This window comes from Salvelinus sp. IW2-2015, linkage group LG25 (genome assembly GCF_002910315.2).
Source record: "Salvelinus sp. IW2-2015 linkage group LG25, ASM291031v2, whole genome shotgun sequence".
NCBI lineage: Eukaryota > Metazoa > Chordata > Actinopteri > Salmoniformes > Salmonidae > Salvelinus > Salvelinus sp. IW2-2015.
In genome coordinates this window covers 3,059,941-3,129,060 of record NC_036865.1, presented here as the reverse complement: position 1 = coordinate 3,129,060, position 69,120 = coordinate 3,059,941, and the positions used below count along the sequence as shown (strand labels likewise).

General features: G+C 42.1%; 1 protein-coding gene and 2 pseudogenes across 2 annotated transcripts; 2 read left to right on the top strand and 1 right to left on the bottom strand.

Moving 5' to 3' along the window:
- Window positions 1–12,077: 12,077 nt before the first annotated feature.
- LOC111951673 (histidine protein methyltransferase 1 homolog) lies at window positions 12,078–15,224 on the top strand (annotated as a pseudogene).
- Window positions 15,225–32,500: 17,276 nt separating this feature from the next.
- Window positions 32,501–33,933, bottom strand: LOC139022971 (uncharacterized; annotated as a pseudogene).
- Window positions 33,934–41,668: 7,735 nt separating this feature from the next.
- On the top strand, window positions 41,669–57,860 carry LOC111951847 (suppressor of fused homolog). Of its 2 annotated transcripts, none has more exons than XM_023970099.2 (12): window positions 41,669–42,040; window positions 42,680–42,814; window positions 47,342–47,478; window positions 49,877–50,019; window positions 50,154–50,239; window positions 50,353–50,425; window positions 50,586–50,739; window positions 53,078–53,180; window positions 53,705–53,839; window positions 54,111–54,249; window positions 54,339–54,407; window positions 57,627–57,860. In XM_023970099.2, the coding sequence occupies exons 1-12, from the start codon at window positions 41,889–41,891 to the stop codon at window positions 57,714–57,716; spliced, it is 1,416 nt and encodes a 471-aa protein (XP_023825867.1). In that variant the 5' UTR covers window positions 41,669–41,888; the 3' UTR covers window positions 57,717–57,860. The 2 variants fall into 2 exon arrangements, with proteins under 2 accessions (XP_023825867.1, XP_023825866.1); XM_023970098.2 differs by having other exon boundaries at window positions 50,583–50,739.
- The last annotated feature ends 11,260 nt before the right edge of the window (window positions 57,861–69,120 follow it).

The following is a 69,120-nucleotide window of genomic DNA, read 5'->3' as shown; positions in this document are numbered from 1 at the left end:
ATTAACATGTCCTGGAGCTACACTTTTTTTTCTCTAGCTTTTCAAATAGGCACAATTTTTTAAAAGTAGCTCTCATGCTAGAATAGGTTGGAGACCCTTGGCATAGGCTCTCTTCATTCCATGCGCTCATTTCTTTAGCCGCCAATGGCTAACTGGGAATCAATGTGTACATATATGGCAGAGGCTGGTGCTCTGGCATTAGTGGAATTTTAACTTTTAGATTTTATCATTTTAATTCCGATTAGTATTGTTAACCACGTGACAATGATTTTGAGAAACTAAAATGTTATTCGATTTTGAGAAATTAAAACATTGAAATGAAACTCTTCCATGAAAAATGCACATATGAAAATCATAACTGGCACGCAGATCAGTAGAAATTGAAGGATAATTGTATGCTTCCCCAAACTTGAAACTCATGTTCAGCTTGGAATAGATTATTGTGAACAGCGCACACATTTCTTTATATCATAGGCAAAATTGCCAAAGGGGATGAGTGGGACATGTCCATGTAGAATAGTTTTTTGGTTTTTTTGGTCAGGGGCACCGATAGCATATGAACACATCATAAGCAATGGCAAAATGTGTAGAATTGTAGAATTTGCTTCAACAGTTGACTTTGGGCACATAAAAAGTGTCCAACTCCTCTCTCTTTCTAAATCTCAGGCAGAATGGGCTGTGCATTGGTGGTTTCTTGTTATCATTTGGTCATGTGACTGACTAGCTAGTTTGTTAGCTAAGCTAGCCATGTAGCTAGCCCAGTACTCCTCCAGTATGTTGTGACATATTTTTCAGGATTTTTTTTTGGACGAAAGCTGTAGAGATCGGTAAGAAATAGCAATTCTATAGCATATATCTTCTTTATATATTTATATATTATATATATATATATTAAGTAGTGGGCAAAATATTTAGTCAGCACCAACATTGTGCAAGTTCTCCTTAAAAGATGAGAGGCTTGTAATTTTCATCATAGGTAACTTAAACTATGACAGACAAAATGAGAAAAAATTCCTGAAAATCACATTGTAGGATTTTAATGAAATTTATTTGCAAATTATGGTGGAAAATAAGTATTTGGTCAATAACAAAAGTTTCTCAATACTTTTATATACCCTTTGTTGGCAATGACAGAGGTCAAATGTTTTCTGTAAGTCTTCACAAGGTTTTCACACACTGTTGCTGGTATTTTGGCCCATTCCTCCATGCAGATCTCCTCTAGAGCAGTGATGTTTTGGGGCTGTTGCTGGCAACACGGACTTTCAACTCCTCCAAGCAAAATTTTCTATGGGGTTGAGATTGGAGACTGGCTAGGCCACTCCAGGACCTTGAAATGCTTCTTAAAGCCACTCCTTCGTTGCCGGGCGGTGTGTTTGGGATCATTGTCATGCTGAAAGACCCAGCCACGTTTCATCTTCAATGCCCTTGCTGATGGAAGGAGGTTTTCACTCAAATCTCACGATACATGGCCCCATTCTTTCCTTTACACGGATACGTCGTCCTGGTCCTTTGCAGAAAAACAGCCCAAAGCACCACAGTAGGTATGGTGTTCTTTGGCTGCAACTCAGCATTCTTTGTCCTCCAAACACAACGAGTTGAGTTTTTACCAAAAAAGTTATATTTTGGTTTCTTCTGACCATATGACATCTCCCAATCTTCTTCTGGATCATCCAAATACTCTCTAGCAAACTTCAGACGGGCCTGGACATGTACTGGCTTAAGCAGGGGGACACGTTCTGGCTGCAGGATTTGATCCCTGGTGGCATAGTGTGTTACTTATGGTAGGCTTTGTTACTTTGGTCCCAGCTCTCTGCAGGTCATTCACTAGGTCCCCCCGTGTGGTTCTGGGATTTTTGCTCACCGTTCTTGTGATCATTTTGCACCCACGGGGTGAGATCTTGCGTGGAGCCCCAGATCGAGGGAGATTATCAGTGGTCTTGTATGTCTTCCATTTCCTAATAATTGCTCCCACAGTTGATTTCTTCAAACCAAGCTGCTTACCTATTGCAGATTCAGTCTTCCCAGCCTGGTGCAGGTCTAAATTTTGTTTCTGGTGTCCTTTGACAGCTCTTTGGTCTTGGCCATAGTGGAGTTTGGAGTGTGACTGTTTGAGGTTGTGGACAGGTCTTTTTACTGATAACAAGTTCAAACAGGTGCCATTAATACGGTAACGAGTGGAGGACAGAGGAGCCTCTTAAGAAGAAGTTACAGGTCGGTGAGAGCCAGAATCTTGCTTGTTTGTAGGTGACCAAATACTTATTTTCCACCATAATTTGCAAATAAATTCATAAAAAATCCTACAATGTGATTTTCAGGATTTTTTTTTCTCATTTTGTCTGTCATAGTTGAAGTGTACCTATGATGAAAATTACAGGCCTCATCTTTTTAAGTGGGAGAACTTGCACAATTGGTGGCTGACTAAATACTTTTTGCCCCACTGTGTATATATATATATATATAAAGAAGATATTTGGCTATAGAATTGCCATTTCTTACCGATCTCTACAGTTTCCGTCCAAAACCACAAGTCTGGTTCATGCGAAAAGTGCAAATCAATCCCAGAAAGCAAAGGACCTTGTGAAGATGCTGGAGGAAACGGGTACAAAGTATCTATATCCACAGTAAAACGAGTCCTACATCAACATAACTGAAAGGCCGCTCAGCAAGGAAGAAGCCACTGCTCCAAAACTGCCATAGAAAAGCCGACTACGGTTTGCAACTGCACATGGGGAAAGATTGTTCTTTGGAGAATTGTCCTCTGGTCTGATGAAACAAAAATAGAATGTTTTGCCTTAATGACTATTTTTATTTTTGAAGGAAAAAGGGGGATGCTTGCAAGCCGAAGAAACTCATCCCAACTGTGAAGCATGGGGGTGGCAGCATTATGTTGTGGGGGTGCTTTGCTGCAGGAGGGACTGGTGCACTTCACCAAATAGATGGCGTCATAAGTGAGGAAACGATGTGGATATATTGAAGCAACATCTCAAGACATCAGTCAGGAAGTTAAAGCTTGGTCGCAAATGGGTCTTCCAAATGGACAATGACCCTAAGCATACTTTCAAAGTTGTGGCAAAATGGCTTAAGGACAACAAAGTCGAGGTATTGGAGTGGCCATCACAAAGCCCTGACCTCAATAATATATAACATTTTGTGGGCAGAACTGAAAAAGCGTGTGCGAGCAAGGAGGCCAACAAACCCGACTCAGTTACACCAGCTCTGTCAGGAGGAATTGGCCAAAATTGACCCAATTTATTGTGGAAGGCTACCRGACACGTTTGACCCAAGTTAAGCAATTTAAAGGCAATGCTCCCAAATACTAATTGAGTGTATGTAAACTTCTGACCCACTAGGAATGTGATGAAAGAAATAAAAGCTGAAATAAATCATTCTCTCTACTATTATTCTGACATTTCTTATTCTTAAAATAAAGTGGTGATCCCAACTGACCTAAGACAGGGAATTTTTACTAGGATTAAATGTCAGGAATTGTGAAAATCTGAGTTTAAATGTATTTAGCTAAGGTGTATGTAAACTTCRGACTTCAACTGTACAATTATTGCATAAACTGTAGTCTTTCAAATTTGTGATTGACTTAGTGTTGTTTGTCTATTGCTGTTTTTGTGTAACATACTTTCAGATCACTGAAACCCCACCTGACGTGGTGYAAGTTGTCACCAGATCAGAATGCTTTCGAGGACCACCTTCATGCACGGACTGAGAAGGATGTGGTGATTTTTGAGGATGTAAAAAATAATTGTCAGCAAAAAAAAATTCTGGCCCTCACCAAGAGATATGTAAGAAATGTATTTGTAATATGAGATATAATTGCATTTAGTCCTGTTGTCAATAAATGTGAGACTGAACATCGACAAGGCGCAGGAGAAACAGAAGGAGAGCTACCTGGGGAGAATCAAGAAGGGGACCAAGTACTTCGACATCCGGGCAAATTACTTGGCTTGGAAGAAGGTCGAAAGGAAGGTGAGACTTGGGGAAACCTTGCTGCTTTTTCGCTCCTAGCTGGAGTCGCCATCCGTTAAGGTGAATATAAAACATCTCAGATAATAACTATTTTCGTTTGCACACAAAATAACCTGAAGATAATTTTAGTTTCCCTATCACTGATATTGTTCTCTTTGTCTTCCTAGGGTTACCTCGGTGGAAGCTAACAATCTTCTCCAGTTGGAGCAGTTGGGACGGTCGACCACTGAAAGCCCTGATGCCCTACACTTCAGTGAAGCCCATTAGACAACATATGTTAAGCTTTGGTTGACATTTGAGAAAGCAAGAAATTGTAGTTATGCTGAATGTACCTCTTCAAATGACTTTAGGACCACCGACTGTCCGAGCCCCCCAGGAGGCATCCACCAGAGCCAGTGAGTTCAGATCAYTCTGGTTCTCTGTGCTCTGAGTCGGAAGGGGACCAGCCTGATGTCCTCCATTACCTACCACTCTCCAACTTTCGATTACATCATCTACAGCTACTGTTATTGTCATGTCATTATCTGCTAAGAAAGTTTTATTGTTCTATCATGCTGGGCACATAATATGTGCGATACACAGATGAACTAAAAACACTAGCACTGCAAACACTCAACAAAGAGAGCAGCAGTGTCTGGACTTTGCAGTCTCCCTCTTCAAGTCCCCATTCCGAGACTGGCTGCCTGTGGAGAACAAGTGACAGGCAGAACCTCCCATCCACACAGCACCCACCTTCATATTCCAAACACCAGAATTCTATATTTTAGTTTTTGATTGCCGTGAGTGTACAAAAAATCTGTGAAAATAAATTAGTGACACAACTGTACCAAAAGAATATCAATGTTTTATGTATTCAAATCTTAAATATTGCCAGGTTGGTTTTCACAGCTATTTCACAAGGTGTTAATTGTAAGGTATCCCTTGATGGTATTTATTAGTTCCACATTACTCATTGTTGTATCCTAGGACCAACAATAGATACATATAGTCAACCACAAGGGTGTACTAATGAGCTATGCGAGATAGAAAAACATGTATCATAATAGAGGACTACTGAAATGTATATTATTTCAGTGTAGATGAGGGAAGGGCATGTTAAAATATATACATYACAGCCAGACAAGCCAGTGTATGAATCAAACGGATTTGCAAATGAATGGAGGGGATATTAGCTGATTTTTGTGATCTGTAAGGTAAGTAACATGTAATGTGTCAAGCAGATTAGTTAGAAACTCTGAAGCTCTCAACCTCAACACTAGATGAGAAGAGTTCCTCTGTGAGAAGAGGGAGAGAAGAGTCTGTGTTTTGCCCATTTTAATCTTTTATTTTAATGGCCAGACTGAGATATGGCTTTTTCTTTGCAACTCTGCCTTGAAAGCCAGCATCCCGGAGTCACCTCTTCACTGTTGACGTTGAGACTGGTGTTTGGCGGGTACTATTTAATGAAGCTGTCAGTTGAGGACTTGTGAGGCATCTGTTGATACTGTGAAATMTAAAAACGTATTAAACCATAACTAGAGACTCAACAAATAGGGTTCAACAAAGGGATGCTGTTTTTATGAGTAAGTGCATGGCTATGTTTTTATTCAGCACTGTCAACACTTTGTGCATTTTATGGATTATAAAAGTGTTGAACATTCTCCATACTTTCACTCACGCTACAACCAGCACTGTAGCTGCAATGAATGACTAAAGCAAAGTGTTCCAATAAGCTTGCTTTGTTATTATTAGCAGCTTGTGTCTTTTTTAATATCGAGGACTATTTCACTTTCTCTGGTCATAGGAGTAACAACATGAATTGGTGAATGAGGTAGAAATAATGCAGTCTGCCATCAGCTGGAAGACTGTATCCCCTTTTCTCAGCGGAGGGGCGGTGAGTCGGGTGAGAGGCAGCCTCACCACTGCGCCCTCCCTCCCCTCAGACTGACCATCAGATGCAGGGCATCAGTCCAGTAAAAACAAATATATATATATTATGCTTACTACAAGTTCCCAGACATTTCTGGGGGGAATGGCCCTAGCCCTCACCCTCCGATCCAACATGAGGGAGGAGGATGTCTTCCCTGTAAGCACAGCTTTGGGATTGCCTGCAATGACAACAAGCTCAGTTCGATGATAGGCGATGTTGTTGTCTGTGATGTCTGGTGAGGACCTGCCTTACAACAGGCCTACAAGCCCTCAGTCCAGCCTTTTGCGCACAGTCTGAGCACTGATGGAGGGATTGTGCGTTCCTGGAGTAACTCGGGCAGTTGTTGTTGCCATCCTGTACCTGTCCCACAGGTGTGATGTTCGGATGCACCGATCCTGTGCAGGTGTTGTTACACATGGTCTGCCACTGCGAGGACAATCAGCTGTCCGTCCTGTCTCCCTGTAGTGCTGTTTTATGCGTCTCACATTGCAATTTATTTCCCTGGCCACATCTGCAGTCCTCATGCCTCCTTGCAGCTTGCCTAAGGCACGTTCACGCAGATGAGCAGGGACCCTGTGCATCTTTCTTTTGATGTTTTTCAGAGTCAGTAGAAAGGCCTCTTTAGTGTCCTAAGTTTTCATAACTGTGACCTTAATTGCCTACCGTCTGTAAGCTGTTTGTGTGTTAACAACCGTTCCACAGGTGCATGTTCATTAATTGTTTATGGTTCATTGAACAAGCATGGGTAACAGTGTTTAAACCCTTTACAATGAAGATCTGTGAAGTTATTTGGATTTTTACTAATTATCTTTGTAAGACAGAGTCCTGAAAAAGGGACGTTTCTTTTTTTGCTGAGTTTATATGTTTTCAACATGACAGTTTAAATCTAAGGTAACGCCAAGTAATTTAGTCTCCTCGACTTGTTCAACAGCCACACCATTCATTACCGGATTCAGCTGAGGTCGATAACTTGTATCAAATACAATGCTCTTAGTTTTAGAGATGTTCAGGACCAGTTTATTACTGGCCACCCATTCCAAAACAGACTGCAACTCTTTGTTAAGGGTTTCAGTGACTTCATTGGCTGTGGTTGCTAATGTGGATATGGTTGAATCATCAGCATAAATGGATGGACACACATGCTATGTTTAATGCCAGTGGCAGGTCATTGGTAAAAATAGAAAAGAGTAGTGGGCCTAGAGAGCTGCCCTGCGGTACACCATACTTTACATGTTTGACAGAGAAACTTCCTTTAAAGAAAACCCGTTGAGTTCTATTAGATAGATAGCTCTGAATCCACGATATGGCAGAGGTTGAAAATCCATAACACATACACTCTGTTCAAAAGTTTGGGGTCACATAGAAATGTCCTTGTTTTTGAAAGAAAAGCCATTTTTTTGTCCATTTAAAATAACATAAAATTGATCAGAAATACACTGTAGACATTGTTAATGTTGTAAATTACTATTGTAGCTAGAAATGGCTGATTTGTAATGGAATATCTACATTGGTGTACAGAGGCCCATAATCAGCAACCATCACTCCTGTGTTCCAATGGCACGTTGTGTTAGCTAATCCAAGTTTATCACTTTAAAAGGCTGATTGATCATTAGAAAACCCTTTTGCAATCATGTTAGCACAGCTGAAAACTGTTGTGCTGATTAAACTGGCCTTCTTTAGACTACTTGAGTATCTGGAGCATCAGCATTTGTGGGTTCGATTACAGTCTCAAAATGGCCAGAAACAAAGACCAGAAATTGCCAAGAAACTGCAGATCTCGTACAACACTGTGTACTACTCCCTTCACAGAACAATGTAAATTGGCTCTAACCAGAATAGAAAGAGGAGTGGGAGGCCCCGGTGCACAACTGGAATGGGAAAAAATGGGCTCATTCAAGTTGGATGGGTTCCGCAGGTGTACATCAATCTTTAAATCATACCACAGATTCTCAATTGGATTGAGGTCTGGGCTTTGACTAGGCCATACCAAGACATTTAAATGTTTCCCCTTAAACCACTTGAGTATTGCTTTAGCAGTATGCTTAGGGTCATTGTCCTGCTGGAAGGTGAACCTCCTTCCCAGTCTCAAAACTCTGGAAGATTGAAACAGTTTTCCCTCAATAATTTCCCTGTATTTAGCACCATCCATCATTCGTTCAATTCTGACCAGTTTCCCAGTCCCTGCTGATGAAAAACATCCCCACAGCATGATGCTGCCTCCACCATGCTTCACTTTGGGGATGGTCTTCTCAGGGTGATGAGAGGTGTTCGGTTTGCGCCAGACATAGCGCTTTCCTTGATGGCCAAAAAGCAAAATTGTTGTCTTATCTAGAGTACCTTCTTCCATATGTTTGGGGAGTCTCCCACATGCCTTTTGGCAAACACCAAACGTGTTTGCTTATTTTTTTCTTTAAGCAATTATTTTTTTCTGGKCACTCTTCTGTAAAACCCACCTCTGTGGAGTGTACGGCTTAAAGTGGCCCTATGGACAGATACTCCAATCTCCACTGTGGAGCTTTGCAGCTCCTTCAGGGTTATCTTTGATCTCTTCGTTGCCTCTGATTAATGCCCTCCTTGCCTGGTCTGTGAGTTTTGGTGGGCGGCCCTCTCTTGGCAGGTTTGTTGTGGTGCCATATTCTTTCCATTTTTTAATAATGGATTTAGTGGTGCTCCGTGGTATGTTCAAAGTTTCTGATATTTTTTTATAACCCAAGCCTGATCTGTACTTCTCCACAACTTTGTCCCTGACCAGTTTGGAGAGTTCCTTGGTCTTCATGGTACTGCTTTCTTGGTGGTACCTCTTGCTTAGTGGTGTTGCAGACTCTGGGGCCTTTCAGAACATGTGTATATAAACTGAGATCATGTGACAGAGCATGTGACACTTAGATTGCACACAGGTGGACTTTATTTAACTAATTATGTGACTTCTGAAGGTAATTGGTTGCACCAGATCTTATTTAGGGGCTTCATAGCAAAGGGGTTGAATACATATTCATGCACAACTTAACCGTTTTTTAATCAATTTTTTTAAACAATTTCACTAAACTAAGTTGGACTATTTTGTGTATGTCCATTACATGAAATCCAAATAAAAATATATTTAAATTACAGGTTGTAATGCAACAAAATAGGAAAAACATCAAGTGGGATGAATACTTTTGCAAGGCACTGTATTCTATTTATTGTGGTGTTGAAGTCAGTATGTTTTGTTTATTGGTTGTGTGGTGTAAAAACCTGTTGGTGGAAAATGTTTTTTATTTTTATTATTATTTAAATTTTACACCACACAACCAATAAACAAAACATGACGACTTCAACACATCATATTTACAATGACGGCCTGCCCCGGCCACGCCCAGATGACGCTGGGCCAAATGTGTGCCACCCAATCACGGCCGGATATGATTCAGCTTAGATTCAAACCAAGGACTGTAGGGACACCTCTTGTACTGAAATACAGTGCCTTAGACCGCTGTGCCACTCGGGAGCCCTAAGAGCAGTTCCCTGACAGGGAATCGAACCCGGGCCGCGGCGGTGGGAGCGCCGAATCCTAACCACTAGACTAGTGTTGCATATATTTAATATAATTATAAATATGGCATCAAAATGTTGAAAATATGATTTCCCCTAGCTGATCATTGCCTGCAACAGGCTCTGATCATGAAGTAATGAAACAGGCGGTGAGAGTGAGCTCGTCTGTGGTGGTTGGTGAACCRTCAATATTCTTGCTACAGGCATTGACTGTGCCACAAACGCATGCTGAAGTAGCAAAGTCGWTATCCAATTTTATAAACACAGGGTCGCCAGTAAATTTAGATCTGTCCCTAAGGAAGTTGTTCAAAAACCTCCAAATAACTCTGAATTTCCATTAATAAATCCTTCCAGGAAAACTTTCTGTGAACCGTAGTAAAACGTTCAGAGAACATCCCGACAACCAAAACAGTTACATTCCCAGAACAGGCCAAATTTTCACTTCCCTTCCCAGAATGTTTAAAAAACGTTCCGTTTTACCATTCAGGAAACTTCTGGCTTCGTTCCCAGAACTAATGGGAAACCAAAAAATGCTAACTGGGTTATTACAGTAACCCTATGAGTGGGGACCAACCAGGGTAGATTATGTAGAATAAGAGAAGTCAAGCATGCTGACATATCAGTATAGCTAGAGTGGAATCCCCTTTTTAGCTTCATCACGGAAATACTGTAACAAAGACGTAGAGAAGGGAGGGAAACACAGTAAAACCCGTGGGAGAGAAAGGGGGATTTCCTAGGAAGAATAACAAACAAGGCAGAACCACCCAGCTGCTTACACCTGAGTAGCTGTCAATATAACATGATGAGGAAGAAGGATTCATGTGGGTTTTCCGGTTATCATATGTGTCATGTTTCACTTACCGATAGTTTGTGTACACATTCATCTATATACTGTCTGTCACATTCATCTCTATATGACTGATCTGTTCCACTTGTTGACACTTGTACACACCACCCCTCGAGTGCCCTTTCATCCATGACATCATGGGTTTCGACATGCACATAGTGGAGACAATGRTCTTTTTTAGCCTTCAGGCTTGTCTAGATTGGTCTAGATCACTGGTTCTCAGASCTGGTCCTGGGGACCCAAAGGGGTGCACATTTTTGTTTTTGCCCTAGCACTACACAGCTGATTCAAATGATCAACTCATCATGAGGCTTGAATATATATGCACACACCACTTTTCCATGTTAGTTTTTTTTGAATTTGTGGAAACAAGTAATTTTTTCAATTTCACTTCACTAAGTTGGACTATGTCCATTACATGAAATCCAAATAAAAATCCATTTAAATTACAGGTTGTATTGCAACAAAATAGGAAAAACACAAAGGGGATGAATACTTTTGCAAGGTACTGTACACTATGAAGCATTTCACACATATTATTTAGATACTGACTGTTAGCACTTGGTGTTGCCCATAACAGCACCCCAAAATAAAAGTATTTCGATGTGCCAAATGAACCTGCAACCACAACATTTCAATAACACTTGACATAAGATCTTCTCGAAGCATTACAGGGATATGGCTCTGAATATATACAGCAACACCTTCCCTATAAGCATTTCTGTCTCTTCTATAGATGTTATATCCTTGTATTGCTACTGCTGTATCATCAAATTAATTATCTAAGTGAGTCTCAGAAATGGCTAAGATATGAATGTTATCTGATGTTAGCAAGTTATTGATTTCATGAACCTTATTTCTAAGGCTACATATCCTAATATGGGCTATTTTCAGCCCTTTCCTGGGTAGCTTATCAGGGATAGACATATTACTGAAAAGAGCAAACAAAGCAAGAGAAAAAGAATATATACATTCAGCAGTCCATTAATCTGTGTGTGTGTGTGTGTTGCGGGGTTGAAGCTACAAACCCATAGGCTTGGCTCTCTCAATTGACTTGTTGGAAAAGTGGCATCCTATGAGGGTGCCACGTTGAAAGTCACTGAGCTCTTCAGGATGGCCATTCTACTGCCAATGTTTGTCTATGGAGATTGCATGGCTGTGTGCTAAATTGTATATACCTGTCAGCAATGGGTGTGGCTGAAATGGCCAAATCCACAAAATGAAGGGGTGTCCACATATGTTTGTATATATAGTGTATCTTGACATGCAATATAATTTGACCACCATCAGTGCATGTTACGATAATAATCCATATAAAGTACAGTCCAGGTGGGACTGATTCTGCAGAACGTACAGATTGGCTCATCAGATATCATTTCCCAAAACCAATCTTATTGGATTTTTGGATGAATTTAAGACCTAAATCGTCGCAAAAKACATGCCATTCCGGTGCACAAGTGCTATCCACCCTTGGGTTTTTGGCAACAGGCACTTTTCAGAGGGAGCTTGCCGATCGGCATCTCGCATCCCTCCATGAGCCAATCATTTGGATACAATCATCAGCAAAACGAACTGTAACATACAATTTCCATACACCAGCGCACAACCGGTCAAGAAAGATTTCTTTGCCATCAATGGGTTCCCAAATATGGACAGAGTAATAGATAGCACCCACATTGCCAGAAAAAGCACCATCCAAAACAAGTTAAACTAGAATATGTGAACAGAAAAGTGATAGGTTACATGGTGCGTAAAAAAACTTACTGAATGTGGTGGCAAGGTGGCCAGGTGAACGCACACTGCATTACAGCAATGTGGCTTATACGCCTACAGGAGGGAGCTGGTGAGGATGGGTGGCTTATGGTGAGGATGGATGGCTATTGGTTGAGAGATGGATGGTTATTGGTTGAGGATGGATGGCTTATTGGTGAGGATGGATGGCTTATTGGTGAGGATGGATGGCTTATTGGTGAGGATGGATGGCTTATTGGTGAGTGTTGCCTACTCATTTGAAGTATATTTGCCATTGCTGAAGCACCTTGAATTATCGTAATGGTCCTCTCTTTGTAGCTATGTTTTACTGGTCAAACCACAACCGAGTGAGCAAAATAAAATATTTTGGATGTACTCAATCTCTGACACTAGCATCAGTCTCGAAAAAAGTATTGTATTTCATAGTACTGCTTTGTATATTCCCCACAGCCATTAAAGGGATGATTTTGACCATATATGATTAATTAGGGACATTTTTGTAATGCAAATAGCCATGGTCATGCAAGAGCACTGAGTCTGAGAACGATTTATCAATAGTTATCTCCTCCTGGTGTGTATAAGACGCTCCTAGGATTGTTTGATAAATCACACTTTTTCTATGCATACGAACATTCTAAATTCCGTTCGTAGGTAGTATTTTAGAATAGTTTCTACGGGAATATTGATAAATGAGATACAAAAACTTTTCTGCTGCATTCACATTTATGTCAAGTTTTGTTGATTTCTTGTTAGCTCAGCATCCCTCAACTGATGAACAACACTTTAGCAGGCAGCAGGACATCCATTGCCATTTCTTCCTCATTTGCACTTGCTCCTTCAGCTATTTGCACTGCCTCTGGTGGACGGCCCAGATTCTTGCTACTTCAACCTCCTTCACACTTACAGGGCACTCCTGGAACTCGGGAATTGTGGTTCCCACCACTATTGCCACACCGTGTATCCACCGACTCTTCCACAACATGTTTATTCCGTCTGCACCCACTTGCCACTTGACCAAACTTTTTACATTTAAGCTTTCACCGCATATGTCAGACTTTTCATCAAATAGCAATATCCCCGATAGGCTTTCCTCTTTCCTTCCATGTATCATACGGTTCAATCGACGTGCATCCGCCACTCCTGGTAGGTGGTGCTTTAGATTTTCAGCCTCAATTTTCACAGTGACMGCAGAGATGACACCTTTTACCGGTGCCCTGATTGGAAAAAGCGTTCTACTTCATACTCCTATAACTCCCTGAGACACAATGCACTTTCCTTTTGTTCTGACGACATACAATGATTCAACACCATACCACTCCTGGTAACTTTGATTATTAACTCCACCTTTCCCAGGGCATCCTCCACCATCTCCTTGACCGCAAATAGATCTCCCCAAAAACACATCCATAAAACATACTCTACATCTTTCTTAACAACTTTAGCCCGTTTTGCAAAAAAAAATTGTATGCTATGTTTATTTTTTCTTCTATTTACCAACTGACTCAAACAGTGCTTCCACTGTCTCTCCTTCCTCCGCCTTGGGCCTCCACGAACAAGTTCACTTCCTCCCACACTCTACTCTCAGCTGCGCGACATACGTCATCCATTTGGGCAACAGGCATGTTCATATAACCTTTCCTTCCAGTCTGCGTGACTCTGACGCGTGTAGTTAACGGGCTTGTTCGGCATTGCAGCTGAAAGTGCAGACGACTGACTGATCTAAAAAATCACCTTGCATCATAAATACCTACTCATTATTATTTGCAGATCAGTCAGTCAGTCACCATTTACCCACAATGCATTATGGATTTGATGCGCTCTAATATGTCATTAACAGGTGGCTGCATGGAGGTTGCTAAAATTATGCTGTGTTCATAACCAAGTGGGAAGTGGGAATTTACCACATARAACTGGGAAAAATCCACTTGAACKGCYCTCCAACTGMTAATTARTAGTGGGAAACRCGTCTATCATCCCTGAGCTCCCTGAGTGTACCTATGACCTCCTGGAGCTGCTAGAGAAAGAGTGGGAGACGTTCGGGAGGGAAGAGGGGTCTAGATCTGGGCTATGGTGCTGGACTGCTGGGCCTACTGGCACTAAAGAAAGGCGCAAGTCAGGTCCATTTCCAGGACTATAATAGTACCGTTATAAAACAGCTTGCGCTGTCTAACGCACTGCTAAACTGTCAGGTGGAAGGACAAGACAATTATAGACGAAGAATAGGAGGAGGACAAGAAAGAAAGGAAGGAAGAGAAAGTCAAAAGGAGATGAATAAGAATGAACAGAAAAAAATAMGAGGGAGAGGATGGCAGCATATCGCCCAAGAGGCAAGCCCTGGACCCCTCCTAGCACCTAAAGCTGTCCTGCTGCCATTTCTTCTCAGGCGACTGGACAATGTTCCTAGRGCTGGTCCTCAAGGAAGATCCGTCCCCTAAATATGACGTAATCTGCACCTCGGAGACCATTTATCCAGCAGCATACCACCATGCATACCACTGCTGGCTTGCTTCTGAAGCTAAGCAGGGTTGGTCCTGGTCAGTTCCTGGATGGGAGACCAGATGATGCTGGAAGTGGTGTTGGAGGGCCAGTAGGAGGCACTCTTTCCTCTGGTCTAAAGAAATATCCCAATGCCCCAGGGCAGTGACACTGCCCTGTGTAGGGTGCTGTCTTTTGGATGGGACGTTAAACGGGTGTCCTGACTCTCTGAGGTCATTAAAGATCCCATGGCACTTATCGTAAGAGTAGGGGTGTTAACCCCGGTGTCCTGGCTAAATTCCCAATCTGACCCTCAAACCATCACGGTCACCTAATAAACCCCAGTTTACAATTGGCTCATTCATCCCCCTCCTCTCCCCTGTAACTATTCCCCAGATCATTGCTGCAAATGAGAATGTGTTCTCAGTCAACTTACCTGGTAAAATAAAGGATAAATAAAATTTAAATAAATTTACAACACGGTGTACTACTCAGCTCTTCACAACACCCTCCAGAATGTTGGCCCCGGGGTGAATGGTCTACCTGGCAACTACTTTGGGGTGGGTGCTGCACCTGTTTGAATAGTTTGTGGAGGACAAGGGAGTGTTTGATAAGGAGAAACTGTGGGATGTGGGTCAGGGGCTACAGAGACATGTCGTAGCGATGCGCTTCAAAGCAGAGGATTACAGGTTCGAGCCCAGTATGGGCCAGTCGGGCAGTGGAGGAAGCTAAGCTGTTCGCAGTACACTGATTTAGAGCTAGGAAGATAAACCGAAAGTAATTGACACAGACCATAGTCATGACTTATCGTAGGCATTTTGCTAATATCGTTCATTACCATAAGTAGCCTATACTAGAGAACTGTGTAGTTTAAAATMAAATAAGTTTGTTAATATGGGTGATTGTTAATTGTATGGCTACAACCAGCAAGCTAGTGGTACTGTAGTAGTTTAAAGCTGCAATATGTKACTTTTTGGGCGACCTGACAAAATMCACATAGAAATGTGTTTTATAGATCTGCCATTCTCATTGAAAGCAAGTCTAAGAAGCAGTAGATATGTTCTATGTGTGCTATWTCTATGCTTCCCGTTATTAAATTMAGTGTTTTCGTCTTTTAKTTTTSGTTTTGTACACCAGCTTCAAACAGCTGAAAATACAATATTTTTGGTTATGGAAAATATATTTCACAGCGGTTTAGATAGTACACTGATTCTCTATACTATACTTTCTTGTTTTGTCACATAAACTGAAATTAGGCAAGCTATTAGAATTCTTGGAACTAGGCAATGGTGGATCGATATCTGCATAGTGCATATTTTTAAAGGATAATAAATTAAAGAAATGTGGTCCACATTCATGTTAGAAACACATCCTTATCGCAAGTGGTGTTAAGTGTATGTTTGTGAAACAAAAAAGAAAAGCTGTTTTGTATTCATTTTGGATCATGTGGACATAAAAGTGGTGGTTGAAGTAGGTGCAATATACGACTTAAAATAAGATGCCATGTCATGTCACCTTCTCTTTCACTTCCTATATAGACCATTAGAATAGAACTGGTGCCAGTAACTGAAGTGCAGGAGAAAAGCGGAGAGGAGGTAAAGCAATAAAGGTCTTTACAGGGGGGATTGATGGAGGGGAGGGGTGGAGGAAGGAAGGAAAATGGGCTCAGTGACCTTTGCAGGAGATTTCCCCCAGTGTTCAAACGGCACCATGAAAGCCAGGCTTGTTTCTGAAGTCCGCCGCAAAATGTCAATTGCAACTTATCCCACCTGCCCAAGGACGGGGTCTGAAAGTGGAGTCTGGAGTCACTGTAGTGTAGCCCATCTATTCTACAGTGGGGCTCTATGTGGTCTCTGTGTCTCCTTCTAATGTCTGGGTCCTGCTGAGTAAATTCACCTTTTTAAATTTTAAGGCAGCAAAATGTGAAGGCTGTTCAAAGGGTGTGTAGACTTTCGCTAGGCACTGTATAAGTGTCAGAATTGACACGCTTTACCCTAAAATATGAATTTCACTTCCCATCTAGCACATAATGTTCTGTCCTCTGGTTATTTTTGCATACAACCTTCCCACAACGTTCTGGGAATGGGGCAGGATAGTTTTTTGGCTTTGGAACATTCTCAGTATATTTTTGGTAATGTTCTAAGAACGTTCTCCAACTGGTTTGACATTAGGAAGAGATGTTCTCAGATAGTCCATAGAACGTTAAGAAGCAATGTTCTCCGGAATTTAAATACTGCATAACAGCATAACATTTGCACCAGGTTTACTCATTGTTCTATTTAAAGTAATGTTCTCAAATTGTTCCCGAGAACGTTAAGAAACAACGCTCTTCAGTGTTTGAACGTCAATACTTCAATATAACATTTCCTACAGGTTTCCTCGTGGTTCTTTTTAAAAGTAATGTTCTCAAAACGTTTAGAGAATGTTAAGAAATAACATTCTTCTGTGGGAATTTCAGTGCCTCAGCACTCTGTAGGGTAGCACCATGGTGTAGACGGAGGACAGCTAYCTTCCTTCCTCTTCTGAGAGAAAGGAACGTCAATACAAAACCTAGGAGGTTCATAGTTCTCACCCCCTTGCATAGACTTACACAGTAATTATGACAACTTCCAGAGGATGTCCTCCAACCTATCAGAGCTCTTGTAGCATGAACTGACATGTTGTCCACCCAATCAAAGGATCAGAGAATGTATCTAGAACTCAAAGCATAAGCTGCAGCTAGCTCGCTGGTGAGTAGTTGACTCTAAGAGATAAAAACAATGGTTGAACAAATTAAGAAGCAAGAGAGAAATAGAGAGAGAGATTGTAATTTCTTTTCAGTTTCRACTTACTTTGCTAAAAAAAAATGCAGCTAGCTAGTTTAGCCTACTGAAACACTCTGCTCAAACAGAGGGATGCTATGTTAACTAGCTGGCTATGACTATCCAACACAACACTGGAAATCTTCCAAGTCATAGTATAAGGTTTTGATTTTACTTTTWTTTTGCCACCAGGGCCCGCCGATTTAACTGCTTACTGAATGTATACTGTAATGTCACTGCATGATTGTAGCAGGTTTACTTAAGTGATAATGCCCTAGAAGCCAGTGTTTGTGAGGATATATTGGCACAGGTGTTGTTATGCCCGAGACGAAGTCAAGGCCCGGCAAACTGTATCAATATATCCTCCAAACACCGGCTTTAAGGATATTATTACATTTATACAACGGGTTAACAACATATTCCAATAATGATTGAAATATTTTCATTTAACACATTATTTTTATTAATTTATTCATACRATTTCATCCTTCCACAAGATATAGTCCCGACACAAATCTAGCGTTGCTACCCAAGCGTTCAATCTATCGGTTCGGTTGCTAGAGATGCGACCCAGTCGTTCAGTCTTTTTGTTCTGTATGTATGGACACGACCCAGTCATTTGTTCTAAATGTTCCATTGCCATACTGGCTGGCAACATTCTTATCCCTTGTATGCTAGCTAGCAAATTACGGCTAATGTACAGTCAATTCAAATATTCTGCAGCCAGAATAACAGCAAAGTAGCCGCATTTGCATTTGTTTATGCTGTTTTCTAGTGACATTTGTTTGGATACATCCATAACAATGAGCTAATGAGGCGTGTATATATTTTCGTCTGGCATAGAAAATGTGCTCTCTCGTCAGGACACTGTTGTTCAGAGGAGCTAGCCAACAACACAGCTAACACAATCACTTCAAACTGAAGCTGGAAAGACTGCAAACTAGCTGCACTTCTTTTTGTTTTTACCTTTTTTTCAATTGACATTTCTTTATATCCATAAAAATTATGCCTGCTGATTCATGATTTCGACTGACTGAGAAACGGTAACCCGTTGCCTGCCTGCCTGCCTGTCTGCCTATCTGTCTCGTCCTGACTCCCGACACGTTCATTACTATGGGACAGGTGGAGATCGAATTTCAAAATTGAAACAATATTATTATATTATAAATGTATACAAATCTCCACTGTCGAAAACAAAATCTTAGTCTAAAAGAAATGTGAGATAATGTCTAGATGSTTTTTATAGTCGAGATGAAGTTATAAAATGCTTGGCTGGGCTGATGAGACAGTGGATTGCGAGGGTCAGATGGAACAGAATAAATAGGCATTTTAACGTCATCGATTTAGACAGTGGTAACTTGTGAAATAGACACCGGCTGGAATGTGGTTTTAACCAATCAGCATTCAGGATTAGACCCATTCATTGTATAATTATGTGTTAGTTCTATTAGCCATGCTGACAATGACGTTACCTTAGGGGCGGCAGGTAGCCTAGTGGTTAGAGCACTGGTTAGAGCGTTGTTCCCCGTTAGGCCGTCATTGTAAATAAGAATTTGTTCTTAACTGACTTGCCTAGTTAAATAAAGGTTAAATAAATTAAAAGCTAATATGGTGACAATGATGTAGGCTGTTTGTAGCAGTTTGGCTTGGACAGGTTTTTTCACCTGGTCACATACAGCATTGAAGTCCACAAGCGAAGGTAAGAGTTGAGAGGAGGAGAGCGCATAGATGTGAGAAGGAATACAACATGGCAGCTATGAAAGCAAACTGTGTTTACTCGTGATCAGGTGTATATTCATTCCACTGATTCTGTAAAAAAACAAACCTGAAATTGTTCAATAGTAACTCTCGTTTGCAACTGTTGGATTACACCCTATATCAGCTAGATGCAAGAAAGAGTGTGCAAGGCGGCCATGTTTTTAAAAATGTAATCTTTGTTTAACTAGGCAAATCTGTTAAGAACAAATTGTTATTTGCAATGACAGTCTAGGAACAATGGGTTAACTGCCTTGTTCAGGGGCAGAAAGACAGATTTTTACCTTGTCAGCTTGGGGATTCGATCTAGCAACCTTTCGGTTACTGGCCCAACTCTCTAACCACTAGGCTACCTGCTGCCCTGTGTGTCACTGTCAAATGTGTCTCTCGACCTGTGTGCAACTACATTGTAAACTTTCATTCATAGACGAGCTAGACTAGACAACCTCATGATGGGTACAGGGAAAATTCGAGTATCATGTAGTAGCCTAAGCCTATCGATGTTACATTGAACTGGGTGAATGAAACATGAATGACAGTCATCCAATATGCTGTAATGTTCATGAAAAAAAAAWTTGTCCTCCCTCATCTTAAACGGCACTGCCGTCACTGATGCGCTGTCTGTTGTAGATCATCATTCTCTCAAGTTGTCCTATAATAATGTGGCCGCATATGCTCCAGGCAGGACAAAGTTATTCAGGAAAGCTTAACACTAGCTCCTCCTCCTCTACAATCCAAGTGGCTATTCCTCGTGCACCTAGAACTTAACGCTTCAATATACAGTCGTGGCSAAAAGTTTTGAGAATGACACAAATATTGATTTTCACATAGTCTGCTGCCTCAGTTTGTATGATGGCAATTTGCATATACGCCAGAATGTTATGAAGAGTGATCAGATGATTTGCAATTAATTGCAAAGTCCCTCTTTGCCATGCAAATGAACTGAATCCCCCAAAAACATTTCCACTGCATTTCAGACCTGCCACAAAAGGACCAGCTGACATCATGTCAGTGATTCTCTCGTTAACACAGGTGTCAGTGTTGACGAGGACAAGGATGGAGATCACTCTGTCATGCTGATTGAGTTCGAATAACAGACTGGAGCTTCAATAGGAGGGTGGTGCTTGGAATCATTGTTCTTCCTCTGTCAACCATTGTTACCTGCAAGGAAACACGTGCCGTCATCATTGCTTTGCACAAAAAGGGCTTCACAGGCAAGGATATTGCTGCCAGTAAGATTGCGCCTAAATCAACAATTTATCGGATCACCAAGAACTTCAAGGAGAGCGGTTCAATTGTTGTGAAGAAGGCTTCAGGGTGCCCAAGAAAGTCCAGCAAGTGCCAGGACCGTCTCTTAAAGTTGATTCAGCTGCGGGATCGGGGTACCACCAGTACAGAGCTTGCTCAGGAATGGCAGCAGGCAGGTGTGAGTGCATATGCACACACAGTGAGGTGAAGACTTTTGGAGGATGGCCTGGTGTCAAGAAGGGCAGCAAAGAAGCCACTTCTCTACAGGAAAAACATCAGGGACAGACTGATATTCTGCAAAAGGTACAGGGATTGGACTGCTGAGGACTGGGGTAAAGTCATTTTCTCTGATGAATCCACATTCCGATTGTTTGGGGTATCCGGAAAAAAGCGTGTCCGGAGAAGACAAGGTGAGCGCTACCATCAGTCCTGTGTCATGCCAACAGTAAAGCATCCTGAGACCATTCATGTGTGGGGTTGCTTCTCAGCCAAGGGAGTGGGCTCACTCACAATTTTGCCTAATTGAATAAAGAATGGTACTAACACATCCTCCGAGAGCAACTTCTCCCAACCATCCAGGAACAGTTTGGTGATGAACAATGCCTTTTCCAGCATGATGGAGCACCTTGCCATAAGTCAAAAGTGATAACTAAGTGGCTCGGGGAACAAAACATCGATATTTTGGGTCCATGGCCAGGAWACTCCCCAGACCTTAATCCCATTGAGAATTTGTGGTCAATCCTCAAGAGGCGGGTGGACAAAAAACCCACAAATTCTGACAAACTCCAAGCATTGATTATGCAGGAATGGGCTGCCATCAGTCAGGATGTGGCCCAGAAGTTAATTGACAGCATGCCAGGGCAGATTGCAGAGGTCTTGAAAAGAAGGGTCAACACTGCAAATATTGACTCTTTGCATCAACTTCATGTAATTGTCAATAAAAGCTTTTGACACTTATGAAATGCTAATTATACTTCAGTATTCCATAGTAACATCTGACAAAAATATCTAAAGAAACTGAAGCAGCAAACTTTGTGGAAATTAATATTTGTGTCATTCTCAAAACTTTTGGCCACGACTGTAGACTACATATTTATCATTTAACTTTTAAAATGTATTACCTTTTATATGTGGCAAAAACACATCCAGTCACAATGTTTTAATATGATTAGGCTACTTCAAAAGTCTTCTGTAGGTACGCGTACTTTCATCCGGAATATAATTCCAGCATCCACAAAATGGCATGACTTTAACCAGGATTCCATCCAACTTTTTATGCGAGTAAAGTAGCCTACATGTCAGATAAAAAATGTCACAACATCATTGAAAAGCATGCAGTTTATTAGGCTACAGATGAAATAAGTTATGATGAACTTCACAGGGTGGTGAAAGTACACAGTGATGAAGTTGATGCTCCTTTAAATAAATATCTGTCACGCCCTGACCTTAGATATCCTTTTTATTCTCTATTTTGGTTAGGTCAGGGTGTGACTAGGGTGGGCAATCTATGTGTTCTATTTCTTTGTTGGCCGGGTATGGTTCCCAATCAGAGGCAGCTGTCTATCGTTGTCTCTGATTGGGGATCATACTTAGGCAGCCTGTTTTCCACCTTAGTTTGTGGGATCTTGTTTTTGCAAAGTTGCTGTCTAGCCCTGCAGAATTTTACGTTRGTTTATATATWTWTWTTTTTGTTGATATTCATCAAATTAAAGAAAGATGTACGCTTACCACGCTGCACCTTGGTCTCATTCCAACAACGGACGTAACAATATCAAGAGGTTCTTATTCTGGTGATATGATGGTCAATGCTTGGCTGTCATTTAACAAATAAAAATAATCTTGCACTTTTGTCCATAATAATCTCTTGATTGAGTAGGCTATACCTGCACTGTATCTGCAAGCTGTTGGCTAGAGCCCACGTGCCAATACCATGGACACATTCGCTATACCTAAGCACTATTTTTAGTGACAAAACGATATACTGTAGGCCTAGAGTTGAAAATGCGATGTAAACCCAATTAACTTCAGATCTGCTAGGTCGGATCTGAATGCACATCATGGTTCACCAGCAGCCCTAAACATCCAAAGAATAAACTACAGACTAGGGTTTAATATTTTCCCTATATTTTACAAATGTCCCGTCCCGAGTAACCTGGTATTTCTCGCCCAAACCGGAAGTGTCATTCTGAAGTATATGAAGCATATACATGTGTCTAGATTTAATTAGAGCTTTTATCGGCATGAAAACTAAAGTCTGATGCTACCTGAGCTTGATAAGCCTTACATTAAATACATTTTATGAGCCCTACATTAAATACATTTTATGAGCCCAAGCCCCAAAATGCCCAAATGATTGTGCCATTATCCAATACATAGCCATAGCTACACACAGTAAAAACATATATTATACAGGCACATTACGCATGACAGAAAAACATAAAAGCCCATAGATGTATCTATGCTCTCTTGGGTAAGTAAATGACACAAGCACCAGTAAGCTAATCTTTTTGAGTGTGGACTGTATTATTGTATTATATGGACTAGAATTCCGCACCTCTTTCAAACCACAAACCTGGGAGAGAACATGTGATGCTGGTGCAGGACATGCGGCCTACAAAGTTAACAGCATACAAGAGCTTAGTCTATTAGTACAAGAACTGCCCCCCCCCCCCCAAAAAAAAGAAATCCAGCAACTTATTCTAGTATTCTTATTCTAGTTTTTCCTGGGACTTCAAGAGCTAAGGAGCATTTTTTAAGGTGAGAGGCCAGCAGAGCGCAGGTGCATATTGCGCAAGATATTTTAAGTTAGAAGCTTTTGCATAGCCCATCATCCATTAGATAAAAATTAGGCTAATAACTGCATTGAATCTGAAATTATTACCTGAAAGAGGTAGGCTATACATTTGAAGTCGGAAGTTAACATACACTTAGGTTGGAGTCATTAACTCGTTTTTCAACCACTCCACAAATTTCTTGTGAACAAACTATAGTTTTGGCAAGTCGGTTAGGACATCTACTTTGTGCATGACACAAGTCATTTTTCCAACAATTGTTTACAGGCAGATTATTTCACTTATAACTCAATGTATCACAATTCCAGTGGGTCAGAAGTTTACATACACTAAGTTGACTGTGCCTTTAAACAGCTTGGAAATTTCCAGAAAATTATGTCATGGCTTTAGAAGCATCTGATAGGCTAATTCACAACATTTGAGTCAATTGGAGGTGTACCTGTGGATGTATTTCAAGGCCTACCTTCAAATGCAGTGCCTCTTTGCTTGACATCATGGGAAAATCTAAATAAATCAGCCAAGACCTCAGAAAAATGTAGACCTCCACAAGTCTGGTTCATCCTTGGGAGCAATTTCCAAATGCCTGAAGGTACCACATTCATCTGTACAAACAATAGTATGTAAGCATAAACACCATGGGACCACGCAGCCATCATACCGCTCAGGAAGGAGACACGTTCTGTCTCCTAGAGATGAACGTACTTTGGTGGGAAAAGTGCAAATCAATCCCAGAACAACAGCAAAGGTCACTACTTGATTCCATATGTGTTATTTCATAGTTGTTATGTCTTCACTATTATTCTACAATGTAGAAAATAGTTGAAATAAAGAAAAGCKATTTTTCTACAACTTTAGAAGTATGCTTGGGGTCATTGTGGGACATTTCTCCAAAAAGTACGATCTTTGTCCCCATGTGCAGTTGCAAACCGTAGTCTGGCTTTTTAATTGCGTTTTGGAGCAGTGGCTTCTTCCTTACTGAGCGGCCTTTCAGGTTATGTCAATATAGGACTCGTTTTACTGTGGATATAGATATTTTTGTAACTGTTTTCTCCAGRATCTTCACAAGGTCCTTTGAGGTTGTTCTGGGATTGATTTGCACTTTTCGCACCAAAGTACGTTCATCTCTAGGAGACAGAACGTGTCTCCTTCCTGAGCGGTATTACGGCTGCGTGGTCCGATGGTGTTGATGCTTGCATACCATTGTTTGTACAGATGAACGTGGTACCTTCAAGCATTTGGAAATTGCTCCCAAGGATGAACCAGACTTTTGGAGGTCTACAATTGTTTTTCTGAGGTCTTGGCTGATTTCTTTTGATTTTCCCATGATGTCAAGCAAAGAGGCACTGAGTTTGTAGGTAGGCTTTGAAATACATCCACAGGTACACCTCCAATTGACTCAAATTATGTCACTTGGCCTATCAGAAGCTTCTAAAGCCATGACATCATTTCTGGAAACTTCCAAGCTGTTTAAAGGCACAGTCAACTTAGTGTATGTAAACTTCTGACCCACTGGAATTGTGATACAGTGAATTATATGTGAAATAATCTGTCTGTTAACAATTGTTGGAAAAATTACTTGTGTCATGCACAAAGTAGATGTCCTAACCGACTTTCCAAAACTATAGTTTGTTAACAAGACATTTGTGGAGTGGTTGAAAAACGAGTTTTAATGACTCCAACCTAAGTGTATGTAAACTTCCGCCTTCAACTGTATACTGAGATCATGTGACAGAGCACGTGACACTTAGATTGCCCACAGGTGGACTTTATTTAACTAATTATGTGCCTTCTGAAGGTAATTGGTTGCACCAGATCTTATTTAGGGGCTTCATAGCAAAGGGGGTCAATACATATGCACGCACCACTTTTCAMTTMTTTTTTTTTRCATTTCACTTCACTAAGTTGGACTATTTTGTGTATGTCCATTACATGAAATCCAAATYAAATCTATTTAAATTACAGGTTGTAATGCAACAAAATAGAAAAACCGCCAAGTGGGATGAATACTTTTGCAAGGCACTGTATTCTATTTATTGTGATGTTGAAGTCGGTATGTTTTGTTTATTGGTTGTGTGGTGCAAAAACCTGTTGGTYAAAAAAAWAWATATATATTATTATTTTAATTTTACACCACACAACCAATAAACAAAACATGCCGACTTTAACACCACATCGTATTTACAATGACGGCCTACCCCGGCCAAACCCAGATGACGCTGGGCCAATTGTGCGCCACCCAATCACGGCCGGATGTGATTCAGCTTAGATTCAAACCAAGGACTGTAGGGACACCTCTTGCACCGTTTTACCATTCAGGAACCTTCTGGCTTCGTTCCCAGAACTAATGGGAAACCGAAAATGCACGTTGCCACAACTTCCAAGGAACCAAATGTGCTAACTGGGTTATTACAGTAACCCTATGAGTGGGGACCAACCAGGGTAGATTATGTAGCGTAAGAGAAGTCAAGCATGCTGACATATTGGTATAGCTAGAGTGGAATCCCCTTTTTAGCTTCATCACGGAAATACTGTAACAAAGACCTAGAGAAGGGAGGGAAACACAGTAAAACCTTTGGGAGAGAAAGGGGGATTTCCTAGGAAGAATAACWAACAAGGCAGAACCACCCAGCTGCTTACACCTGCGTAGCTGTCAATATAACATGATGAGGAAGAAGGATTCATGTGGGTTTTCCGGTTATCATATGTGTCATGTTTCACTTACCGATAGTTTGTGTACACATTCATCTATATACTGTCTGTCACATTCATCTCTATATGACTGATCTGTTCCACTCGTTGACACTTGTACACACCACCCCTCGAGTGCCCTGTTTCATCCATGACATCATGGGTTTCGACATGCACATAGTGGAGACAATGCTCTTTTTTAGCCTTCAGGCTTGTCTAGATTGGTCTAGATCACTGGTTCTCAGAGCTGGTCCTGGGGACCCAAAGGGGTGCACATTTTTGTTTTTGCCCTAGCACTACACAGCTGATTCAAATGATCAACTCAGCTTTGATGATTTGAATCAGGTTTGTAATGCTAGAGCAATAATTAAAATGTGCACCCCTGTAGAATACCTTTGCGGTCTAATGGGAACCTTATTGTATGCCACCTACTTTTGAAGTATGACTGTTCTTCATTTAAAAAAGGTTAAAAAAAAAGTGCACTTCAAAAAGTCACCTAATTTTCACTCAAATGCACCCGCACGCAAGCACACACAGATACCAGAGCAAGAAGTGTTTCCCTGTGCCTCATCACCTACTCTCGGCAGCTGTTCTGGGAATGAGGGGGAATTCCTGTTTTCTTGACCATTCCAAGGCTGCACATCAATACTCTAACACTGGTTCRTGCTCTCCTACCCTTGTCTCCCCTCCTTTATTTGACAGAGGAGTTGACTACGCAGTCCCTCATAGGCATGCAACATGCATTTTTTAACCTGGTCCAAGATCAGTACAGGGAAAGAAGTGAGAGATAAAGGTGAGAGAAAAGAAGAGACAAACAGAGGAAGTCACTGTCGACTAGTAAGCCACCCCCTAGCCCCTCCCCAGTCTTTCTGAAGAGAAGTGTGGGGGGGTGGGGCTGGTTTAATGGAGTTCCTCAGAAGCAGCTCTGTTTAATCACTGTGTGTGGGTGAGAGCCTAACTCCCACTATTTCCTCCTTACTGGGAAGTGACTGCCTGGCTTATCATTCAGAGAAAGAGAGAAAAGCAGAAGGAGGGGAGAGAGAGCGGGAGGCTTGTGTGGAGGGGAGTGTATTTAAGCGAGTCTCAACTCTGAATGTCAGGCAGTGAGTGGTGTGACTGGGATAGGGAAGACAGTGAGGACCTGTCTGGACAGTACAGGTAGATGTCGGCGGAGGCTGGTGGAGAGAGAAATGCGGATGATGGGCTCAGCTCCAATAGGATTTCAGACCGAAACAGAATATCCTCAATGGTGTTTTAACTGGACATATCAGATGCCAAAATGGGAGCTATACCACTATTTGTTGGGTGAGGGCCATATCACTATTGTGAGTTTAATTTCAKTATTAGCAAGAACATTGTTTCGAGGATAGCCACAATGCAGAATTTCTGAGATGTACCTAATCAATGGGACAGTGTTATGTCTGATGTAAGTATTTGAGTAACAAACGTCTTCATCTGTGTGAGTATAATTTCTGTATTGGAATAAGAGATCACGTGGCGCTGTTTCAACGCAATATTAGGAAGGTGTCCTTGATGTTTTTGCTGAAGTACTGAAATTTCCACAGAAGAATGTTGTTGGTTGTGAGGTAGCCTAGCAGTTAGAGTGCTGTCACTWAACAAAYGGTTGCTGGTTTTAATCCCCAAGGGGAAAAATCTGTCAATGTGCCCTTGAGCAAGACCCTTAACCCTCATTTGCTCCAGGGGTGCCGTACTACTATGGTTGACCCTGTAAAACTGCKSCTATCCAGTGTATGTGACAATAGAACTTTTGTTTTTTTGTTATCATTCTCTGAACATTCTGAGAACATGAATTTAAATAGAACCATGAAGAAACCTGCAGAAAATGTTATGCTGAAGMACTGACATTCCCACAGAAGAACGTTGTTTCATAACGTTCTTGGAACAATTTGATAACATTACTTTAAATAGAACCATGAGGAAACTGAAATTCCCACCCAAGAAACATATGGTTCTCAGAACGTTATGTGCTAGCTGGGTATCCTGCACCATTCCCAGAAAGTTGTGGGAAGGTTGTACACAAAATTACCCTAGGTCAACCATGCTCTCACCAAGCTTTAACAAACATATGGTTCTCAGAACATTATGTACTAGCTAGTCTGTCTGGGTTACAGATGCTGGAGGTTGATCAGAGATTAGAGACTGTGTTGGACTTTGCCTGGTAGCCAAATCTGTCTCTGCTTTAGTCTACCCCATATGTGTGTGATTCCTATCTTTACATTTACTTTTTTAATAACAAAAGTCCCTAGTAAGTGACCGAATGGGTTTAAATGTGTTAGCCCAATGAGCTAAAGCCTAGGCATTAGCTCTGTGAGCTAACACAAGTCTCAAGGCCTCAGACAAGGTTAATCATAATGTGAGCATGGTTCACCGAACCATCTCCACTACACATCTCCTCCACTCCTTGACTGGCAATGTTTTTCATGTTTACAATCAAATGTTTTGTTATGAACTCTGCACAAAAGTATCAGGTCATGGAACATGCCAGTTCCTCTGTATTTCGACTATTTCTTTATTCCAGTTAAATACCAGGCAGTTCAACCGGTTGTTGCTCAGTTCAGCTGACTGGCAGGAAGACTGGAGTTTCCTGAGCATATATTACCCAGCTAGCACATAACATTCTGAGAACCATATAATTCTTAGAGCTTGATGGTTGTCCTGTGGTTATTTTGTATACAACCTTTTTGGGTAATTAGGATAGTTGCTTGGTTTTGGAACATTCTAAGCACAAAACAAAATTCTAAGCACAGTTTTTTCTTGGTATTTTATTACTTTAACAGAAAGTTTCCTAAAAGTTCAAAGATGGTTACATTCCATTTTAATTTTGGTAATGTTCTAAGAATGTTCTCCCAACTTAGAGAACTTTTWAAAAAGTTTTTCTGTGGGAACTTTAGCGTAATGGTTTTTACAGGTTTTCTCATGGTTCTATTTAAAGTCATGTTCTGAAATTGTTCCAAGAACGTTAAGAAACAACGTTCTTCTGTGTGAATTTGTGTATTTTAGCATAAAAATTCCTACAGGTTTTTTGTAATGGTTCTATTTAACAAATTTTCCCCCACCATAGGACATCCCTAACGTCGGACACTCACTAGCGATTGGAGGATTAAATCACCTCGAGCTCAACATTTAAATGGCCTGGAAAATAACAGTACGTTTTGCGACTAAGGACACCCTTCTAGCTAGCTGACCACCGATTTTCATTGCAGTTTATGTAAGTTAGGTTTTGAGAGTTTTCAAAAAAGTTATACATATACAGATTTTGTGGGACGTGTTGTATACTTAAACATTTGAATGCGCGACAGACCACACACACACATKATTTAATATCCAACTTTTGACCTAAATGATTCATATTAATTTAAAAGTTTGTATTAAACTGTTATCTACTTTCTCAAAACATAAGATTAATCAGTAAAACAAATAATGAAACATTATTTGGTTACAACACTGAATTTTTAAGAGTGTACAGGAGGGCGCACCGAGCTACGCAATGAAAAGTTGACAGGCAAGTTCTTTTTTTTTACCGGAAGGCTAGCCAACTAGTCAACTAGTAAACACTTCGGATACGAGGTTGGTGTCTCTTTTTTTAACAAAATTAAACAGATTTATTTTGTAATTGAACAAAATAGTAAGGTGGTCAACAACTGGGGACCGTATGCCGATAATACAGGATGAATTTATTTTGCTAAACTGCTTATCAAAAAGCTGATAGTAATAGTATTTCCACTGAAATGTCAAACATGCTAATTGCTAACCCATTAGCTAACATTTTTACAACACAAATAATCACAAAACATTGATGGTTTGATCACAAGATAACACTGTTGAAGGTAATATATTTCTTAAACCTTGTTGAATATGCCGATAATACGGGGTGCTACGCGAAAGTAATGTTCTCAAATTGTCCCGAGAAAGTTAAAGAAAACCACTATAAAACTTTAGTAACGTTCAGAGAACATTCTAAGAATGTTATTTAACATTCCGTTCTCAGAGCTTTAAGAAAACTTTCCATCAAAACCACAAGAAAATGTTTGTAACGTTCYGAGAACGTTCTAAGAATGTTATTTAAAAACATATACATTTCGTTCTCAGCGTGAACAAAACTCTCTCTCTCCCTCTATCTTGTTAAGTGTGTTCAGGTGTGGTGGCCACACCTGTTTTTAATGAGTGCTAGCTTCCTCTGAAATGGGGTCTGTTTAAATAGACAAAAATGAACAGCTTTGTATGCGTAAAAAAACATGGTATGTTAGCTCCATCCTGGTGGCGCAGGGGAACTAATTCCATGGATAGAGGACAGATGATCCTAGATTTGAATCTCACTGCTGCCGTGTCATAATGAAAAAATAAATCAATTTGCTTGATTAATGCCTAAGGAAATGAATTTCTATGTGTCCTATCTGTGCTTGGAGATCCAAAACGAGCTAGCAGTGTTATTAAATGTCTAATTGAAACACACACAKGTTTTAAGGAAGTTATTCAAAAACCTCAAAATAACAAACTTTTTTCCCACAGCCAATTGATACCAAAAAAATATGTTCAAACAACTTCCAAGGAACCAAATATGCTAGCTGGTTGAGTTGTGTTCTTCCTCACAATGTTCTCTGTGTGTGTGTGTGTGCGTGCGTGTGCGTGTGCGCCCACTCAGGAATACACTATAAACCACCAGGAGATAACGCTGAAGGTTCCTCAAACCGTACTCACACTGTCAATATTGACTCTAGTTATTTGAATGGATTATATTCCAGCAATTTCAATTGTTCAGATTACAATGAGTGACAAACCATGTATTTCTATTATTGGGCATTTAAAGATATACTAAGCGACTTAGAACAGATATGATTTCCTTTCTTTGTCTGAACGTTTCACCTTCCTGAATACTCCCTGGTTTGTGTGAAACTGTTGTATGTGACGAGTCATCTCTCAGCTTGACCAGTGCCGTGCGTGTGTGTGTGTGTGTGTGTGTGCGCGTGCGTGCGTGCAACTGACCAGTGCTGTACAGTATCTCTCAGTGCGATCTGAATCAGGCCCTGCATCACCCCACCACAAAATATTTCCTTTCCTCCCCGCCAACTGCCATCAGAGAAGTTGTGAAACACTTCCAGGAATCTTGTATGCTGCAGATGGATCCTTTCAACATTCTTTAGCAAGGTTAAGCGTAGGCGTAACCCTTAGGTACAGATCTAGATTCATGAACTTCATACCACCTCTAATAAACAGGCTCATGGTTCAGTCTTAAATGAAGATGGAACATGCTCAACCATATAGCGTTGTACTCTTAGAAGGAAGAGGTGCTGGTATCTACTATCACCATCTTCTCGTCGCCATCTTAGTGACTTTTTCTAGAAATAGGGAAGGTCACCACAGGGCGAAGCTGGGGGGTGATAAGAGGTTGAGCAATGTCTCCACTGGTCTACTGCTCGTCGTTCCCCTGGCTTTTATCAGTCTCGGGTCTCATTCTGAATAGGAGCCTGGGCAGTTCTGTTTACTGAGGTTTTAAAAGACGTGTCAACATGGTAGAGAGGTAGACACAGAAGTGTCTATGCTATTGAGACTAGGAAACTATGGTATTGAAACAATTTTCACTACACTATTGTTTAATACCTGGGTCAAAATAGTTTTTGATAGTATTAGTTGTCTTTAAAATAGTTAAAGTATGCATGATTGAAATTGACTGAACGGACCAATTGAACAAGAGCACCTTATTTCTTTGAAAGAAAACAAATACTATTTTGAGCCAGGTGTTACAGAAGCAATTTGTATGGATTGGAAAGGTGCTAAAGCCTAAATGGAGAGAGAAGACACAGTATGGGAGGAGAGTGAGAGGTGTGTGAGGTGTTGTGCCCTGAGAACTGAATTCCATAGATGGTGGCTACTGGAGATGTCATCTATGGGCTCAGTTCTTCTGGCAAGGCACTGCTTATCGGCATAATAAGACATCGCCTATACTTTTATATGAGGAATATGGGTTATCTGGATTTCTACGGCAAACTTGTGGTTTCAAATAAAATCATTAWTGTGTCCTTCTGTAGATTACATGTATTCAGCGTGTTACAGTTCAGCATTGTGTTGTAATAAACTGTTAAAGTCTGTAATTGGGGTATGTATTTTGTATGTATACATATCATGTAAATGAATAAACTTTTCCTATTCAGAAAATACACTTTATGTCTCATTAATATTTAGGATTATAAATGAAAAGTCAGACATCCATGTTTTGTAAAATCATACGTGACACTTATTTATAGAGAAACAGGATGTGTGCTCAATCACATAGATATTACTGGAAATTGTGCAGTACAAGGAACATTCTAAAGTGAAGTAATAGAATGCAGCATACCCAACCCACACACCCTGGCCACAGCTATGTCTTATCACTCTATACTGCGAGAGGTGACTCAGACCCAAAGCCTGTTCCATAGAACCTGGAGTCATGGAGACGACAGAGAGAAGAGCAGGGTCCATAAACGTCAATGACTGGTAGGACAGACAGAAACAGAATGACTAGTCATACTAGTCAGAGTTACTAGTAAGTCGCTCTGGATAAGAGCGTCTGCTAAATGACTTAAATGTAAATGTAAATGTTATTGACTTGAATGAGAATGTCCATTCTAGTAATTATATTTCTATGCTGATGGACAAATTCTACTGTAACAAGAGTGATGAGATACAAGAGATTGGACCGGGTTTAATACAATATGGACCGGGTTTAATACAACATGACACAGTGTTATAGTGTAAGAGATGAGAAATTACTAATATGATAGACAATGGTTAGAACATCAGCGTGTTATGAGAGAAGTTTTAACTGCATGACATGGGTTRTTCAGTAAGAGATAAGAGGCAAATGACAGGAGTTTATAACAAGAGTGGGAAAGCACTTTCCTTAAGCAAACTTGCTAATGTTAATGCTAATGTTACGGGAACCTTGATACTGGAAATCATAGTAATACACGGTAGCACACCACCTAATGAAAATACTAGACCAGAATGACTCCAGCATTGTAGTTGCCTGAGGTAGCCCCATATAATGAGATGGAGAATATTAACAAATACGTTTAATYCAAAGCAGTCAAATGCTACTTATCTGGAGTTTGCACTTTAATTATTTGTTTCTTATCTCTTACTTTTTGTTGTTGTTGTATTTTCTTAAAACTGCATTGTTGGTTAAGGGCTTGTAAGTAAGCATTTCACTGTAAGGTGAACATTTTATGTAGAATATTTATCAATAGCATTTCTACTATTAACATTACTAATATACAGCGACTACTATATAACAGTTATACTTTTGTTCAATGCTTATGGGAAAAATTATCACATTATGTAAATACATTTTCATATGTCAACAAAGTTGGCATTTATTAGCCATYCCTCCATTACAATCATCTCATCTTTCTCCTCCTCTTCTCTACTACCTCACTCATGCTATCCCCCTCAGGACTCTCCTGCTGCCTCACTATCCTCCTCTCCACTCTGTACTCCTGTTCCCCAACATGGGTSTCCCCTCGCACCACGTACTCCCCTCCCTGGTAGGTGATACTAACATCCGTCCGGGGYTAGGTACCGTACACCCTCCGCAGGTCCTCCCTCACAAACTCAGGCAGCTCCCTGCYGGGGCCATACACCCTCTCCAGCCTGCCCCAGCGAAGCTCTCCTCTCAGGGTGAAGCCCTCGGGCCAGGTCCCTCCTTGGTTCTGGAACCTCTGGGGCCTGGTTGGAGTAGGGGCCACAGGYGCCACTGGAGCAGAAAGATTGGCATACAGGCGCTGATGGTAGTTCCAGTAAGGGTTAGACATACGTCTATAGTTCCACCAGGGCAGGGGAGAAGGTTGATGATAGTGGTGGAACGCGCTGGGATCAGATCCCTGGAATCCCCTAGTGCTCCTGGAGACCAAGTTTAAGGGGAATTGATACTGGGTGGGGATAAATGGAGGGTAGAGACTGTAGTTGTTGGGCCACTGCATCGGTGGGGTGATGACGGTGGGATACATAGATCTGTAAAAGTGGTGTGCAGGTCGAGGTGATGTGTAAAAGTAGTGAGAGTTCATGTTCTAAGAGACAGGTGGTGTGGAGAGAATGGTAGATGGTCCCTTGGCCTCAGAGGCAGGTTGGGGTTGTCTTCGTCCATACAGGGATCTCACTCTGCTGAAYTTAACAGCAAATACAAAACAAAGAGGTGAAAAGTACTCACATTAAAGGTATATGAAAAGCACTTTCACAATTCAACAATGTAGCTGGCTCCCATTTCCAGTAAAACTCAACTCTGAAAAAAGAAACACAGAAATGCTGACTTTGTCAGGAAATCAAAAAAGTTGTGAAAAGACTGTGGACAACTTGCACAAGAAGATTAAAATAAATCAACAATATGTTGCTCTCACCTGAAGGAATATGAAGTGATAAACTCGCAAAGCCATTGTTGTTTGGTGTTCTTTTGTCAGAAAATGAAATGCACTTCAATTAAGTATAGAAAGTGTCTGCCATACCTTCCCTACATTCAGACATAACTTGTGGCACAGAAGCCTGTCACCTGACTCTTTGTTACAGTATCTAGGCTGCAGGTAACAACAGTTATGTACATAGATCCTGATAAGATGGTGACTATATATTATCTCAATGAACTACGTTATGCTCAATGGGTAAATAATAAGTCAGTGTCGTTGTCAGGTAATAAAATCTAAACACCAAATTGCATTTTAGGACAGCCTACCTGTGGCACCTTTGAGTTCCCTTGCTGTTCCTCCTATACTACTTGGAGCTCAAACAGAGGCCTAGTAAAATGTGTGTTTGCATAGAGCCCCACAGTGGATGTGTCATAATACCCATAAAATCTAGCGGTCAAACTCAGAAATTGTTCCAATCGTCTTTCCATCATTCTTTTTTCACATAGTAAATTTTACAAACACTTCAAATTAAGTATATGTTTGGTATAGGCTTACCTTGGCGGGATGTTTTGTTAACCGTGTAATTATCTCTCGGACAAGGTGAGTTTTATAAGGGCACAAGGCAAGACCCAAATGCGGACACAGGAGGCAGATGGTTGAGCACCGATATTTATTGTACCAAAAGGGGTAGGCAAAAGCTAGGTCGGGGACAGGTGAGTTCATAAACCAGGTCAGAGTCCAAACAGTACCAGGGGATAGTCAGGCTCGAGGTCAGGACAGGCAGAGTGGTCAGGCAGGCGGATTCGGCGTCAGGACAGGCAAAGATCAAAACCAGTAGGGCTAGGAAAAAACAGAGACCTGGAGGTGGGTGGAGACAATCACAAAGACATGTCAAACAGAACAGGGCGTGACAAGTTTAATCAATCTATTCACCTCAATTTACTCTTGTTGTGGAAATTCTTACACAGGGACACTCCAAGTCAATCTTAAAGGAATCATTGTTTATTGTCAGCGCGCTGGAGAGATTTCGACAAACTTGATGCACCATAGTGAACGTCTGTCAGGAGCGCTAACCGGGAAGTCCCATTTAGTTCCCTTATATACTGGTTACAGACACATTACATAGGCATTGTTCATAGCGTTGTTTCCGGCATATGTCTGGCACCGTCTCCTATCTTAATTTAAAGAACATATTCTGGGCATTCTGCCAAATAGTCTAAAGGAGGAGGTCATGACGCCCCCCCCCCCCCCCATCTTTACCAGGCACAGGCAGGAACCAAGGATTGTTTATGAAACAAAAAACGAGATGCACTAAGTAAAATGTCCTTTACATTCCATCCTTTTATCACTTGAGTGATAATAATGAGGAAATTGTAAGGCAAGCATTGTTTAACTCCTCAAATGTCTATTGAAGTAAGGGAAATCAACACATAAAACCAGACACTTCATCATTTCAAACTCATTCTGGGTTGTACAATCCAATTAGTATGGTAATACTATCATCATATGTTATACTTCTATTAATGGGGGTGAATTTATCAAAGACTGGAGACATGTTATCCTCTACCTGTAGATCCGTCGGCGGTGTTGGACAGAACCCTAGACAACGTTACAGACAAAAAAACTCAGCTCACAGAACTGGTGGGGGCATTCATTCACCTCTTTCACACGTGAGCTAGTCCCCTGACAGCTCTCATTCACTCAATACTTTATTGCTCAATTTCAATCCTCTTTTTATCCACATTTGAATCAGCTTATTATCCATATTTCAATCTTATTTTCCAAATTTCAATCTTGTTTTCCAAATTTCAATCAGCTTAATATCCACATTTCATCTTATTATCCAATCAGCCTACTATTCTAATTTTGATCTTATTTTCCAAATTCCAATCTCAATAGTAATAATTTCAATCCATTRATTATCCAAATTTCAATCAGCTTAATATGTCATATCTCACAATCACACAGCTTTCACAACCACATGCACTTAGTACTATTCCCAAACACACTCAGTAATCTCCCTCATTACCCCAGGTGCATCTTCAAAGATTCTTGTCATTGTTTGATATGTATCTTGCTATAAATATAAATAACACACCGTATTCAAAAACACACTGTATTCTCTCTATAAGACTATGAGTACCTTTGTATACGTTACTCACCTTGATTTTTGTTTTTATCTTATTTTACATTTTTTATACAGATTAATTTAAATTGACTTACTGAAATCAGTTGCCATCCCTCAATTGTTTGCGGATGATGTGTCTCTGTCACACCCTGACCTTCGTTCCTTTTTTATGTCTCTATTTTGGTTTGGTCAGGGCYTGAGTTGGGGTGGGGATTCTATGTGTTTTTCTATGTTTTCTATTTCTATGTGTTTGGCCTGGTGTCTGGCCTGCTGTCTATCGTTGTCTCTGATTGAGAACCATACTTAGGTAGCCTTTTCCCACCTGGTGTTTGTGGGTAGTTTTTGGGGTGGCACACGGGAAGATTGGCGGAGTCATGTAGGAGACCTGAGCCAACTCCCCGTGCTTACCGTGGCGAGCGTCGTACTGGTCAGGCACCGTGTTATGCGGTGGAGCGCACGGTGTCTCCAGTACGTGTTCTTAGCCCGGTGCGCTATATCCCAGCMCCTCGCATCGGCCGGGCTAGAGTGGGCATCGAGCCAGGACGGAGTGTGCCAGCCTTGCTCTCCAGACCTCCAGTACATCTCTACGGCCCAGGATATCCTGCACCGGCTCTGCGCACTGTCTCCAGTGCGTCTGCACAGCCCAGTGCTTCGTGTCCCTGCGCCCCGCACGTGCAGGGCCAAAGTCACCATCCAGCCAGGACGGGTGGTGCAGMCMCTTTGCTCGAGACCTCCAGTGCGCCTCCACGGCCCAGTGTATCCGGTGCCTCGGCCAAGGACAAGGCCTCCTGCATGTCTCCCCAGCCTGGTAAGTCCTGTGCCTTCTCCCAGAACCAGGCCTCCTGTGTGTCTCTCCACTCCAGTGGTGATCCATGGCACGAAGCCTCCAGTGGTGATCCATGGCACGAAGCCTCCAGTGGTGATCCATGGCACGAAGCCTCCAGTGATGTTCCATGGCACGAAGCCTCCAGTGAGGATCCATGGTAAGAAGCCTCCTGTGATGATCCGTGGCACGAAGCCTCCAGTGATGATCCGTGGCACAAAGCCTCCAGTGAGGAGGTATGGCACGAGGCCTCCAGCGACGACCTCTAGTCCGGAGCAGCCAGAGTCTCCCTCCTGTCTGGAGCAGCCAGTCTCCCTCCTGTCCGGAGCAGCCAGAGTCTCCCTCCTGTCTGGAGCAGCCAGAGTCTCCCTCCTGTCTGGAGCAGCCAGAGTCTCCCTCCTGTCCTTAGCAGCCAGAGTCTCCCTCCTGTCCGGAGCAGCCAGAGTCTCCCTCCTGTCCGGAGCAGCCAGAGTCTCCCTCCTGTCCGGAGCAACCAGAGTCTCCCTCCTGTCCGGAGCTGCCAGAGTCGACCTCCTGTCCGGGGCCCGCTGCGAGGGTCCCCAGTCCGGGGTCGGTGGCGAGGGTCCTCGCTCTAGAGGCGCCACCTAAGTGGGCCAAGCCGTGAAATTCCCACCCAGACCCTCCAGGGGCGCAACTTTGGTTGTAATTWTTATTWTWTTTTTTWATCCAGTCGGATAAACATTCCAAACAGCCTAGCCGTCCACTCTGAGGCGGCCGCTCTGAGGCATCCGCATGGTCCTAAAGCACACCGTTGCCTCGTTTTGTATCACATCCCAATGCTAAAACTGGAGGGGGACAAAAATGTAATTTCAGAATGTGGGGTGGGGGGGACATGTCACCCCTGTCCCCAGTGAAAGTTGCGCCCCTGTCTATTTCAAACATGGCATTTTTCAAGGATGAGCATYAGAGCATTAAAATGGGAGYAGACCTCTACAGGCCTTGTGGAGAAGTGCAGCTATAGTGAGGGGCGACTTACTGGTTTGGCCAGGGCCAGCATGAGGGATAAAGTTTATCCTGTGTCAGTAAGTGTCGCTGTTAAGTTCATTTGAGCATCTTCGCAATACAATGTGTTCTATACAGCTTCTAATAGGAAAGAGCCACTTAATCAATTATATACTCATTAATCAGAATACTCCGGGTACCAGACTTAAATGAGTGATAACTCAGTTCTATAACGTTGTTATTGATGAGAATAAATCTAAAAATCTATTGACATTCAGAATTGACTTTATTAAGCTGATTGTTTTGACATCCAGCCTGTATTGTAGTTTCATGACCAGAGACACATCTTCAAAGGCACAGATCTAATGTCTTCAGAGTGGTACATGCATTCACACAGTCTTGATTTGTAGGATCCTTCCCGCCACAGTATATGATTGATATGTCAAGTGATACAATCCCAAGTAATCAATTAGAAGTTTATGGAAAAACTGCACTCATCCTCATGTGAAAATTACAGTTTATTAAATATTCTACAACATGTAATGTCATCGATCGAATCAAACCTTATTTATATAGCACATTTCTTACAACAAATGCATTTCAAGGTGTTTAAAGTCATGCATTGAAGGCATGTGGTACTTAACATCCTTCCACTTGGCAGGTCTCTATAGGTGACCAGTGGATTCTCTCTACCACTTGCAAATGCATCTGTGGAGCTCATAAGTGTGGCCATGCAYCCTATTTTGGCAGCRCACAATATCGGCCATACCAATGTGMAATGCGAATGGAGGAAGCCAGCCGTGGCCAACCAGGTGCAMTCTGTGGAGGACCTGTACCCGGGAGAAGACTACAACCCTCTGTCCCAAGAGCCCACAGAGGAGCATCTTCAGTGGCTAAGGAACCYTCTCCAGGGCAGGTTCAGTGGAATGGCATGTKTCTTTGAACTTGAGCCAGAACAATCGCTATCCTCCCTGTCATCCCTGTCTGTACTGGACATTATTTTAAAAACAAGGGCACCTGGGGCTTGCAGGGATCCTGGCTGGCATGGAGCTGTCGGTGGAGCAGCAGGAAGCGATATGGCAGGCAACAGTTGGACAGTGCGCCAACCCCAACTAGCACACCATGAGGAGAGGGAGGTTGACGGGCAGCAATTATGGAGCAGTGGTTAGGGCCAAGTGCGTTACTCTGTCGCTGCTAAAAGAGAGTCCTCAGATCACAGTCGTTAGATGGGGTGTTGTCTGTAAAGTGGGGCACATATAACAAAGAGGATGGCATGAAGGTATCCTGCGCCTTGAGCGATGACGTCAAAGCTTGCGACAGGATGTGTAGTTCTGTATGATAGCCACATTGTGACTAATTAGCATTTCATTTTGGGTGGGTAATTACAGGTGAATATATTGTTAAAAGTTACCTTGTCCGAGAGAGATTTACGCGGTTATCGAAATGTCATACCAGGGTAAGCCTACACGAAACAATGACCTTACATGTTTCGTGTTCTAAAATCCCCTGTGGAAAAAGAATTATGCTGGAAAAACTATTGGAAACATTTCCGGGTTTTACCACTAGATTTGATGAGTATTATGACTCATACTGTGGTACTCAATTGCACACTAGGCAGACTTTTGCAACCCTGCCCAAACATACGACTGTGACAAATTTGATATTTAATTTTGCTTGTGACAAGCATTGATTGCAGTGAGAGGTCAGATGGGTTGCTTGCAAGTTGCCAGCATCATACCACACTGCATCCCACTGCTGACATGCCTGTGAAGCTGCAGGGTCAGTCCAGGTCAGTCCTTGGCTGGGAGACCAAATGCTGTTGGAAGTGGTGTTGGAGAGCAAGTACGGGCCACGCTTCCCTCTGGTCTAAGGAAATCATAATGCCACAGGGCAGTGAAGGGCATATTGGCCTGCGTAGGGRGCTGTCTTTTAGATGGGACGTTAAAACGGGGGTCCTGACTCTCTGTAGTCCCAAAAGGAAATCCCAGACGGCATCCCTAGCCGCGTCCTCAGAGCATGCGCAGACAAGCTAGCTGTGTTTACAGACATATTCAATCTCTCCCTATCCCAGTCTGCTGTCCCCATATACTTCCAGATGGCCACCATTGTTCCTGTACCCAAGAAAGCAAAGGAAACTGAACGAAATGACTATCGCCCCGTAGCACTCACTTCTATCACCTCTACCCTAGACCCACTTAAATTTGCCTACCACCCCAATAGATCCATAGACGATGCAATCACCATCACACTGCACACTGCCCTATCCCATCTGGACAAGAATACCTATGTAAGAATGCTGAACCCCTCCCTGTGCAACTGGAGGGGTTCAGGAGGCTGAAGAAATTTGGCTTGGCACCTAAAACACTCACAAACTTTTACAGGTGCACAATTGAGAGCATCCTATCAGGCTGTATCACCACTTGGTACGGCAACTGCATCACCCGCAACCGCAGGGCTCTCCAGAGGGTGGTGCGGTCTGCCCAACGCATCAACTGGGGCAAACTACCTGCCCTCCAGGACACCTACAGCACTTGATGTCACAGGAAGGCCAAAAAGATCATCAAAGACAACAACCACCCGAGCCACTGCTTGTTCACCCCGCTATTATCCAGAAGGCGAGGTCAGTACAGGTGCCACAAAGCTGGGACCGAGAGACTGAAAAACAGCTTCTATCTCAAGGCCATCAGACTGTTAAATAGCCATCACTAGCACATATAAGCTGCTGCCTATATACATAGACTTGAAATCACTGGCCACTTTAATAAATGCAACACTAGTCACTTTAATATTTTTTACATATCTTGCATTACTCATCTCATATGTATACACTGTATTCTATACTATTCTACTGRATCTTAGTCTATGCCCCTCTGACATTGCTCGTCCATATATAGTTATATATTCTTAATTACATTCCTTTACTTAGATTTGTGTGTATTGGGGATATGTTGTGAAATTGTTAGACATTACTTGTTAGATATWACTGTACTGTCGGAGCTAGAAACACAAGCATTTTGCTACACCCGCAATAAGACCTGCTAAACAGGTGTATGTGACCAATAACATTTGATTTGATTTGAAGATCCCATGGCACTTATCCTAAAAAGAGTAGTGTTAACCCTGGGGTCCTGGCTAAATTACCAATCTGGCCCTCATGCCACCATGGCCACCTATTCAACTCCAGCTTCCAATTGGCTCATTCATCACTTCTCCTCCCACCTGTAACTCTTTCCCAGGTCTTTGCTTTAAAAGATAATACTTATTTTCACAGTCAATTTACATTGGAAATAACTCTGTATTGGAAACAAATATCATATGTGGCATAGGTGAGAAAATAACTGCAACTTAATACACACACACACAATATGATACATTTCAATACGATCAAAAACTGGGGATAGTTTTTAAATCCTTCAATCTTGCTCTTAAACAGGTTCTAACATATTGATTGACAATTATTTAGCCAAACACAACTCTGTATTTGGATCMGCCTACCAAAAACTGGCACTTTGATTGGATTAAGCAAATGTCACTCAAGGCGTTCCTCCCTTACATTCAACAGCTCCAACCAATGAGGGAAAGTTTTCATAGGTGGAGCGAGCAAAAAGTCACGCAGTTGAGTAGGGCAAGGAACAGGGGGCCGATAGTAAAAAAAAAATATTGGAAGCAATATCAACAAAAACAAAAAATACAGGGACTGTTTCATCAACCAACAGTAAACCAAGGGACCCTTTCTTATCTTCGCGAAGAAAGTAATTTCTGTCGCCCTTTCAGGTATTACCACATAAAAAAAAAAGCTGGGATGGACGAGGTGCGGCCTATCAACGGACCAGCAGCAGCCCCTGGGCTGGCGTCAATCTTCCCCCCGGGTCTGCAGGCAATCTACGGGGAATGCAGGCGCCTCTACCCCGACCAGGCCAACCCCTTACAAGTTACAGCCATTGTCAAATACTGGTGAGGAGATGGCTKACGACGTCTTATTATGGATACATTTCTTTGCAACAACGTCGGATTCCTCGAAAGCTAGCTAGGCTAACTTSGATTGCAATGTTGTTAGTTACGTTAGCTAACATAATATTTTTTATTTTACCTTTATTTAACTAGGCAAGTCAGTTAAGAACAAATTCTTATTTTCAATGACGGCCTAGGAACAGTGGGTTAACTGCCTGTTCAGGGGCAGAACGACAGATTTGTACCTTGTCAGCTCGGGGATTTGAACTTGCAACCTTTCGGTTACTAGTCCAACGCTCTAACCACTAGGCTACCCTGCCGCTAACATAATATATGTTGAAAACGCTACGGTTAGTTACCTAACTTGCTAGCCAGAGAAAACATTTTGATGTGATTGCTCTTTATGGTTGACCAAATTACCAGTGAGGAATGGGGCTGGAGAAATGTAACATTAAACACTAAACGCCTACAGAGGTTGTATACAAACAATGGTGTGTAAATCGCCTCATATTTTGGATTGTGAGTGAAACTATTAGATAGTTGTCCTAAGCTTATTAGACATTAAATAATCAATGGTTATATAATTATTTAAAATGGGAGTAAATATTGCAGATCGCACTTATCAGTGGTGTGTCTCTACAGGTTAGGGGGTCCTGATCCATTGGACTACATCAGTATGTACCGTAACGTGGGCTGTGCAGCGCAGGATGTACAGGAGCACTGGCACTACATCAGCTTCGGACTCAGTGACCTGTATGGAGACAACCGAGTACATGAGTAAGTATAGTACGTCAGGTTAAAGCTCCATCAGACCAGGTTACTAAGAACACACACACATGATTTGTGCAGCTGTTGTTAACTTATTTTCACTCCTTTGTATCATCCTGCAGAATCAACATTGAGACACTGACACCTCCACTTGTATTTTTCTTGTTCCTCTAAAGCAGTTATGTCAAGCCAACCGCTTTCACCCCCATTTGTAGTGTTCTTGATTAGACTTGCCAGCGCTGAACATATTATTTTCTGTTATATAAATTACACAACTTTCCCCAGGTCTAGAAAGACCTCAGGAAAGTGGTGTAATTTAAATAAAACCAGAGAGGAAGAGGTGAACTTTAGGCTGCTTTGGTGAATTTGCGAGGCATACAAGACGAGATACAGATTACCAAGACATAGGCGTATCACGGTTCTTTCTGCCTGCCCCCTCTTTCTCCCTTGTGCTGGCAGCATCACATTAGTGGAAACCAAGACCYTTCTCTGGSKAGGCCTGATTGTCGGGGACAATTTTAGCTGACCTGAACCTATTTCTCCTACCCTGCTGCGTAAGTTCTCCTAACCTGCTACAAAAAGGCAATTATGCTACTCAAAACTGGGAGACCCGTCCTCAGAATAGTCTTGGTTTCCAGTAATGCAATACAGCCTCACGCTGGCCCACCTGTTCTTTCTCTTCGCTAATGATGCCGAGTGTGTGTGTTCAGTTTTCGGTCTGTTGCGTTTTAGAATTTCCGAGCCTATTCATTGATGATAGGCCCTGCTTTACTGAAGTTGCAAGACATTAAAAGCCAAGAAATTCGGATCAAATCTAATTTGCATAATACATAATGTAAAAATCTGACTAAAACAATCTCCCCCTCCGGGCTTAGACTCTTAAGTATTGATTGCTAGGCATACAAATAAGATTATTTCTTAATACGTTTGAAACAAGGTCTAGTTGTGGCTGCAACCGGACTAGATCGTGAATGACTCTTGGCAGAATGCTTTGCTTGACTGCCGTGAGGGTGAAAAGTAGCCTGACGACTCGTACCGTCGTTCGCTACATACTGCTGCAGAGAAGAAAGTAACGTCTGTGGCATAGCGTTTGGCCGGAGCCTGGGTAACCAGGCAAGGTGACCATCAGTTGTTCGCGAACTGCAGCCCCCCAAACGATGAGTTTGAGTTTGTTAAGCAGAGGCTGTGTACAATGCCTTCGGAAAGTATTCAGACCCCTTGACTTTTCCCAAATTTTGTTACTTATTCTAGCCTTATTCTAAAATGTGCCTTAAACAAGTTTGTTACGAAAGTTCACATGTTCTAGAAGGCATTTCTGCCAAAAAACGCATTTTGCTAAAAAAAGTTTACCTTCAAATGGTACTCCTGTGAAGTAGTGACGCGCGACATACACCTAGTTTCCTGAAACAAGTCAAATTTTGTTATGGTACAGCCTTATTCAAAAATGTATTTTCCTCAGCAATCTACACAGAATACCCCATAATGACAAAGTGAAAAAGGGTTTTAGAAGTGTTTGCAAATGTATTAAAAATAAAAAAACATGACAGCCCGCTTGGAGTTTGCCAAAAGGCACCCAAAGACTCTCAGACCATGAGAAACAAGATTCTCTGGTCTGATCAAACCAAGATTGAACCCTTTGGCCTAAATGCCAAGGGTCACGTCTGGATGAAACCTGGCACCATCCCTACGGTGAAGCATTGTGGTGGCAGCATCATGCTGTGGGGATGTTTTTCAGGGACTGGGAGACCGGCAAAGATGAATGGAGCAAAGTACAGAGAGATCCTTGATGAAAATCTGCTCCAGAGTGCTCAGGATCCCAGACTGGGGCGAAGGTTTACCTTCCAACAGGATAACGACCCTAAGCACACAGTCAAGACAACGCAGGACTGGCTTCGGAACAAGTCTCTGAATATCCTTGAGTGAACCAGCCAGTGCCCAGACTTAGATCTAACATCTCTGGAGAGACCTGAAAATTGCTCTGCAGCAAAACTCCCCATCCAACCTGACAGTGCTTTGAGGATCTGCAGAGAAGAATGGGAGAAACTCCCCAAATACAGGTGTAACAAGCTTGTAGGTCATATCCAAGAAGACTTGATGCTGTAATCACTGCCGAAGGTGCTTCAACAAAGTACTGAGCAAAGGGTCTGAATTTTATTTTTGATACATTTGCAAACATTTCTAAAAACTRGTTTTTMGTTTGTCATTGTTAGGTATTGTGTGTAGATTGATGAGGGGGGGAAAACAATTTAATTACATTTAGAATAAGGCTGTAACGTAAAAAAATMTGGGGAATGTATAGGGATCTGAATACTTTCCGAAGGCACTCCCATGCTTGTTCAATGAACCATAAAAAATTAATGAACATGCACCTGTGGAACGGTTGTTAAGACACTAACAGCTTACAGACGGTAGGCAATTAAGGTCACAGTTATGAAAACTTAGGACACTAGAGAGGCCTTTTTACTGACTCTGAAAAACACCAAAAGAAAGATGCCCAGGGTCCCTGCACATCTGCGTGAATGTGCCTTAGGCAAGCTGCAAGGAGGCATGATGACAGCAGATGTGGCCAGGGCAATAAATTGCAATGTCCGTACTGTGAGACGCCTAAGACAGCGCTATAGGGAGACAGGACGGACAGCTGATTGTCCTCGCAGTGGCAGACCACGTGTAACAACACCTGCACAGGATCGGTATATCTGAATATCACACCTGCGGGACAGGTACAGGATGGAAACAACAACTGCCTGAGTTACACCAGGAACACACAATCCCTCCATCAGTGCTCAGACTGTCCGCGATAGSCTGAGAGAGGCTGGACTGAGGGCTTGTAGGCCTGTAATTGTAAGGCAGGCCCTCACCAGACATCACAGGCAACAACGTCGCCTATGGGCACAAACCCACCGTCGCTGGACCAGACATGACTGGCAAAAAGTGCTCTTCACTGACGAGTCGCGGTTTTGTCTCAACAGGGGTGATGGTCGGATTCGCGTTTATCGTCGAAGGAATGAGCGTTACACCGAGGCCTTACTCAAGATGGAGGGTTCGTCATAGTCTGGGGCGGTGTGTCACAGCATCATCGGACTGAGCTTGTTGTTATTGCGGGCAATCTCAACGCTGTGCGTTACAGGGAAGACCTCCTCCCTCATGTGGTACCCTTCCTGCAGGCTCATCCTACATGACCCTCCAGCATGACAATGCCACCAGCCATACTGCTCGTTTTGTGCGCSATTTCCTGCAAGACAGGAATGTCAGTGTTCTGCCATGGCCAGCAAAGAGCCCAGATCTCAATCCCATTGCGCACATCTGGGACCTGTTGGATCGGAGGGTGAGGGCTAGGGCCATTCCTCCCAGAAATCTCTGGAAACTTGCAGGTGCTTTGGTGGAAGAGTTGGGTAACATCTCACAGCAAGAACTGGTAAATCTGGTGCAGTCCATGAGGAGGAGATGCACTGCAGTACTTAATGCAGCTGGTGGCCACCACAGAGAGACTAGGTTAGTAGTACAGTGGTACCCAAACATGAGGCCCCGGAGAGAATCTTTCGTCTTTCATCTTTTCAAACACATTAGTAACTTGTTTCTCTTCAAATGGGTATAGAATACAATATTTTAAAGTCAACTAAGGGCCTGTTACACTGTCAGAATTCACTACCATGTCATTGTGTTGGGACAGCCTGTGGGACCTAACATTTTGTGAAATATAAAGACAATGTATATATAAAGACAATTTAATATTATTATCATGTACACTGAACAAAAATATAAACGCAACATGCAACAATTTCAAAGATTTTACTGAGTTACAGTTCATATAAGGAAATCAGTCAACTTCATCATTACTGACTTATCACTCATGTATGTAGTGAAACATGTATTATTGAGTAGATGAATAGTGTTTCTTTTTATTAGGTTGTGGTGATATACTGCCTTCTGGTGGCGACTAGAAACAATTGCATAATAGGAACTATTACATATTGATGGTCCTTGTAAATAAATATTAGTGCTTTGAAAAAGCGAACCCTGTAAAATGCACATGACTGGAGTTGATGCGCAAGGAATCAATTATTTTGGAGTAGACTCTTCACCACTACGTTACCATCGTTAACAGTTGGAAAAATGACAGAGGAAGGCGAATACTTTGAGAAGTTAAATGACAATGAAATTTAAACTTTGCGCGGTGGAATTGATGTACAGTAATGGTAGTACAGGTGCAATGTTTAACTATTTGGAAGAGACCCAAACCGTTGCTGGCAACAGCGCCGCTGCATTATGAATTCATGTGTAATTTTACGAATGTTCTTATAGTTTAAACGTTAAGAACCTTTTTCATTTGTCACATCCCTAGTCGAGTAATGGAATTAAGCTAAAGGGAAGGCTAATCTGTATTGGGTTTGTGTTGTTGTGTTGACTCATGGTCAAATAAGGACGGCCCGGGGTTTGTTTGTTTTTTGAGCGGAAGACACACACATGCACACCAGAAGAGAGAGGTGGGTTAGACAGCTTGAATTAAGTGTGTGTATTCCATATGTGTATTGTCAGGTTTACAGGTCAGGAAGGCCCCAGTGGCTTTGGCTTTGAGCTGACGTTCAGGCTGAAGAGAGAGGTGGGAGAGACCGCACCCCCTACCTGGCCGGCTGAACTCATGCAGGGCCTGGCCCGCTACGTCTTCCAATCAGGTAAGAACGCAGGCTCTGTATGTGTGTCTAGTGTGGAAGGGATTTAGTCATTAGAGGAAGGTTAGGAGACGGTAGTTATCTACCAATTATAATCCAGGCGCTCGGACCTTTTTGTTACTCTCCACCACACACAGCACAGAGGGCTCTGCTACCCCCATATTGAGATTTTGGCGCATGTCAATATTTGTAACCTTATGTCACTCTACGTCAGTGACGTTTCGCTTATGGAGAGCACTCCAGCTTCCAATTGGCTCTTTCAACCACTTGCTTCTCCACCGCAACTTCCTCATGTAGCCTGTAAAAGAGAATGTGTTCTCAGTCAGCTTACCTGGTAGAATAACGGCCAAATAGAAGTAAATGCCGGGGACAAGTGGCCGGGTGACCTTTAATGCTGGCAAACTTAAATCCGTTTTACCTCATTTCTATCAGCATGTCACGTGCAACCAGAGGGGGGAAAAAACTCTAGACCACCTTTACTCCACACACATAGATTTTTATTTTATTTTTGTTTTACCRTTATTTAACTAGGCAAGTCAGTTAAGAACAAATTCTTATTTTCAATGACGGCCTAGGAACAGTGGGTTAACTGCCTTGTTCAGGGGCAGAGCGACAGATTTGTACCATGTCAGCTCGGGGATTRGATCTTGCAACCTTTCGGTTACTAGTCCAACGCTCTAACCACTAGGCTACGCTGCCGACCATAGATGCATACAAAGCTCTCCATTTGGCAAATCTGCCCATGATTCTATCCTCCTTAAGCAGGAAGTACCAGTGACTRGCTCAATACGGAAGTGGTCAGATGACGTGGATGCTACACTACAGGACTGTTTTGCTAGCACAGACTGGAATATGTTCCGTTATTCATCCAATGGCATTGAGGAGTATACCACCTCACCCATGATTGGCTGAGATGAGTGYGCTGGACATGCCGAGAGATGAGTTCGGATTGGTCTGCCATGTWGCACGCTTCTGTCGATAACATGAGCTAGTCGGTARYTGTAGGTAATCCTTTTTAACGCAGCTTTTTTTGAAAGTTATCACATAGTACAACTGCATAAGGGTTGCTCTCCACTTTCAGGAGGACCGAGTTTTGAAATCAGTGGAATTAGGGTATGATAGCTAATTCTGGCGTTTGATTGTCGAAAAGACACCATAGAAGGCTGTTGTATGAAACACTTTTCGCTCTAAGGTCAACCATGGCATCCGTGATAGAGAGGGAGAAGCGTCCTTCCATGTTTACGGGTAAGATAGTCTAGCTAGCTACATTTTCATATATTACACATTTCAAATTTTGTCAAAGTCGTTTTCAAGMTAATGTACTGTTAGCTAGTTAGCTAACATTAGCTGGCTGGCTTGTTAGCTAACGTTACGTGTATGATCTGTGTAGTAATATTATTCGTATCTCAGAGCCATTTGCATTGCTACTTATAGCCTTATAGCAGATTCATGCAGGGTAGTAACGTTATGAGTTGGGATTATGGTTCATTGTTTAGCGAGCTAGCTAAATATCGAAACAATGGACTCCACTATGCAAGTAACCATTTCAATAGAATGTTCATGATGTCACTGCAACAACTGTCGATAGACGTAGCCAGAGCGAATTTACCAGCTATCTACTCCGATTTCAGAGCACTGACTGTGCAGAATAACTTTAGAATTTATGAACGCTCAACACCCGTTGAATATGGRCAGTGTCAGTAAACGTTGGCAAAAAAAGTATAATTAAATTGTTGCCAGCAGCACAGTTGCAGTCACGYACACTCTGGATAACATAAAACAGCCTAACCAGCTCTGCTAGTGCGAGTAAAATGGTCAGAGTGAGCTGTTCTGGAAGTAGCTAGCAAGCTAGCCAACTTTAGCCAGTTAGCTTGGGTGCTTGACTACTGCTGTTAGGTCTGAACGCTCCGAGAGTGAAGCGCTCTGAATTTACGAACGGACGATCTGACAACGCTCTTAGTTTTCGAACGCCCAGAGCACACCCAGAGCCATTTTCTGGAAAGTGAGGTTACAAGTTTATCAACTTTCAAAGCAGAATTACTTTCCCATTGTTCCTCAACTGTAGTGTATGATATACCATGTTCTAGCTTTGAGTCTCTACTTTTATCCAATGTAAAAAATAAAATAAAATGTTTAAAATGTTGCTACATAAGGCAGAATCGAGCCGGTCGGTCACAAATCTGGAAAAAGTAAAGGGCTCTGAATACTTTCCGAATGCACTGTATACACACACTCCCTTTTTCCCTCACTTTTTCTCCTATCATTCTTACCATCAGACTGAAAGAAAAGTCTGATGGTCCTTTCTCGTTTGCTGTTAGACTACTGATGAGAAAACTGTAACGTATTTTCCAATATATCACAGAGTAGTCTTTCACATCCATGTCTCTCCTCTTTCCTGTAGAAAACACATTTTGCAGTGGAGACCACATATCGTGGCACAGTCCCCTGGACAACAGTGAGTCTCGTATCCAACACATGCTGCTCACTGAGGACCCCCAGATATCGCCGGTCCACACACCCTTCGGCCTAGTCAACTTCCTGCAGGTGAGCTAATCTAGCCCAAGGCTCGCCGGTCTACCCCCTCAACTCCCTCCGTTGAGTCTATAATGGCCTTCTGTGTGTGTTCTTTTACCCTCTTTCTTTTTTTTCTGTGTGTTAACTCCCTCTCCTCTCTGTAGATTGTGGGTGTGTGTACAGAAGAGTTGCAGGCGGCCCAACAGTGGAACGGCCAGGGAATACTGGAGCTTCTCCGAGGGGTCCATGTGTGAGTTTGAAATATGAGATACCTCCCTGCCCAGACTACCAGTCTTATTTCACATTAACCCAGTGTGACCGAGTCCATGATTCTCTTTTCTCCTCCATGCCGTCTGTGTTCAGTGCCGGAGGACCCTGGTTGATAACTGACATGAGGAGAGGAGAGACCATGTTTGACATCGACCCGCATTTACAAGTAAGGCTTTGATGAGTTACTTTTGTGTATTAATTCAAATTGTATTTTCATTTAAACAGCGCCACCTGCTGGTTCAGTCCCCACAATGTGTTTGAGTGTGCGTTAATGTGTGTGTGGGCTAGTGTTAAGGTTTGCGTGTGTGTTTGCTCATCCTAAGCAGGAGCGTGTGGACCAGGGTATAGAGACAGAGGGATCCAACTTGAGTGGCGTGAGCGCAAAGTGTGTGTGGGACGACCTCAGCCGACCGTCCGAGGATGAAGAGGACAGCCGCTCCATCTGTATAGGCTCTCAGCCACGAAGACTGTCGGAGAAAGGTATAACACACACACACACCTAACTTATATCCCAATACAATTCTAATGGGCATAGATCTGACCTGGGTTGTGTCAGTTAGGATCACCACTTTATTTTAAGAATGTGAAATGCCAGAATAATAGTAGAGTGATTTATTTCCGCTTTTATTTATTTCATCACATTCCCAGTTGGTCAGAAGTTTACATGTATTTGATAGCATTGCCTTTAAATTGTTTAACTTGGGTCAAACGTTTTGTGTAGCCTTCCACAAGCGTCCCACAATAAGTTGGGTGAATTTTGGCCCATTCCTCCTGACAGAGCTGGTGTAACTGAGTCAGGTTTGTAGGCCTCCTTGCTCGCACACGCTTTTTCAGTTCTGCCCACAAATMTTCTATAGGATTGAGGTCAGGGCTTTGCGATGGTCACTCCAATACCTTGACTTTGTTGTCCTTAAGCCATTTTCCACAACTTTGGAAGTATGCTGGTCATTGTCCATTTAGAAGACCCATTTGCGATCAAGCTTTAACTTTCTGACTGATGTCTTGAGATGTTGCTTCAATATATCCACATAATTGTACGTCCTCATGATGCCATCTATTTTGTGAAGTGCACCAGTCCCTCCTGCAGTAAAGCACCCCACAACATGATGCTGCCACCACCGTGCTTCACGTTTGGGATGTGTTCTTCGGCTTGCAAGCCTCCCCCTTTTCCTCCAAACATAACGATGGTCATTATGGCCAAACAGTTCTATTTTTGTTTCATCAGACCAGAGGACATTTCTCCAAAAAGTACGATCTTTGTCCCCATTGCAGTGCAAAAGTCTTTTTTATGGCGGTTTTGGAGCGGTGGCTTCTTCCTTGCTGAGCAGCCTTTCAGGTTATGATGATATAGGACTCATTTTACTGTGGATATAGATACTTTTGTACCTGTTTCCTCCAGCATCTTCACAAGGTCCTTTGTTCTGGGATTGATTTGCACTTTTCGCACCAAAGTACGTTCATCTCTAGGAGACAGAACGCGTCTCCTTCCTGAGTGGTATAACGGCTGCGTGGTCCTATGGTGTTTATACGTGCATACTATTGTTTGTACAGATGAACGGGTACCTTCAGGCGTTTGGAAATTGCTCTCAAGGATGAACCAGACTTGTGGAGGTTACAAAAAAAATTCTGAGGTCTTGGCTGATTTCTTTTGATTTTCCCATGATGTCAAGCAAAGAGGTACTGAGTTTGAAGGTAGGCCTTGAAATACATCCACAGGTACACCTCCAATTGACTCATGATGTCAATTAGCCTATCAGAAGTTTCTAAAGCCATGACATCATTTTATGGAATTTTCCAAGCTGTTAAAGGCACGTCAACTTAGTGTATGTAAACGTCTGACCCACGGAATTGTGATTACAATAAGTTAAATAATCTGCTTAACAAGAAATTTGTGGAGTGGTTGAAAAACGAGTTTTAATGACTCCAACCTAAGTGTATGTAAACTTCCGACTTCAACTGTACAGACACATACATACGTGCATGCATGCATGCATACAGTGCCAGTCAAACGTTTGGACACACCTACTCATTAAATGTTTATTCTTTATTTTTACTATTTTCTACTTTGTTGAATAATAGTGAAGACATCAAAACTATGAAATGACACATGGAATCATGTAGTAACCAAAAAAGTTTTAAACAAGTTAAAATATATTTGAAGTAGCCACCTTTTCCTTGATGACAGCTTTGCCACACTTTGGCATTCTCTCAACCAGCTTCACCTGGAATGCTTTTCCAACAGTCTTGAAGGATTTCCAACATATGCTGAGCACTGTTGGTTGCTTTTCCTACTCTGCGGTCCAACTCATCCCAAACCATCTCAATTGGTGAAATAGCCCTTACACAGCCTGGAGGTGTGTTGGGTCATTGTTCTGTTGAAAAAAAAATGATTGTCCATTAAGCGCAAACCAGATAGGATGGCATATCACTGCCGAATGCTGTGGAAGCTATGCTGGTTAAGTGTGCCTTAAATTCTAAATAAATCACTGACAGTGTCACCAGCAAAGAACCCCACACCATCACTCCTCCATGCTTCACGGTGGGAGCCACACATGCAGAGATCATCCGTTCACCTACTCTGCGTCTCACAAAGACACGGCGGTTGGAACCAAAAATCTAAAATTTGCACTCATCAAACCAAAGGACAGATTTCCACCGTTCTAATGTCCATTGCTTGTGTTTCCTGGCCCAAGCAAGTCTGTTCTTTTTATTGGTGTGGTGGTTTCTTTGCAGCAAATCTATTGCTCCTTACGGAGTGATTTTGTGTCCTAATGTTGCTGTATGTCCAACAACTAACCCAATGGTTTGTCCACTGCAGATACCGAGCAGATCAGAGAAGCCCTGAGGAAAGGKCTGGAGTTCAACACCAAAGCAGCACTACCCCCTATCAACTCCCAGAAACAAGGACACGACAGGCCTCAGTGAGTACATACCCACGCAGTGCAGCTGCTGTTTACTCACTTTCCCACTCTAAATGTTCATTCTGAGTCAGCATTGAGGCACACACACACCACTCTTGTTTTTCTCCTTCCTCTCAAGCGGTGATGTCACATCAACAGCTTTCACCCCCTCCTTTGTAGTMTTCTCTAGAGTAGACTATACACATGCATACACCTCCCCTTAACCCAGCCAGAGACCACGCCATGAGACCCAAGTGTGCACACAGTATTGGGACATTGAACAACACATGATAGGTGTATGAAATTGTATGTGGTAGAGTTCGCCCCCTGGTTTCTRCGTAGACAAACAATGGCCATTTGCAGCGCCAGCAGTATCACAGGTAAGAGAAAGACGAGATGAGGGGTTAGGTGCTTATGCACATGTCCAGTTCCACAGCAAACTCATTCACACACTTTATAGGGAGCTACACGCCACCATGGGACTTGTTTCCCCTGAACGTAAAGTGGTCATTTAAATCTCTTTCTGACTCCCCTTCTTTCTCTAGAAGTCGTAAGGACAGTCTGGAGAGTGAGAGTTCGGCGGCCATCGTTCCTCACGAGCTAGTTCGTACCAGACAGCTGGAAAGTGTTCATCTGAAATTCAACCAGGAGTCAGGAACACTGCTGCCCCTCTGTCTCAGGTACACACACACACACACACACACACACACACTGGAGTTGGGGGTGAGCCTTGGTCTTCCCACATACATACAGATTACATAAAACAAGACCAGGGTCATCTGAGCCCTTTGTGTGTGTGAAAGCGGGTGAGATTGGGAGTGGCGTGTGAGAGAGAGAGAGAGAGATGAAGGGTGAGAAGAAGCAGGTTCTCCAATCGAGCAGACTTCTTACATACAAGTATGTATTCAGTGACGTTTAATGATTGTTGTGCTGGTCATCTTCCATGCTTAGGGGTCGTTTGCTCCATGGTAGACACTTCACCTATAAGAGTATAAATGGAGACACGGCCATCACCTTCGTATCCACTGGAGTGGAGGGGGCCTTTGCTACTGAGGAACACCCGTACGCAGCACATGGACCCTGGCTACAGGTAAACACACACTGGCTCCTGGTACACACACAAACTGCCTCAAGTGCATACTTGCTGCATGTACTTATGTTACCATATCTCCTCCTCAGATATTGCTGACTGAAGAGTTTGTTGAACAGATGCTTGGAGACCTATCGGAGCTCAACACTCGAGAGGAGGTGAGGGAAACACCTTTTACCATTCTTTACAGGGGTAATATAAAGAATGGAGTGGCTGCGMATCCGAGTTCTSTGGAACCCTCTTCCCGACAGCTGAAGGTACAAAYCTTCTGCGCATGTGTGGGATTCTCTACTTTACGCACAGCACACTCTGCTCTACTCGTTCGTCTGCTCAGAGAACAGGCTACTCTGTGTGATGAATTGAGAATGGTGTTTGTTTAATCAAGTTAGATCAAAGCTCAATCAATGTCTACGTGATCAACGATATTATTCTACACGAGGATATAATACAATATAACAATATACTGTAAGACAAAAACACCACATTTTCTTGGGAGATTTATGGATTGTGCGACTGGTTGCATTCTTCTTTAATGTGGCCAAAATTCAACTGTGCACTAGTGTAGGCAAAATACAGTGRCTTCAGAAAGTATTCATACCCCTTGACTTATTCCACATTTTGTTGTTYCAGCCTGAATTCAAAATGGATTAAATWAATWWAAWTTTRCCACTTATCTACACACAATAACCTATAATGACACAGTGAAAATGTGCWTTTAGAAACTGTAGCAAATGTATTGAAACTGAAATATCTAATTTACATAAGTATTCAGTCAGTACTTTGTAGAGGCACCTTTTGCATTCATTACAGCTGTGAGTCTTTCTGGTAAGTCTCTAAGAGCTTTCCACACCTGGATTGTGCAACATTTGCCCATTTAAAAAAAAAAATATATATTATATAAAATCTTAAAGCTCTGTCAAATTGGTTGTTGATCATAGCTAGAAATACATTTTCAGGTCTTGCCATAGATTTTCAAACGGTTTTAGTCAAAACTGTATTGTGGCCACTCAGGAATATTCACTGTCTTCTTGGTAAGCAACTCGAGTGTAGATTTGGTCTTGTGTTTTAGGTTATTGTCCTGCCGAAAGGTGAATTGATCTCCTGGTGACTTGTGGAAAACAGACTGAACCATGTTTACCTCTAGGATTTTGTCTGTGCTTAGCTCCATTCCGTTTCTTTTTTATCCTGAAAAACTCCCCGGTCCTTAACGTGATACAGTCACCACAGTTACCACTATGCTTGAAAATATGGAATGTGGTACTCAGTTATGTGTTATGTTTGGTGCAAATCCATTACAACACTTAATGTTCAGGACAAAAAGTCAATTTCTTTGCCACATTTTTTGTTGTTGCAGTATTACTTTAGTGCCTTGTTGCGAACAGGATGCATCTTTTTGAATATTTGTATTCTGTACAGGCTTCCTTTTCACTCTGTCTAATTAGGTTAGTATTGTGGAGTAACTACAATGCTGTTGATCCATCCTCAGTTTTCTCCTATCACAGCCAATAAAATGTTTAAAGTCACCATTGGCCTCTCAGGCAACTGAGTTAGGAAGGACGCCTTTACCTTTGTAGTGACTGGGTGTAATGATCACCATCCAAAGTGTAATTAACACAATTAATTACGCCAAAGTGTAATTAACACCAACAGCAAGAGATATTCAATGCCTGCTTTTAAATATTTTTTTACCCATCTACCAATAGGTGCCCTTTGCAAGGCATTGGAAAGTCACCCTGGTCTTTGTGGTTGAATCTGTGTTTGAAATTCACTGCTAGACTGAGGGACGGTAACAGTTATCTGTATGTGTGGGGTACAGAGATGAGGTAGTCATTCTGAGATCATATTGAACACTGTTATTGCACACAGAATGAGTCWGCAACGTATTATGTGACTTGTTAAGCACATTTRTACTCCTGAACTTATTTAGGCTTGGCATAACAAAGGAGTTGAATAATTATTGACTCAAGACTCCTCCATGCTTCACGGTGGGAACCACACATGCAGAGATCATCCGTTCACCTACTCTGCGTCTCACAAAGACATGGCGATTGGAACCAAAAATCTCAAATTTGGACTCATCAAACCAAAGGACAGATTTCCACCAGTCTAATATCCATTGCTTGTGTTTCTTGGCCCAAGCAAGTAAATTCTTATTTTTATTGGTGTCCGTTAGTAGTGTTTTTTTTTGCAGCAAATCGACCATGAAGGCCTGATTCACACTGTCTCCTCTGAACAGTAGATGTTGATGAACTCTGTGAAGCATTTATTTGGGCTGCAATGTCTGAGGCTGGTAACTCTAATGAACTTATCCTCTGCAGCAGAGGTAATTCTGGGTCTTTCTTTCTATGGCGGTCCTCATGAGAGCCAGTTTCCTCATAGCACTTGATGGTTTTTGCGACCTGCACATGAAGAAACTTYCAAAGTTATTGAAATTTCCCAGATTGACATAAGGAAATAAATTCCACAAATTAACTTTTAACAAAGCACACCTGTTAATTGAAATGCATTCCAGGTGACTACCTTGTGAAACTGGTTGAGAGAATGCCAAGAGTGCAAAGCTGTCATCAAGGCAAAGGGTGGCTACTTTGAAGAATCTCAAATATGAAATATTTTGATTTGTTTTACACTTTTTCTTGCTTACTACATGATTCCATATGTGTTATTTCATAGTTTTGATGTCTTCACTATTCTACAGTGTAGAAAATAMTAAAAATAAAGAAAAACCCTGGAATGAGTAGGTGTGTCCAAACCTTTGACTGGTACTGTATATACATTTGCAAACATTTCTAGGAACCTGTTTTTGCTTTGTCATTATGAGGTATTGTGTTCAGATTTGGGGGGGGGGGGACAATTTAATATATTTTTGAATAAGGCTGTAACATAACTAAATGTTGAAAAAGTCAAGGTCCTGAATTCTTTCCGAATGCACTATAATTCAAATCAACACTCATAAATGCACATTTCCATGAAACTGATTGAGGTCAAAAGTTTGGTATGCAGATGCTGCATGGACGTTTCACCAGTAAAACTTGGAGAATTATCACTCACGATTGACGGTGAGAAATGTGAAGGGAYGGTGACCATGAACATGTGTGCATAAAGTAGAGGTAAAGAAATGCATGCYCCGAATGTGATTAGGATCTCTGGCTCTTGGGAAGGCTTCCGGGGGGGGACTACCTATGGATCTGCATCCTCGGCCTATAAAGAAGCTGTTCTGTAATATTACGGTTGCAAAATTACAGAAAAGTTCCTTGATTTTTCAGAAATCCTGGTTTGAGGATTACGGTAATAAGCAGGGAAGGAAAAACCCTGCAAAGTTTTTGGAATCTTAACTTTGTTCTGGGTCTGTCYTTAAATGTTTTGATTCCTCCTTCCAGACCAAGTTACCGAAGGAATATAGCTGGCCAGAGAAGAAYCTGAAGATCTCGGTCCTGCCTGACTCTGTGTTTGACAACCCTCTGCAGTGAGACTGGGATCCACTCCTCTTTTCAGAATACTCTGGACCTCCTTACACAGTCAGTTCCTATGGATGGACCTGTTCACCCAGCCTTTAAATGTGTCATGTTCATTAGGACAAATTGTAGCAAAATGTTTTGCAACAGAATATGAAAGCAAGTTTTTATTTTTTTATATTGGACATGTTCAGATAGTAGCTCCTGTAACACACACGTTTCGGACATTTATCTCTCATTTTGTGCCTACTGAACACAACCATGCTCTTTTCCAGGGGCTCTGGTCTGCCTTGTATACCCAGGGCGAGAGAACCTGACCCAGKTACTGCAGGATGTCTATCACATCTTCCTTTGACTGTAGACTGTTACTGCCTTCTGTCCAACCCACCTTTTTCTACTGGGTTTTTCAAACCTTTAGAAACATCTGTAAATGTTCTGGAAACCTGTTTCTCCAAATAGCTGCCTTGTTAGATGAGACGTGGTTGCCATGCCTTGTGAATGGGTCAAATGTCTAGTTATGAGACATCCACTAGAGTCGATAAGTTTGTAACACAAGCAAAGATGCAGTGTCAGTTGATTTAGTTCAAACATATGTTTGTTTCAGTGYAATTTTGTTTATTTCAATGTGTTCATGAATGTCGCTAATTATAACCGGTYAGGTAAAAAATMATGAAAAACTATACCAAATCGATTCATTTTTAATTGTTGATCATCTCCTTGCCGTTATCGTTCACCTGATGAGATCTTATTTTTATTTTGTCTGGGCAAGAAAAGTTTGACCCCTGGCAAAGGGTGCCATTTTGGATGCCGACTCTGTGAAAATCAATCAAACCACATAATCCTCTCATTCTATTGTGTCTGTCAAATCTTAGTTCTCCCTCTTTGCCAAGAGAGACCAATTATTTTATTGAGTAATATTTTTTTGTGTTTATTGTTTTCCCTTCATTTGATTTAGATCAAGATTACTCTATTCTGTGACTTGCTCATGAAATGTATTGCTAAAGCTKTACAACGACTATCAGTGGAAAGATGGTCTTTGTAAGAGTTTTTARAAGGGCTGAGAGAGAGTGAAACACGGGAGAGTGTATCAGAGAACGTCCCATGTGGCCACACAAAGTTTAGTATAACTTTCTCACTGATTAACAGTTACTGTATTGTGTTTCTTGTCCTTAATTGAATCAGAGTTGATAGAACTCACGCTAATTCCCCCATCTCTGTGTTTGTTTTTAGGAGGCCAATAGAACTTGTCAAACCCTTGGTCGACTCCACGTTTCTGATCAATACTTTCTTGGGAACTCATTCTTTTAGTTTTGATACCAAAGCCAAAACTTGTGATACTTTGTCCTTTTATCACTGTCACAATGCGTGTCCTCAACTGTTACATGAATTGTGTTCTCGTAGATTGACTCTCGCTGCCGTTTCAGTCTACCAAGGCCTTCGTGTTTAGACTCCATGTATTGTCTAGACCATCCACTGCCTACTGCTCCTGTATTTTAATGTACATCGGTTTCAATCAAGGGCCTCGGTCTTCATACAGCATCCCCGATATCTCTAATGCCACGACTGCATTCCARAGCTAGATAGTCAACATGAGCTAAGTAACTCTTTCTTCTCTTTCTACAGTGGCCTCCTGTTCACTATGTATTTTACTATGTCTTTCTGTTTTTATTCCTGAGTGAAAATGTAAAAGAGCTTTTTATTAGGGCATTTTTGAAAGGTGAGTTTTGTAGTACTGTTATTTTATAATGAGTGAATGAATTACTGAACTGCCTGTTTCTATGTAATCACAAGTGCATTAAACGTAAATGTACATTAAAGTCAGTGGTTTTTGGTCTAATGGTCTATTGACATACTACGGTGTAAATAAATGGAAGARATGCTCCGGGAGCTTTGGTGACTACAAATTTTAAAAAATATATATATTTTAAAATAAGAGTGATAGCCAGCAAGATGCATCCACTGTAGAGCGAGAGAGGGAGCAATAACGTGGTGCACATATCTACACGTGATGAAGTATGCAATTTTCGGTAACCGCTTTTGGGCACTACTTTCAGAATGACTGGCTGAGAAGTATCCAAAAGTACCGGTGAATCTCTTTAATTGTTTCCATATATTGAATATATAATTAGATCTGTAGAAAGGTGTATTGAATATTTTGGTATTGTTTTGACATGGGAGATTCTCAATTGGGCAAAAGTTCATCCTCTGTCAACGACTCCGTCCTCCTTTACTTCATGACTGGGAAACCAATGAGTGGTCTAGGAGGGTGTCAATTGGCTAAAAGGTGAATGGAGGAGTMTCCTCCTTGCCTCTTCCTGCCGAGGAAGCACAAGAGAGTCCTTCGTGGAAGAGTTTTGAAATCTGCCACACCCTTTGAATCAGCTCCTGTTTTGTCCGAGGAGAAAAGCATCCATATATTTAAAATAAGTAGCATATAGTTTTTATCTATAAAATGTCTAGCACAACTAGCTACATTTGTTTACTACTTTACACATTTATTTTGGGATTCCACCCCTGTAAATGTCATTTGCATGATGACCCGCTAGTGAAGGATTTCCTCTTACATTTCCTCTCCTCGATTACCTTTGAACTTTTTCCYAAGGAGGATGGAGGAGTTGAGAAAAAACAATTGCGAATCTACCAATGATTTCCTCTGTAGTATTCTCACCTTGAAGAGACGCTCTGATACATGCAGTGGTAGGCCTACTTAGGAGTGGTAGGCCTACTCCATGCAGTGGTAGGCCTACTCCACCCCCCTGGGTATCATAATGAGAATCTGGGATGAGTTGCCCCAGAGCCATATATTGTCTGATATTTTGCAGATGAGTTGTTACTTTAAAGGGTAACTCCCAACCCCGATTTCAGACTTTGCCCAACACCTTAAAACAAAAAAGTCATGCATTCAGGTGAGAAGTTGTCGGTGGGTGTAAATGACACAACAAATACCGGCTGTTCCACTGCGAGGTGGAGCAGGTGGTTGGCGTTTTTGGGGGGTATAATATTTATGCCTCTAACTTTCTCACTCATCATAAGTCACAATTCATTCAGGATTATATGTTTTTCTGAATTAATTCAAAATGAAAACCTGAAATGTCAAAAACTATTCATAGACTCTGTGTGCATAGACTCACTCTGTGTGCAATAATATTGTTTAACATGATTTTTGAATGACTACCTCATCTCTGTACACCACACATACAATTATCTGTAAGGTCCCTCAGTTGAGCAGTTCACCCACCCCTCACAGTTTGAGAGCAGTGCTTTCTCTCYCTGTATCCAAATCATAATTAAAACATTTGATAAATTATCCAACCCAAATTTATAATGACAGTCCTTAGTGSTTTACTTTGAGTCTATCACTCGAATTCAAGCCCCTCTACCTAGCACACATCATCACGGTTTCAATGTACATTTACAAATGGGACCATATMWTACCGGTAATAACTCTTCTCATTTACAGCCCCCATTTGTCCATGTTTTCCTGTTGCGAGTGGCATGGTAATGAAAGATCGGTATCTCAATGCATTCTTAGTATAAATGACTATGAATTTCTCAGTGTGCATTCCTCCTAAATAAACCTGACACCCCAACTAAACAATTACGGGCACGGTTGACCACCRCCCTCTTCTCCCGGCACTTATCCTTCTAGCGTGTCTTCATTGGTTCTTCTTCAGATAGAGTTACAGTTGATCTTCCCAACGACACACATGTAACTTTTGCCTGTCACATTTGATATTCAAATAAATTATAAATAAATAAGTTTTTTCCAAGTACACGAGTCTCTCACCTGAGCAACCACCATCATTCTGTCTGGTCTATTTTTACACCAGTARGCCAGCAGTATTATACAAGTTTGAATGTGATCTCTCTCTCTATGCTCACTCCACATTCACGGTCTCAGGATTCATGGCGCACTCCTGCCGCACGTACCCAGGTTTATGGCTCGGACTCAGGTCACAMGTAGGAGTGTTAAAAGTCACTGTCGTATTGAACGCCTTTGTCGCTCTTTCTTCAARCGGTTAGGGAGGGTTTTGAGGTTCACACACTGTTCGTGGTCAAATGATCCCTTCCATGAATTAAGACACCATCTGACGCCARCCTTGCCATWACTTGAGAGAGGACAGAGCAAAACAACAGTTMAAGACACTTCTGAATCTGGAWATCCAGATRGTCCATTCACTGTATGATAAATMATTACATTCCCAATTTTCTTAATACCATTATCTCTAAGACATGTCAAAGAGCATAACAACATACTGTTGAAACCATTTTCAAAATTAGTTCATACGCCCTTATTTTACTGGCGACCTCTCTGAAGAGTTACCAGATCAGGGAGTTAAAACTTCAACCCCTCGGGGAAATCCCAACAATCCAGCAGACCCAATCTGGTGAAATTTGTATCGAAACAAAAATGAAATCAGCAATACACATATCACAATCCATTTGGAGTAACTGTCAACCCTTACCCTTAACATATATTTTTCCTTCTATATGCAGACTGAACAAAATACATTTGTGTTTTTACCAAAGGGCCAGGGCTCCAGGGAACTGGTAATTTCCCCTTTGAACACATGATTCACATCGTGATTCAAAAACAAACAACACTGTTAACTAAAAAATAAACAAATTAGAATAACCAATCAACTTAGAAAAACAACTGTTGATAACTCCATAAGGAAATAATGGTATCCCGTAAGGTAATGGTGAAATAGACTAGAGACTGATGTCACTCCTTCATATTATAATTAAATCCCACCTGACTCGATCATTTCTAGCGAGGTTGATCAGGCATCACCAGAAATTCAGGACACAGGTCATTCAACACCATTAGGTATTTTCTTTCACTGTTCTTCAGAAACCATTTACAAACATTTCCATCATTCTACYTYKACAGTTTAAAACCAAATTGAAAAGACCCCACACAATAAATCCCACGGTATTAACGCCAATAACAAATATTCATAACTGGTGAGTGGTGTGTGCATGCTGGTGTGTGTGTGTGTGTGTGTGTGGTAAACCATAGGTCAAAAACATACACACGAACAGGCCTTACTTATCTGGGAGCCCCTTCTACGGACTAATCCGGGGACTTTTCTACTTATAAAACGGCCTAATATCACTAACTGCTCTCCCCAAGACCATAGTCTCAGGAAACATTCCAAAGAGAGATAATGAATCCCCCTCTTCTTCTGGAAAAGAAAGTGTACATTTCGTTAGCATTCACTATGCTACATCTTAATCAGCAATCCAAAAGTATTAATTATAAACCAAACATGATAARGGTAAATCCACTGTCKTCACTCCAATCATTAAACGTTTGTTTTAATCCAGCCCATCGTTTATGTATCTCTTATTTGGCATGTACCACCCTTTAGACTCGGTGGCGAGATAATGACGCCTTCACTGGTCTCTTTTCCCCATGATTCTCCATATCCACCGCAACACATTGCTCTTCATGTTCATGAACTAAAAAAATGTAAAGTTCATTTTAGGTTTGGTAACCCCAATGCTAATTTCTCGTGACCCCTTCTCCCTTTCGTCCATTCTATAAATCTATTTCAGAGTAAGACTTAAAACGTAAATCTATTTCATAATAAAACAACATAACATGTCTCACGAGATTAAAACCCCCCCAAGGTTTTCTGAGTTTGCAAGGAATGTTTGGCCAGAAAACAAATTAAAATTACCTCTTTAGAATTAATTTACCTGGCATTACGCATAGATTCTTCAAGACAAAATACTTTTTCCTGAGGCAATTTTAGCAGCAATTACAGCCACAAGTCTTCTTGGTTATGACACTACAAGCTTGGCACACCTGTATTTGGGGAGTTTCTCCCATTCTTCTCTGCAGATCCTCTCATGCTCTGATGTTAAATCGGTTTCAAGTCCGGGCTCTGGCTGGGCCATAAGGACATTCAGAGACTTGTCCCGAAGCCACTCCTGCGTTGTCTTGGCTGTGTAATTAGGGTCATGTAATGTTGGAAGGTGAACCTTCGCCCCAGTCTGAGGTCCTGAGCCCTCTGGAGCAGGTTTTCATCAAAGATCCCTCTGTACTTTTGCTCCGTTCATCTTTCCCTTAATCCTTACTAGTCTCAAAGTCACTTCCGCTGAAAAACATCCCCACAGCATGATGCTGCCACCACCATGCTTTACCGTAGGAATGGTGCCAGGTTTCCTCCAGACGTGACGCTTGGCATTCAGGCCAAAGATTTCAATCTTGGTTTCATCAGACCAGAGAATATTGTTTCTCATGGTCTGAGAGTCTTTAGGTGTCTTTTAGCAAACTCCAAGCGGGCTGTCATGTGCCTTTTACTGAGGAGTGGCTTCRGTCTGGCCAGTCTACCATAAAGACCTGATTGGTGGAGTGCTGCAGAGATGGTTGTCCTTCTGGAAGGTTCTCTTATCTCCACAGAGGAACTCTTGAGCTCTGTCAGAGTGACCATCGGGTTCTTGGTCACCTCCCTGACCAAGGCCCTTCTCCCCGATTGCTCAGTTTGGCCGGGCAGCCAGCTCTAGGAAGAGTCTTGGTGGTTTCAAACTTCTTCCATTTAAGGATGATGGAGGCCAATGTGTTCTTGGGGACCTTCAATGCTGCAGACATTTATTGGTAATCTTCCCCAGATCTGTGTCTCGACACAATCCTGTCTCAGAGCTCTATGGACAATTCCTTCGACCTCATGGCTTGGTTTTTGCTCTGACATGCACTGTCAACTGTGGGACCTTATATAGACAGTTGTGCACCTTTCCAAATTATGTCCAATCAATTGACACAGGTGGACTCCATTCAAGTTGTAGAAACATCTCAAGGATGATTAATGGAACAGGATGCACCTGAGCTCAATTTCGAGTCTCATTGCAAAGGTTCTGAATGCTTATGTAAGTAAGCTAATTCTGTTTTGTTTCAATACATTTGCAAAAATGTCTTTAAACCTGTTTTCGCTTTGTCATTATGGGGTATTATGTGTAGATTGCTGAGGAAATGTTTTTATTTCATCAATTTTAGAATAAGGCTGTAACATAACAAAATGTGTAAAAAGTCAAGGGGTCTGAGTACTTTCTGAAAGCACTATATATTAGTGTTTGTAGTATCTTAAGAGTCTTCTTAGATTGATGACACCGGACACGTAAGTACGGTTTTAGTATTTAATTGTAACTTAGAATAACATCCCCTTATGCACCTGGCGTAAGCTACCAGAGGCTTTTTTCAAGCATGGTTATATATGGCAGACACAGAAAACGACTACGGATAGCGGAAAGCAAACCCCCGTCTTGAGTCAATACTGCCATATATTGGTAAAGATAAATATACCAGGTTACTACAGTTTTTTATTGAAAAAATTTCCTCCACTTTGACATCAGAGTATTTTGTGTAGATCGTTGACAAAAAATGACAATTACATCCATTTTAATCCCACTTTATAACACAACAGCATTTGGAAATAGTCAAGGGGTGTGAATACTTTCTGAATCCATTCAGTGGCCCGTTTATTAGGTACACCCATCTAGTTGGACCCCCTTTGCCTCCAGAACGTTCTGAATTCTTTGGGGCATGGAAACATTGTTCAATTAGTATCAAGGGACCTAACGTGTGCCAGGAAAACATTACACACACCATTACACCATCGCCAGGCAGGATCAACCAACATTACACACACCATCAACATTTACACCAGGCAGGATGTTGGCATAGACTCATGCTGCTTATGTCAAATCCTGACTCTGCCGTCAGCATGACACAACAGGAACCGGGATTCATTGAACCAGGGGACGCTCTTCCACTCCTTAATCGTCCAGCGTTGGTGATCGCATGCCCACTGGAGCCGCTTCTTCTTGTTTTTAGCTGACAGCAGTGGAAACCGGTGACCAACGAGTTGTGCTTTCCCGAGAAGCTGTTCTGCACACCACTATTGTACTGTGCCATTATTTGCCTGTTTGTGGCCTGCCTGTTAGCTTCCGCGATTCTCGCCATTCTCCTTCGACCTCTCATCAATTAGCTTTTTCTGCCCACAGGCCTGCCGCTGACTGGATGTTTTTTGTTTGTCACGTAATTCTTGGTAAACCCGAGACACTTGTGCACGACAAGCCCAGGAGCCTGCCATTTTTTAGATACTGGAACCGGCGCGCCTGGCACCGAGGATCATACAACACACTCAAAGTCTCTTAGGTCACTCGTTTTGCCTCATTCTAACGTTCATTCCAAGAGTAACTTGATGCCTAACTGCCTTCTTTATATAGCACACTACAGCCACGTGACTCACTATCTGTAGGAGCGAACCGTTTTCATGAACATGGTGGTGTACTTTATAAACTGGCCACCTAGTGTATACACTGAGTATACTAAACATTGAGGGCACCATCTCTTTCCGTGATATAGACTGACCAGGTGAATCCAGGTGAAAGCTATGATCCCTGATTGATGTCACACATTAAATCCACTTCAATCAATGTAGATGAAGGGGAGGAGACAGGTTGAAAAATGATTTTTAAGCCTTGAGACAATTGAGACATGGATTGTGTATGTGTGCCATTCAGAAGGTGAATGGGCAAGACAAAAGATTTAGGTGCCTTTGAACGGGGTAGGTGCCAGGCGCACTGGTTTGTGTAAAGAACTGCAACGCTGCTGAGTTTTTCATGCTCAACAGTTTCCAGTGTTCAATGACTATGTACAAGGGGGCAGCAGTCTCTAAGGTGCAAGGTAGAGTACCGGGTAGTAGCCGGCTAGTAATTTAGTCAAAGGTTCAGGGCAGGGTATGACTGTTAAGCAGCCTGATGGCCTGGAGATAAATAGCTTCTATCAGTCTCCTGGTCGCGGCTTTGATTCACCTGTACTGTCTCCGCCTTCTAGGTGTTAGCGGGGTGAACAGGCCGTGGCTCGAGTGGCTGAGGTCTTTGATGATCTTCTTGGCCTTCCTGTGACACCGGGTGCTGTAGATGTCCTAGAAGGCAGGCATTGTGCCCCCGGTGATGCGTTGGGCTGAACGCGCCACCCTCTGGAGAGCCCTGTGGTTGTGGTCGATGCAGTTGCCTTACCAGGCGGCGATACGGCCCGACAGAATGCTCTTGGAGTTTGCATATTTTTTTATGTAAATGTCAGATCTACACCGATGCATCGAGAAATAAAGCATACTGAGTGTGTCATTATAGTAGCGGTGGTTCGTGAAATTAGTAATCTGATATCTAAAGACTCATGTTGGTTCTCAAGCTTTAGCTCAGTGGGCTAACAAGGTCTAGAGAAACAAGTTCAATACCGGTCGATCACATGTGTCTGATCAAGCATGTCTGCATGTTTGATCAAATGCACATCCTTGTCCTCATCCTGATAATGTTTATCGTCATCAATTCAGAAACAGGTGACTGCTGTCTGCTCATTTGACAAACAGGCATTTTCTCTCAATCACTTAACAAGACAGTTCTTGCTCATATCTATGTGGCATTATCTCTGGTTAGGGGGAGGGGGTTGAGACAGTCAGAGGATACAGCTGGACTACCTCATGTAATTTATTCCTCTGTCTTTCCTCTTCTAAACCGTACCACCCTCCATTCTTCTGACCATAGTCCTGGTAGAAGTTAATTTAACCCAACATCCAGGTTCAGCTTTACCTTCCCCGATACTAACCTTAACCATCAGAGGGGGAAATGCAATACTGACCTTAGATTAGAGTCTATGGAAATTTGTGAAAACTTCACTTTCTTCTGAGCATTGCCCCATCACCCCAGTGCCATGAGTTAGGGTTGGTGATGTCATCAGTCAAACAGGAAGTGGTGACTGTGTGTGGGTGTAGGCCTATGTAGCAACAGGATGTTATCTGGTTCATTCATGTCTGCCCCTGACCCCTCGGGACTACTCAGACTTTATGAATWAGGAAATGGGGGACAAAAGGTTGCACTCCCACACATACAGACACACATTTTTAAGAAGGTGACACGTCAAGACTGCATAGCGACACTCCTCCCTCCTCTCTCTTTCTTTTCTTGGATTTCTACGGAAGGGAGTGTCAGTCGTCACCCCTACATCCCCCACCCCTATATCCATCTCTACATCCCTCTCCTCCTGGTTCAAGTCATAGGAATGTTGGCCCTGAACCTTGCCCTACATCCTTTGCCCATTCCTTTCTCCTTTTCACATTCTCTCTCTGGCCAGCTGTGTAGAACAGGGGCCAGCAGTATCTCTGAGAGGAGTCTACTCCACACATACACACACACACACACACACACACACACTAGAAACCCCATTCAAACTTTAAAATGTGTAGACCGATCCGGATGAAGTTGCTTGTGTACAACTTTCTGATAAGTAGACAGCGCTCTGCGTTTTGTGGCATTCAGAAGACAAGACAAAAMATTTAAGTGCCTTTGAACYGGGTATGGTACCAGGCGCACTGGTTTGTGTCAAGAACTGCAACGCTGCTGGGTTTTTCACACTCAGCAGTTTCCCATGTGTATAAAGAATGGTCCACCACCCACAGGACATCCAGCTAACTTGACACAACTGTGGGAAGTATTAGGATCAACATGGGCTCGCATCCCTGTGGAACGCTTTCGACACCATAGAGTCCATGCCCCGACGTATTGAGGCTATTCTGAGGGCAAAAGGTGTGGGGGTGCAACTCAATATTAGGAATTTGTGTATAGACAGTATATGAACAGGAAATGTGTGTACAAAAGTAGTTATATAGGATGAGCCATGACTAGAATACAGTATATACTATACATATAAAGTGGGTAAAACAGTATGTAAACATTATTAAAGTGACCAGTGTTCAATGACAATGTACATAGGGCAACAGTCTCTAAGGCGCAGGGTAGATTATCGGGTGGGAGCCGGCAGGTAACCGTGACTAAGGTTCAGGGCAGGGTACTGGGTGGAGGCCGGCTGGTGATGACTGTTTAACAGCCTGATGGCCTGGATATAGAAGCTGTTTATCAGTCTCTCGGTCCCAGCTTTGATGCACCTGTACTGTCTCTGCCTTTTAGATGTTAGTGGGGTGAATAGGCTGTGGCTCTGGTGGCTGAGGTCTTTGATGATTGTCTTGGCTTTCCTGTGTCACTGGGTGCTGGACTTGTTGGACATAAAAGACTGTAAAAACACCAGCAAATCTGTTCCAAAGTATTCCCACACATAGAGATCTCTATGTGATTGTATACAAATGTAGGCATGGTTTGAAATTATTATGTTTTAGTCAAATATATCTGTTTGGGCTAATTGTCACACAACACAATGCCACAGATGTATCAAGTTTTTACAGAGCATACAATTAGCATGCTGACTGCAAGAATGTCCACCAGAGCTGTTGCCAGAGAATTGTATGTTCATTTCTCTACCATAAACCACCTCCAACATTGTTTTAGAGAATCTGGCAGTACGTCCAACCGGCCTTGCAACCACAGACCACGTGTAATCACGCCGTGTGTAAACGCC